The sequence below is a fragment of the Selaginella moellendorffii genome, unplaced genomic scaffold (genome assembly GCF_000143415.4).
Source record: "Selaginella moellendorffii unplaced genomic scaffold, v1.0 SELMOscaffold_62, whole genome shotgun sequence".
In the NCBI taxonomy this organism is placed as follows: Eukaryota; Viridiplantae; Streptophyta; class Lycopodiopsida; order Selaginellales; family Selaginellaceae; genus Selaginella; species Selaginella moellendorffii.
The window spans coordinates 817,654-878,601 of NW_003314323.1; the positions used below are offsets into that span (position 1 = coordinate 817,654).

General features: G+C 43.5%; 5 protein-coding genes across 7 annotated transcripts; 2 read left to right on the plus strand and 3 right to left on the minus strand.

Annotated features, from left to right (window-relative positions):
- Positions 1-9,340: 9,340 nt before the first annotated feature.
- LOC9644588 lies at positions 9,341-10,296 on the minus strand. The gene is made up of 2 exons (XM_002984488.1): positions 9,640-10,296; positions 9,341-9,585 (listed from the first exon to the last, which is right to left on the minus strand). The coding sequence occupies exons 1-2, from the start codon at positions 10,274-10,276 to the stop codon at positions 9,383-9,385; spliced, it is 840 nt and encodes a 279-aa protein (XP_002984534.1). The 5' UTR covers positions 10,277-10,296; the 3' UTR covers positions 9,341-9,382.
- Positions 10,297-27,970: 17,674 nt separating this feature from the next.
- On the plus strand, positions 27,971-30,131 carry LOC9644278 (gem-associated protein 2). The gene is made up of 4 exons (XM_024689499.1): positions 27,971-28,310; positions 28,368-28,527; positions 28,592-28,769; positions 28,831-30,131. The coding sequence occupies exons 1-4, from the start codon at positions 27,971-27,973 to the stop codon at positions 29,296-29,298; spliced, it is 1,146 nt and encodes a 381-aa protein (XP_024545267.1). The 3' UTR covers positions 29,299-30,131.
- Positions 30,132-31,206: 1,075 nt separating this feature from the next.
- LOC9644279 (trihelix transcription factor GTL1) lies at positions 31,207-36,064 on the minus strand. The gene is made up of 3 exons (XM_024689560.1): positions 34,440-36,064; positions 32,080-33,963; positions 31,207-32,018 (listed from the first exon to the last, which is right to left on the minus strand). The coding sequence occupies exons 1-2, from the start codon at positions 35,393-35,395 to the stop codon at positions 32,103-32,105; spliced, it is 2,817 nt and encodes a 938-aa protein (XP_024545328.1). The 5' UTR covers positions 35,396-36,064; the 3' UTR covers positions 31,207-32,018; positions 32,080-32,102.
- Positions 36,065-36,525: 461 nt separating this feature from the next.
- On the minus strand, positions 36,526-38,011 carry LOC9644591 (DNA-directed RNA polymerase I subunit RPA12). Of its 3 annotated transcripts, XM_024689609.1 has the most exons (7): positions 37,877-38,011; positions 37,759-37,796; positions 37,599-37,694; positions 37,469-37,525; positions 37,264-37,391; positions 36,951-37,190; positions 36,526-36,877 (listed from the first exon to the last, which is right to left on the minus strand). In XM_024689609.1, exons 1-5 carry the CDS (start codon positions 37,986-37,988, stop codon positions 37,314-37,316), a joined length of 381 nt encoding a protein of 126 aa, XP_024545377.1. In that variant the 5' UTR covers positions 37,989-38,011; the 3' UTR covers positions 36,526-36,877; positions 36,951-37,190; positions 37,264-37,313. The 3 variants fall into 3 exon arrangements, with proteins under 3 accessions (XP_024545377.1, XP_024545378.1, XP_024545376.1); XM_024689610.1 differs by having other exon boundaries at positions 36,968-37,391; XM_024689608.1 differs by having other exon boundaries at positions 36,951-37,391.
- Positions 38,012-59,766: 21,755 nt separating this feature from the next.
- LOC112351503 lies at positions 59,767-60,159 on the plus strand. The gene has a single exon (XM_024689500.1). The coding sequence runs from the start codon at positions 59,767-59,769 to the stop codon at positions 60,157-60,159; it is 393 nt and encodes a 130-aa protein (XP_024545268.1).
- The last annotated feature ends 789 nt before the right edge of the window (positions 60,160-60,948 follow it).

Consider the following 60,948-nt stretch of genomic DNA (forward strand, 5'->3'; position numbering starts at 1 on the left):
GTTCTTTAGTTCTTTGAGTTTGCCCATAAGGTGTTGATAAGGGTTATAGCATTCACTTGCTATAGCTTGTTGGTTTATCCATTAACACTTGGAGTAGATTGTTGGATGGAGAAGATGTGTAGTTAAGGCATTGACATCACTAGCACTTGTGTTAGTGGAAGTGGCATTGTTGTTCGAGTGATGAGGAATTTTCCTTAGAGTTTGATTTTCCATGTCATTTTTTTTTGTTAATGGTTTGGCTTCACATTGGATCTTAAAGGTTGTTGAAAAAGAGTGTTAGTGCAATATGGATATCTGAAGATATAGTTTTCGTGATCAAGCCTTGGATGTTCCATTTGCATTTTGCGGATATCGGTGTTGGATATCAGAAAAATGGGCAAAGATGTTCGAGGCTTAAGTATACTATGGGTTATGAGAATTGGTGTTGAAGTGAACCTATGTGAAGTTGTACGTAGGAGGAAGTTGGTTAAGTCTTAAAAGTTTGTATTCCTGAACTAAGAGTCATTCTTTCTCTGGGATGGAAAAAATTTCCACAAATTTTCTTATATTTTTCTAATGGCTGATCTATTAGTCACTTTGTTCGAAAACCATTCCGTTTTCATAAGCCAATACAAACTAGTGAAGGGGTTGGAGTTGACTTAGGTTAGCTTAGACCTTAGTAGGTAGTTTGTATGATGCAACCCGAAAGGGATACTAACTTTTAGGGTTAAGACAATTGAGTTGGATAGAATTTGGAGTTGGTGTAGAAGAGTGGTTATTGCACTTTTCTAAGAAAGGTGATCCTTGTGCCTTTTTTTTATAGCATTGTGCTTGGTGGCAGGTTGCACTTTGCATTTCATTAGACTCTATGAGAGTAGTGAGCTCTCACTGATCTTGACTTAGTCTTGGTAGCCTTGTGCCTTGGCTAAGGATAGTGATGTCCAAGTTAATTGTTTAAGGTTGAGATGTTAGTACCCGTACTAAAGCCTTATTTATGAGGAGGTTGTGTGCTGATATGAGTTCTTCTCATATGCTTTATTTCGTTAAAGTGGAATTTATTCAGTAAAGTGGGACATTAATTAGCATGTGTCCACATGCCATTTCCTAGTACTTAATTAATATTTATTAATATTTCTATCAGTTTTTTAATTTATTTTTTATATTTCACAATATTATAACACAAAATCATATGAAAATTTTTTAATTTATAAATTATAAAGCTAAAACTTCAATTTTTTATTGTTGTTATAAAAATGGCATGTGGCCACACACCATAAGTGGGATAATGAAAAGTTCCACTTTAACGAAATAAAACATTTATGGTTTTCACTTTAGTTTCGGCTGAGTATTGATCATGCATAGTTAGCCTCTTCAAAAGCATGTTCAGAGCTATTGGTTAAACGTGTCGATAAACTTATTGCGGTTGAGTTGAATTCAAGTGGTTATTTAGTTTGTGCTTGTCCATGAACCTTTATCTCACACTTAGGGTATTACGTTTATATTGGAGAAGCATATGACTCAATGGCACGAGTTTAGTGTTTGGGTCTCGTGAAGGCAAGTTGAAAGAGTGATTGTTAGTTGCTTTGCAACTAGTGATTGCTTGTAGAATTTATCAGTGATGGGTTTACTTTACTGAATGGTATTGCGGAGGATCGTGTTATTAGATTTACATGGTTTCTTTCCATGTTGGCATATCAATTTCTTTATCGATATCATTTGGTTATGTTTAGTTCATAGTGTTGGATTTCATTGAGTCTTGGACGTGGTGAATTACTCCTTGATGAAGTGTTATTTGTAAATGAGTTTTGTTGAAGGATTGGTCTTGGATATTAGGTATAGTATCTTCGACTTTGGTTAGCTTGGTTGCAAAAGAGTTTTGAGTGGTGATTCACTCTTGCTTTCTTTTAGCTTTGTTATGGTGTTGATAGTATTAAAGTGATGCTTTGTTGTTGACATTATTTGATGTTGAGATTCAAGTGAGATGGGATGTCTCTCTTTAAGATTAATATTAAGTTTCATTAGTCTTGATAAATATAGTGTTGATGGTTTAATTGTAGCTTGGTGTTATTAGCATTTGTACAATTGCTAGTTAGCAACTGTATTGACGTTCAAATGAACTGAGTGGCAAGTTTGAGTTAGTTGTGTTCTAAACGAGATTATTTAGTAGGGGTTGAGCTTTAACTTTTCCTTGAAAAGTGATTTAGTCATGGACTATGTTAATTCTACAAGAGGAAGAGTTAGTGATCAATATTAAAGTGATTGAATTCTTATTAGATTTAAGTTGGGATATATTGATCATTGATGATTCTTCTTGTGCTTGTTATAAAGCGAGTTACATCTTGCTATAGATGGATTCATGGAGGATCGTTTAATGATCACTTGTTGAGCATAACTTCATTGTACTTGACTTTTCGATTGATGCAAATATGCTCTTCATTAGCTTTGCATTATGAAGTTTAGCTTATGGATGTGTTAAGGAGGATGTTGTGGGTTATGCCATGATTTCTTCTTTGGCATTGAAGTTAGTTCATGTAAGACTTGTGATCATTATTAGGCAAAACCTAGCTATAGACTTCTTTGAGCTTTTAGTTTTTTGAGTTATCATGCTTTTGGTCCATTTGTTTGAAGTTGTTGGGGAGGCATTCTAGCTCCTAAGATTCGATGAAGTTAGTATTTGCATCTAGCAATTATTGGTGATGATTGACTATCATTTAGAATAGTTTATTATCTTTGTCGAAGGTTTTATTTGATTATTGTTAATATAAAATGATTTGATGTTCTTCGGGATGGTGGATTCCTTTTTTGACGATAATTATGCATATCTCTTATTGATGGGATGATTGATGATCTTTCATGATAGTTAGTGGTTTTCCTTGGTGGCTTATGGCTTTTCGCAATATCACATGTTTTTTGTGGTTTGCTCTAAATTGGTTTCTTGGATTTGAGATATCAGTAGGATGTTGCTGACACTTGCTTGAGCAACTTTAGTTCCTTGGTATTATTGACCAGGATCTATTCAAATTGACTAGTGCGATAGTTGGCATGAACGAGTGTTTGTTGGTTTTACCACATTCATTCTATTCTGTTGATTATTACTTGAGTTAGTTTTGATAGATTGGGATGTTATTTCCTTCAAGTGATACATTCACAAGCATTTTGCTTGTCAGTCAATAATACTTTGTGTTCTTTGAGTTATCTTTGGTAAATCGCTTGGCATTCTGTCTGCTATCTTTGATAGTTAAGCTTTATCATTGAGCTTATTTGATAGTATCCTTGCTCTTGAATTTTGTTGGCTGGTACATCTTGTGTTTGCCACTTATGATGATCTTGGTGGTTCATATACTATACTACTAGTTTATTGAATGATAACTTACTTGGAATAATAGATGGACAATATTAAAGTCAGAGACAATGATATCTTAGAGTCTTAATTATCAGTGAATAAATCTTATATTAGAACACCCTTTGAGTTTGGGCTAGTATAGGTAAACTGGCTTCGGCACTTCGTATGCATAGTGAAATCTTTAGTCATGGGGTAGCTACTGTCGACTGGTCACATAACCCGCCTCTTTGTTGATGTTCCTTATTCTGTTCAAAGGGTGTGACCATGTAAACAACTCTAACTGCTTGTTTATAGTAGTCTATCTAAACCTTACTGACAAGTTTGGTTTCTTTGCTCATGAGGGTTGGGGCCTCTACCTTCTCTCTCTATGCCACATGCGGGCAGGGGCATATCACACTTTTGTAAGTTGGGTGACAACTAGAGCAGCAAGGGTGGCTAACTCCGTTAGTCATTTACTTGTCGGCAATGGCTAGAAGGTGTTTGAGTGGGTAGCACATCCGCGTTAGACAAAGAGGTTACCCTAACTCATTTAAGTTTGTGCATTTCTCACATAGTGTGAATACTGTGAACTTTTTTCTGGAGTTGTTTCTTTGGTAGTATTCTAGACTGGAGTATGCATCGACGAGGACGTTGATCTTCCCTAGGGGGGGAGAGTGTCGCGAATATGACTTCAGGTATCGAAAGATACTTGTCAGTCAGTCCTTACGGACACTCTTTCCTTACTGCCATGATGGCAGAAGGTCGGTATTGTTGGACTCGTTATCAATTCCCACTTGAGTTAGTTGAGAAACTGGTCAATGACTGTGCACTTAAATCAGATAAACATAAGGTAGGAACCCTATGTGTTTCTTACTGAGCATACTCGGCCTGGTTTGAGAAACTTTTGTCATTGGCTTGCACTTGCTAGTATCAAGAACCCCTGCGATATTGAGCTTGGTCCCTCAATATTGCTAGACGATAGCTTACCGTGTCTGCCAAACACTCTTGCTATCATGCCCTTTGTGTTAGTCTCATTTCGGTCCCAAATGTTAATTATAGAAAGTGTCTAGATTCGCTCATTTGGCATATCTATAGAATGTAAAGATTGGCCTGAACACAATGCTATTCGTCCTGTGTCCAAATTCGCAATTTAATGCCATTTCATATTTAATAAGTTTTGAGCTTGTCCCAAAGACTAACTCCTGATACTAAGGGAAGTTTGGGGTGAAAGCCCAAAGCGTGTGTTGCTTAAGGGGGGGGGGGGGGATGTGGAGGGTTTCAAATGTATAGTAGGGTATAGTAGGGATAGAATTTATATAAGTTGGAAATTTAAATGAGCTCTTTAAAATATCAATAGTAGGCAAGGTCATTAGTGTATATATAAAATGCATAACTCTAATAAATTATTAAATTTATTTCTTTAATAAAGTTAAAATGTTTAATTAAAATTTTAATTATATATTTTACAAAATAGAAAAATAACCTCAAAGATATGATACAAGTATAATATATGGGTAGGTTGGGCATGGCCGACCAACCTAAGGCATAGTCTAGCTTCATATTTATAAGCTAAATGTATAAATATACATTTGTGATACATTTGTGTTTTGGTTGAGATGTCTCTATTGCCTAAAACCTGCTTGCATGTTTGTCCTTGTTCTGTGTCCGGCTTGGGTTTAAGCCCAAGTTCCATACCATGCTAGCTGGTGGAGTACCTATGTCCTTGTGTTAGGCCACCGATATGCCAAAATAGCACTAAACTCAGTTTGGCTCTGTTTTGCGTGTTGGTCCTAGCATTGGGATGCTGGTTGCTCTAGGACTGTTCCAAGTCACTCTGGGCTCCTGTCCCTTTGCTCCTTGGGCTGCATGCTCGGGAAATGCTCCGTGGTCCGGTTCTGTCACTCATTGGCTCCATGCTTGGGAGTTTGGCACCGTTCCTTCCGTCAATGGCCCAAGGCCCTGAACCTTAGGTTCCACACCACTGTCCTTTAGACATGTGGCATATGACATGTGGTATATGACACGTGGCATGTGGAGGGTTTAGGTTCCATTTCGTGGTGTGATCCTATGGTAAATCACCATAGGATAAAAGGTAAAAAAACCACGTGTGCTACACCAATAGCCCAGTCTTGGAGAAACGGGACTATGGTACGGGTGGTTTTGGACTACCAATGAGACAAGGGTAAATGGTCATAACTTTAATGTAATAGGTTGAGATGTTAGTGGTACCCTTGGGGTGTTGTTCATAGGATCAGACATGTGGAGCATTTGAACAAAGTGCAAAAGGTGAGTGGTATAGATGTTATTTATAAGGCTAGTATGTCCTTAATTTGGGAATAAGACTTATGGAGGTTGTGAGTAAGACTTCTCCAAATTATCAAAGATGTGGTTAAATAACTAAAGTAGAGAGGAAAAATTAGTTCCTTACACTTTGGTCACTATACTTTTTGAAGCCTTTATATGCACCCTGCCGCCCCGCCCCCCTCGGGCTCTCACCATCTCTAGCATCCCATTCCAAGGAACCTAGGCCCAGTCTACTGCAAAGGATGCTTCAACCTACAACTCAAGGTGCATGCATACCACAATTTCCAATCTGGATCACTTGCTGTTACTATGGAAATACTTGGTTTCTTCTCCTCTGCTTAGTGATATGCTTAAACTTAGCAGGTAGCCTTGCCTGACCTGATGTCTTACTCAAGATTTCTAGCCACTTAATGAAACCCACCATGCACATGTGCACATTAGTCCACCAAAGTGTCAATACACACAAGGGAGTTCAGCCAACCAAATGAAAGTCACCATGGACAGCCAAGTGCACACCCTACATTGGGCACGAGAGGCTGAATATAAGGTCACTCAAGCAGGCATGCCCTTGGGACTAGCCCTTGTGCGCAAATCATATTCAAACTGATGATTCACAGAATTCTTCAATTCACAGCAGCTCAAGAATACTTTGAACTTTGTTCTCAAAAAAAGAAAGGTGTGTGTTCGGTCGATTGTTATACAACTTGCTTGATTTGTGCAGGAAGTTACAGAAAAAATGAAAGACAAAGTCGATGAAGATTCAAATTTGTTCAAGTACTACAAGCAACACTAGGGAAACAACACTTGGATGAAATGTGAGTGACTACGTGTGAGGCAATGCTGGAGAGACAACACTACAAAGGCATTGTATGGAGGTAACATATAGAAACACTTGGAGGTAATATAGAAAGACAACATTAGAAACACTTTGAGTAAATGCATGGCAACAACAATGGAGACAATAACAGAGGTAAGGCTTAAAGGCAATGAAGGTAGTGCTTGGAGAAAATGCATAGAGGTAACAACAAGAAAGGTGACACATGGAAGTAATATATAAAGGTTGTTGTGCTTGAGATAGTTTTGCTTGAGAGTTTCACTTTGTATTTTTTAGACTTTAAGAGACAGGGGAATAAATATATATACATTACATCAAATCTCATCTATTAAACATTCATTTTGCATGGTTAATAGTATAAGTAGATGAGATGTTTATATGATAGTTGGTAAAAAGTTTTTAGAAATCTAACATTCACACTTAGGTTTTATTTTAAAGCTACTTTTATAAACATTTCTTTTGTTATTTAGAAGAAGATCTTCATTGTCCCTATTTGTTGTATGTGTTGACAATTTAATCAATGTTTTTTTTCAATAACTTCCCACTTTTGTATGTGTTAAAATTTTCAATGCATACTTTCTATTATTGTAGCGCATGTGATCATGAGATGAGATTTAGATATATTATCGCCGTGGATCCTTGGAACCTTGGGGGATAAATAGGGATAAAATAACCACTAAGGGCTCTCTCATCAAATAATTGCTCTTTTTCCAGTTGGCTTAAGGGGAGAGAGATAAGGTGTGCTACATGTGGTATCGGAGCAAATAGCACAGATTCGATTTCCATTGATTAGTGGCTACTTAAAAATGTAATATACCCTTGAGCAAGGTATATTCCTACCCCTAAATTTGAAATCATACATATTGGGCATCCATGCGTATGTCCTTCCTCTTGTGTGGAGTATCCACGGACGAAGGTATCCACCGTGGGACTACAGTATAGGTGGATGACTAGTTGCCTCACATGGAATAGCTAGTCTACACAATAGAAGGATTGGTAAATTCAATGCGGAAATGGAGGTGTTGGTTCCCCTTGGCTCAATAAAGACATTGACATCTTTCAAGGGGGGGTGAGTGTAACGCATGTGACCATGGGATGAAATTTAGATATACTGTCACCGTAAATCCTTGGAACCTTGGGGGATAAATGGGGATAAAATAGCCACTAAGGGCTTTCTCATCAAGTAATTGCCCTTTTTTCAGTTGGCTTAAAGGGAAAGAGATAAGATGCACTACAATTATGGTTTGGAATCTTGTAATGTAAGGATTTCCTTCAATTGGATATATATTTCATTTCTTGTGGTTGGAGTTTTATTGTGAAGGATGGGACTGAAGAATTGAGTCTTGATAACCAAATACTTGTAGTGTCATGTGATCTATTACTTGTGCCTTTGCAGTCAAAATGCCAAGTAGAGTACACATTTGAACAAACTAATCTTTAACTAGGATGGGTTTTATTACCATTTGCATTTGACCTTGTCATCCATTTGAAACTTGAAGCATAAACTTTACTTTATTGAGATTATATAACTCTTCAAAGTTGATCACTATAGAATTAAAAGGCCTAGAATGTTTTAGTGTCTTTGTATATCTAGAAACATATCACACTTGGTACCTTGGAAATTCCTCTATACATATTCTCTTTTTGCGTTCCAGATAGCAATAGCATATGACCTTTCTATTTAGTATACAATGTAAAGCCTAATATGACTCATGAAGTTCCTCCTTGACAATGTTGGTTATGACATTTTATTGTTATGGTTGAAATTCAAAATGTTTTGCAATAATAAATCTTGCTTTTGGGATGTTGACAATGGTGAATTTTGGCTCATACATGTTATCCATGCTTATTCCTACCCACTTGATATACATCATCTTTTGGTTTCCATTCAAACCACTCTAATCTGACATGATTATGATTGTTTGAGGAATTATATTGAAGTTTGGAGCATTAGCTGCACGTTTCTTTGTGCTTCCTAGTGTACCACTCCTATTATAAAACTTCTGCAAACTTGGACTTGAATTTAATGTTTTTACCTCTAAAAACAATTTGTAATTCATGCATAATTATTAGTTCCTTTGACATATCTTGAGAGCACTGGTTGTACCAATTTTTTTATAGCACTCATGTATTCCACCTCAACTTGAGACAAAGGAAACAGATGGGAACAGTTCAAGACAAGATTTATCTATCTTACCCAAGATGGGAATAGTCAAAGACAAGATATATCCAGGTCTCTTGTGTTGTTTGCATGGAGTTTTTTCATTCCGCCAGACGATTTACACACGCATTTGTGCAAACTTTGGAGTGGCAATGGTTTTTGCAACTATAAAACCTCCAGCTTTGGGCCTGAATCAGGCCTGAATTCATCCAGATAAGTGTTTTTTAAATACTTCTAAGCAAAATTCTTTTGAGATAGATATGGCTTGACAGCGTGAAGGAAATATTTAACAAAAAACAGTGCTGGCAAAACCTGAGTGCCATTTGTTTGCAGACTGATATCCATTCCAGTTGAAGAATCTCAGTGCTTCAACCTAGTACACAAAGCTACAAGTCAGCCCAAAGAGAGTACCTTCCCGAAAAGCTTATTGACCTCCCATCTGAACAAGGAAGTCCTGCGAACTCGGAAACAGCGTTAAGCCGTTGCTTGCTCTGCTGCCTTCACCTCCAAGTCCGCAACAGCGTTAAGCCGTTTCGCTCCTCACCATCTGACTCCAAGTACAACTCGGCCCCTTGCCAGGAAATCAGTTTTCTGGCAATTCTGGTTAGCCAGCCCAGGATCCGCTGCGCAGCAGTGAGTGCATCCTGAACTGGCACGCAAGAAGAAGATAAGCTTCTTATACTCGGGGATCCCCCCAGATCGCCCTGAGCAAGCAGCTCTAGAGTCTTTTTCTGTTTTTGTAAGTTTTCGTTGTTTAATCACAAACTTAACTTTTTCTAGTCTACACAAAGCGCTTGAACGCCTCCAAGCACTGTGCAATATGAAAGCAGTGGCTCTTGAAAAGCATGGTATCAGAAACGGTTGCAGGTAGCATGGGAAGCGCGTACTTTCGCACAGCAGTGTCGAAGCTCGGTTGCTCTCCCTGCCTCACGGCCTCAGCCAAGGCTTTGGTCAAGGGGATCAAGTAGAAGGTTGGACAGGTCCCTGAAATCGAAAGTGTTATCCCTCAAAAAACAGATAAAGCGCTCGAATACGTACCTAACATAACTATACCAGGAATTATCTGTTGATCAGGATATTCGCCCATCGACAGCCTTTCGTAAAGCCTCGAATTCTCCTGATAAGCGGCAATTGCCTCGGCAATCAGCTGGGCTTCTGGATGGTGACCTTTCAAGTTCCCATCGTAATTTTTGTCTTCCTGAACCAGCATTTTCACTGCAGTGTCCAGCCGCTCCACAACGACGTCAGGAATTGCTTGCTTTTTGCCCCTCGACATGAAAAGATCGAGAATGGTTCTGCTACGTACTGCTGTGTCATCGTTGTCGTACTGAAAAAGCTCCAGAAGAGTCAGGGACATGTCATCCACTGCTGATTCTTCATGCTGGTGTGTTCTGGTCACTGCGAAGACACGTTTAACCAGGGATTTCACATACCGAGATCTTATGGATGAAAGTTTCAGCTTTCCGAAGGCGTACTCTTGCAGATCCAAACTCACGAGCTCCGCGACATCAGGATTGCTGAATTCAACCGGCATGTTTACCCCAAAGAAATCTCTGAAGGAACTCTCCTTCGTGACCTTAATGTTGAAAGACCGCAGGACCCCATCATCCCAATCGGAACCAGATTGTTTTGCAATCGGCCTCACTAGCCCTGACCTATCACCTGGAGGCGCCATGTGCTAGATCGCCTTTTTATTGTTCCAGGCCAGCATTTAGGGTGTTTATTTTTTCAGGACAAAGTCATTCATAATTTCACAGCATAATGGTTGATCATAGGATCAAATTCTGAATTTTGTTTATATATATATGTAAACATATTTGTATACATATATATGTAATATATATATTCTCATTCAATTGATACTTTGGGGGTTTCAATCATGGTATTTGGTTTGCTCATCTGTTCATGCAAGAGCGAGATTCCTTAGAATATTCCACTGTCGGAATATTCTAGGGCGTGAGGAGATTCCAGGCTGTGGGGGTATATATTGGCTAGGATTGTAAGGGAAAACACTTAAGAGTGTTCTCCCCACCCCCTCCTCACCATCTGTGGGGAGGATTGATTCCTAGCCAATCCTCCCCAGATTTTTCTTAGTTTTCTTGGTTTTAGCTCAGGGAATCTGTGCTCGGGTGATGGAGTGCGTGGCTGGGAGGTCTCTGGGACGTGGATGAGTTTGCCCAGCTATACAATTCCTGGTGCCATGCATGAAATCCTGGGATTTTTAGTGTTTTCTTTCTTTTAGACAGAAAAGAGGTTTTCTTCTCTTGGTGGTTGGTTCAGTTCAAGAAATGGTGATTGTGGGCTTATAGATCTCATCGAGATACCTGTTTTAGCATCAATAGTTTCTCAATTTGGCACAAGAACCAGCACATGCAGGCTTTAGCTCACACAACAGCAACTTTGGAAGCATGGCATGAGCTGGATTCATCACTATTTTGATCTTTCTTGAGCTTATCTAGTAGATCTATTTAGGGTCTTTCTCTAGAGGGTTTGCATGCACGATTTAATGAAGTTTGGAGCACTTTTTGAGTGATTCTTCTCTTGCACTTTTTTATCTCAAGCATGGGGATTATAACACAAATGGTCACTCATGTAGTAAACTTATTACTAAAATAGGATGGTTTCCCTGATAAGATGTTATTCTTATAATTGCTAATCTACTTGCACTTTTTTGCAAGCTCATCTCATTGTGATTTATATTGTTTTTGTGTGCGATGAAATCCTTATGAACATAAGATGCCAGAAATACATCACCACTTCTCTAGTCATTTCATCAATTTTCTATAGCCACTGCCTTTTTGATCTTTTTCCTTCTTCATCCTCTTTGCATACTGAAAAGTTATATTCTCATTAGTAGACCATTTTCCTTTTTGTTTATCATTTAAAATTAGTTAATTTTAGGAAAACAAGTCATGCAATCAAAAAATAAACAGTAATAATATTTCTTGTACCTCTGGAATATTTGTTGCTCTATCAAAAGAGTCAATTTCTAAAGGAGGTAGTGATAATAAAGTTGTGAAAGAGGTATTTCCAATTCCTACACTATAAAATCCATGCTATTGTAAAAATGCATTCAAAAAAAAATAAAAATGAAAACAATTGGAAAAAAGTATCTAGCTCAATAACTTGAAGCCAACTTACATTGTAAGGATACTTGGAACAAATCCAATTATCAAATTGAATGTAGAAATGCCAAGGTAAAAACTATTGCAAACTTTTGCTATACAAAAGAGAAAAACTAAAGAGAAAATGAAAAACACTTGGATCATTATTACATTTGGCATAAATCCTATGCTAGCACTAAAAGATGAGCCCTCTCTTCCCTAAATATTAAGAAAAACAAATAAAATTTTAAAACTACAAAATTTCATATTTACATGAATTTGAGCTATTAGTAAACTAGAATAAAAGCTAAATTGCGACTATGGATAAAGTGAGGGTGAAAAATTTTCCATTTTTTGCAAACTTCTTTCTCAAATTGTTGCAAAAATCCCCCTTAAAGCCCTCCAAAAACTTGCACGCTCACATGGCTATAAAATTAGGGTGGGCAAAATTTTTAGATGATGTGGCAATTTAGCCACATGGCATTATTTTATTTACATAGTTTACCAAGTTTTAGGCTCTGGGAAAAATTTACAAAGAGGACACCAAATTCCCCCCTTTCCCCCTATTTTTGGTGCTATGTCACCAAGGGGGGGTATTTTATTTCTCCCCTTGGAAATTCTCCCCCCAAGGTGGAATATGAAACCCCACCCTTAGGCACATATTAGGCATAGGTATATGGCAGACAGTTATAGGAGTAGTTACTAGCAATGGGGAAATGGTTAAACTCTTTTCCTAAGTTAGTTTTACTCAAGTTTGTACTTGCATCATTTGCAACTTAAGTAAGTTTTAAATGATTGCATGTGTGAACTTCTTAAAGTTTTTAGGATAAGACAGTTAATCATCCTAGTCCTAAAATTGACTCAGATGTGACTTAAGTTTATGTGTGAGTGGGTCAGTGTGTATAAAATTCAATTCCTTTGTCCTAACTTAAGTCACCTCTTGGGCATGACTTATTTTAGGACTAGGGAAGCTTATTGCATCATCTCTACATCGTCTTTGGTATGTATCATTTAGGTGAGAGTTTCTGTAGCAATTGCACCTAAAATGTAGAGTAAAGGAGGATCAAGCATAGTGTCTAACAATCGGGAGTAGCAGTTAATGGGAGATGGTGGAGGCAACAGTGAAGTAGTAAGCCCTCAAACAAATCAATTATTAGGGGCAATAGGTGCAAGAACAAGGTGGATTTTCTCATTCAAGCTCCAGATGTTGCAAATTATCTAGGATTCATAAGCCATTTATACTGCCTCCAATTGTTCAGATTTGGCACATACTCACCCAAGGTGATCAAGACGGATGCCAAAAATTTCATATGGCTTTCCTCACTAAATCAATAGACATTCTTCTCCACTATAAGGTCAATAAGCTTGCAAGAGTTGATTTGAGTTGATCTAATGCTTCTCTCACATTCATCCATCTCTGATTCATGTTACAGCTCACTTCTGCTACTGCTTCTTCTCCTCATCATCTTTTTCAGTTCCCTTTGTCACCAATCCTAACTCTAAAGGGCTTATCTCACGACATCCACTTTGAGAACAACCATGGCTTGATTTGTTTTTGGAAGTTGAGTGTGAAATAAACTTAGGCTACATCATCTTTTTTGTGACTTAAGACAAATCATGTGAAGACATTCTAAAATATAAAACTTAAATCAAATTATGTGAGCATATGCTTTAGGGATATACTTTTACCTAACATAACTCAAAAAAAGTTAAGCTAGTTTAGGATATGTATTACCCATATATACACTTAAGTCACACCTAAGTCTAATTTAGAATGAGGATGCCCTCACACATCATGAATCTTACATCAGGTGTCAGATTTTTTAAGAAAGTTGAGAAGTTATGTAGTGTTCACACATGAGGTGTACTTAAAATTGACTTAAGTACATTCCCAACTTAACTTCTAAATCCTTATACCTAAGTTAAGAGGTGACTTATTTTAGGAACAGAGGGGCTTCTTGGTGTCACATTTAATATGGGTATATGATGTGGCTTGTGGCTTGGATGACTTTTATTTATAATTTTAGGAATGATGTATAAAAACATCTTAAGTTGTAAAACTTAAGCTAAATTCTTTGAGCATATACTACTATGGGTATATGTTTTTAAATTGGGGACTTAAGTTTTAAATATGAATTGATATTGGCTTAACTAAAAAAAATTAAGTTGAGGTGGGAATTTCAGGTTAGGAATAGGCCCATGTGCAAATAGGCTCACTAAGTTTTTGAATTTGAATCAAAGTAGTCAAGCAATCTTGACTCTTGGGACTTCTTAGACTCTCTAGATTACTCAGACTCCTAAGAGTCCTCCCAACCCCCAACCGTTGCTCTGCCTGGGTCACTCGCTCCATGCACCACATGATTTAGGCTGCAATACAATACAACATGTCAGGAGTCCAAGTAATCCTAGGAGTCCGAGAAGTCCGAGAAGTCCAGTTGCTTGACTGCTCCCACTATCAAGTAGTCGGACTCCCGGGACTGAAGATGCTGTTGAGGGAAAATCTTGGAGACAAAAGGATGAACTTTAGCAGATCGTAGCAACAAGGCTACTCTGCCACTTATAAAACCCCATCCTTTATTTTAAGTCGTCTGCAAAGGATTTATCTCCCAAGTCATTCAGTGTGTAGCGCACCTTATTTCTTTCCCCTTAAGCCAACTGGAAAAGGGGCAATTGCTTGATGAGAGAGCCTTTAGTGGCTATTTTATCCCCATTTATCCCCCAAGATTCCAAGAATTTATGGTGACAATATATCCAAATTTCATCTCATGATCACATGCGCTACACTCACCCCCCCCCCCCCCCCCTTCAAAGAAATCAATGTCCTCATTGATTATTGACAAACAACCCCTTTTGAGCCAAGGGGATTTAGCACTTGCATTTCCGCACCGAATCTACTAATCCTTCCACTATGTATTCTAGCTATTCCATGTGAAGCAACTAATCATCCACCCATACCGTAGTCCCACGGTGAATACTTTCATCTATGGATACTCCATACAAGAGGAAAAACGTATGCCTAATATGTATAATTTCAAATTTAGGGGTAGGAATATACCTTGCTCAAGGGTTTATTATATTTTTAAGTAGCCATTAATCAATGGGAATTGAACTTGTGCTATTTGCTCCGATACCACATATAGTGCACTTTATCTCTCTCCCATTAAGCCAACTAAAAAAGGGGTAATTGCTTGATGAGAGAGCCCTTAATGGCTATTTTATCCCCATTTATCCCCCAAGGTTCTAAGAATCCATGGTGACAGTATATCCAAATTTCATCCCATGATCACATGTGCTACACAGTGTATGTTTATAGGTTCAACACAAATAGCAAACTTAGTTGTAAGTACATGTTTTCAATGCACAAGTCCCCCAGGGTGCACATGCCACCCCTATCCAAGATCAAGTAACAACATGGGAGGTAGATGGCACCATATCTAGTATGGATTTTGACTTAGAGTCATTCAGTTATAATCCCATGCACAGTAGCTTTGCACCACTAGCTTTTCAACCAAGTGCAATGACCAATTGTGCGAATCAATAGTTCCTCTCGTACTAAGTTCAATTACTATTGGGACACAAGGCATTAGTAGGGTATAACTAACCTATCTCACAATTCTCTAAACCCAGCTCATGTTCCCTATTGGTGGGTGAACAATCCAACACTTGGTAAATTTTGCTTCACAATGACATCAAAGGATCAAAAAGCAACATCGCTATGAACACTTAGTTGCCACAAGCCAATTATCCCTATAGTAACTTTTTTGACACATCTAGCTTCAAACTTAGAAATACTAAAGGATTGATAGTTTATACTTTCACAGTTTGTATCTAAATTGAAGATCAAAATCAAATGAGTTTTTACCCTTTTGTTCCACATAAGATTCCTATTCTCATTAAGCTCATCTTAGGACACCTATATTATCTTTTAACTGATGTGCCGCCCCAGCCAAACTCCCCATCTAAAAATGTCATCTGCCTAGATCAGCCAATAAGTTGCTTGCCTTAAAACTAGAAGAAGGGGCAAAGCCCAACTTCCACCTTACAAAGTAAATAAAATAACGTTAAAAGTAGTGGTATTTCACTTGTGACTTATATTACACCTCTCAAGTCATTTGACAAACTCAGACTACCCCCTCTCTCGTGGTAATACACCTCCCAAACACAGCATGCAATCTATGCGGAGCAAAAGAGACACAGTGACATATCCTTTGGGTATGCTTGGCAACACAAAAAGTCTAGGAGGGAGCCATGGCAATCCTCAAACAAACCTCACAAGGAGGCACAACTATCATCTACGAATCCGCACTTTGGGGCAGCTTCCTCCAAGGGAAGACCAAACACTTGGACGCCTAGAAATGGAAGCACAACGAAAACCCCCACTTTAACCAACTCAAAAGGGGGGGGGGGGTCATGGTCCATGTGGTTGAAGTCCCTGATGGGAAGTTTAAGGGACTCAAGGAGGTACATGTTTTGTCGCTCCTAAGCAAGTGATGCCAAATCCATATTGGTGGTTTCCAAGTCCATTCATCTTTGCCAGCCTCACCTCCATATCTAAAGAACTGCTAGATAGCACGTTCCTGAGCAATCTTCCCTTCGTTTCCTCTTTTTACCAGCATATGGCTGGGTCTAATGGTCCTTAAGATGTGGGAGGAAGTCATGCTTAGTAGACAATGGCCAGACGGTGCCACAAACAACCTCATAGCGCTCATCCCTAAAAAGGGAGGTGACATGTCCCTGCTCAAGAACTAGCACCCCATCAATGCTGAACACAATGTACAAGATTGTAGCCAAGGCACTAGCCTCCCAAATCAAGCCAATGCTCCTAGAGACCATTAAGGAGACATAGAACAGGTTCATTGATGGTAGGTAGATCAAGGACAACCTCCTCATAGTCCTATTGGCACAGGAACACACCAAAGACATGGCAGGCCAAATCGTGATCATACTACTAGACTTTGAAAAGGCCTATGACAGAGTAGACTAGGAAGTCCTTCAAGCCATAATGTGCAAGATAGGAATCCCACAGGCCTACATCAACTGGACAGCATCCCTATACCACTCAGCATCTAGCCGAGTCACCATTAAAGGCACTCTAGGCCAATCGTTCAAACTTCAAAGATCCGTGTGCCAAGGCTACCCCCTCGTCCCCTACCTCTTCCTATTTGTTGCAGATGCCCTGGCGTACTACCTCGCACAACCTGGTGGGCCGAAAGGGATGTCCCTCCTAGGATGCCAAAACTCATTACAAGACATGCTACCAGCAACCAATGAGGACCTTCTCTCCTCAACATTCACGAATGACACAGGGATCATAGTAGAGGGCTCACCAGCAAATCCTTGGCATCTCAAACTAGAGCTTGACTTGTTCAATAAGGCAGTGGAATCAAAAGTGAACTGGTCCAAATTGGTGGGGCTCTAGCTACCTCAGGACCAACCACCCACATGGGAAATGGAACTAGGCTTCAAATGGATACACCTAGGTGAGACTACTTGATACCTCGGTTTCTAAATAGGATGCCATTATGATCCTGAATCTCAGAACCACAAGGCAATCACAAAACTATGGGACTAACTCAAAGTTTTGGGCAAGCAGAAAACTGTCCTTCTCGGCATGCTGTGTGGTAGCCAACATCCTCCTTAAAGCAATCTGGTTTCTTGCGTCCTATTGGAACCTAGATCAAAGGACAATCCAAGAGATGAACCAACTAATCAGGACATTTGTGTGGAAAGGTTCCTCTTGTGTCTCATGAGGAGGTGCCAAAGTGGACTGGTGATCAGTCACATTGCCCAAACATGAAGGAGGACTAAACATAATTGATATAGAGGAACAATGCAAGGCCCTCCTTTTCAAGATCTTCATGAGGATGTTAATGCTAGGGAACCTTGGAGACTGCTACTATGACACCAGTTCCTCAAGGTCCTCCCAGATCACCAAGAACACACATGATAGGACTGGGAACCAGACAAACAATGGATGTTCTCAGATGCCAAACTCAAAATGTCGGGTGCCAACATTTTCACGGGGAAACTTTTCAAAGTCTGGTACCAACTTAAGCCTAAATTACAGCATAAACAGCTGCAGACCAAGGAACAGTTGGACTATCAGCCAATGTTTCTCAGCAAATGGTTCTAGGTTGAGGGAAAAATGTTTGGTGAAACAAAAGATAGAGGCCTAGACCAAACCTCTAGGGACCTACATAAAGTGGGCCTACACATGTACATAGAAGCTAATACTATGATCCAAGAGCACCAAACATCCAACAATTATGACCAGATCATCAAAACACAGGATGTGAAAATTCCAAACTACCTTCCACAAAGCCCACCAAACATGCCTTGAGACACTATAGATAACTGACACATCACCTCATCAATGCTATCATTTGTACACTCCCAAGCAAGACCTCTGACCTGATCTTTGAGGTGGGACACATAGGACAACTCCTTCCCATCTTCACCCCTGAATATGAGGATCTCCTAGATATGACTACCACCCAGCCTATATGTGTCATCCAGATGGAGAAGAAAACAACATGCATAGGCCTAGCTATTCTAGAATGATAGTACGCCAGACTCTAACGATTCTGCCACCAAACTCTAGGGGAATTACAATGGGACCCAGCAAAGTAGGAATGGAAGGACACATGCAAAGGGTTCTTTCAATATGAGACCAAGCTCGGCCGACGAATGTTTTGCCCCTTGGTTCTTTCCACTTTTATCCAAAAAGTAAGAGCCCAATAGATCTTCCCTTGGAACCACCCATAGTGTGTGAACCAGATTTAGAGAGGTTGTTGGTTTGCCAAAACTTGCTATTTCATGTGGCTAGCCCAACAAGAACGACTCCCCTCTCTCGCGGCAAAACACCTTCCGAACACAACATGCAATGTCTGTGAACAAAAGAGACCAAGTGACATATACTATGGGAATGCTCGGCAACACAGGAAGTCTGGGAAGGAGTTATGGCAATCCTCAAGCAAACCTCACAAGGAGGCATGGCTGTCACCTACAAATCTACACTCTGGGCAGCTTCCTCCAAGGGAAGACCAAACGCCCAAACGCTTGGAAATGGAAACACAATAAACACCCCCACTTTGACCAACTCAACTAAACATGCACTCACCTCACACATCTCTATTAAGAACTCTTTGATGTTTTCAAGGGATGGATAACTACAAAATCGCAATCTGCAATAGCAAATGTCTGTGTGTGCTTAGGCTGTGGTGGTGCCAGTTGTTGCTGCAGATTGCAGTGTAGCTCAGCAAGTTATTGTAGCTCAGTTGGCTGCTGCGGCAAAGGTGGCTGCTCCTCAGCAGGCTGATGTAGCTCTGCTGGTTTCTGAGGTAGAAATGGTTGCTCCTCAGCAAGCTACTGTGGTGGAGATGGCTGCTCGATAGGCTGTGGCAGTGAAGGTTGGTGTTGCTCGATGGGCTGCAACGGTGGAGGCTGCTGCTGCTTTGCAAACTGCTGTGGCATGGCATGTTGCTGCTAAGGTTGGTGTTGCTCGGCGGGTTGCTCCTGCTGCATGGGTGGTTTGTGAAGAGCGATGTGCCCTTGCACAATGGATGGTGGAATTGTAACCGTCTAAGGATTTTTAAGAATATCCTGTGTCGGCTGAAAGGGATTGTCCACCGGAATTGTTGTCGTTGGAGATGGAGGTGGCGCCGGTTTGTGCAGTGGCAATGGTGGCAAATTCGGCTGCAATGAGCTCGGAGGCTGCAAGTTCTTTGTTGATGGTTGTGTAGGTGCCAAACTCTACTGCCATTTTATTTTGGAGCTGGAGGTTCTCGTTGGTTGTTGTCCTGTCAACACCTTGTGCTGGACTACTTGCACATCACTGTTGTCACTGTCAATCTATGGAATCCCAACATTTCTTCGGCCTTGTCCCCATGTCTTTCTTCGTGGAGTTGCTGCTGCCTTTCACTGGACCTTTTTCTTCTCGGTGTTCATCAAGTTGTCTTCAGCTTGGCACTTTGAACTTTCCGTGGCTCTGTGTTGTAGAGGCAGAGGTGGTGGATTATAGATCACCATGGCTTGACTCCTATGCGTGATGATGGCTCGGACATATGGTAGCATCAGCATCCTCACACATCTCCCCGCATTGAGATTTATTGTCACCTTCTTAAGTTCCTTGTGAAACTTCGGGATCACATATCCTGCTAAATCTACTTTCTTCCCAGCTTGAAGATCCTTGCAAATGGAGGCCACGGATCTGCTCATTATCGTTGCAGTCTTCTGAAACTCTAGGTTGACAATAAGGAACTTGAAGATCTTGTAGAGCTTGTCTTTGATGTTGGAGAATTGCAAACTAAAAGTTGAGTTGTAGCTCCCAAGATCTTTCATGATGTTGTGACTTAAAGCCCGTATGCGTGGAGCAGAGACTTGCTTGCCTTCGGCAGACTTTGGGAAGGAATTCTTTGTTCAACTTGCGATGGTTTTGTTTGATCTTGGGTGTGTTGGATAGGTCTGGAGCTCCTCTTTCCAGCAAGGTATGGCGCTCATCAAGCTGTGCAGTATTTGAAGAGATACAATGTTTCTTGGCTCGGTTTAAGGAACAGTTTCGGGTTTTCACTTTTTCGCTTTATTTCTCTTTGTCACTGGCATTTTGGGCAACTTTGAGCAACTTGAGCACTAGCCTACAGTCTTCTTGCTCCTGTCAACCTAGTTGCCTTGACCAGGCATTTGCAGTGTTTAGGGTATTTGATGCCGGCACAAACTAAACATGCGATAAATTGGCACCCTTTTACCATACCTCAAGGCCCTAAGGTATAGAGTAAACTTTTTAACATCCAAAAGCAACTTAGGTATGACACAACACCTTCTCTGACCGAGTCCTCTTCATCCTCAATAGATTCTAGTGACTTAGATCTATGAGCTATGGCGCAGCCACCTTTAGCTTGACCTCAGCTCCATGTTTTGCAAAGAGGGAGTGATCTACCGACCTTCTCAAGTGTTGGAATAGTCTCTCGAGCATCGCATATCAGTCGTTTTGATTACTACTACACCACAAACATGATCATTGACGATGATCGTATGTGCCCTAACTTCTTGTAGTCTCTCGAAGGCAAAGCAGCAACTTGGGCAGATTCTCTCTTCCCAGAGGACTAGACAGACTTCCAGACACTACTTGCTTCTTTCAAGGAACGTTTCGTTGAAGAAAAACCCACAAATCGGCTACTTGTCGACCTCTTTTTGTTCCGGTAAGGTGCTCACAAGTTTTTTTCTGACTATATCACTCAGTTTCGAGCATACTGGAAGCAGTGTTAGGATCATAGAGTGGTCCAAGATGAGCAACAAGGGATCACGGCATTCACAGCAGGTCTACATGGGGACTTGCAACGGAAACTTCTTAAGAAGACATTCAAGTCTTGCCGCGAGGCATTTTCCTTTGCCACGAAGCTGGAAAGAGAGTTCCTTGTCGACCTGGGGATTTCTAGAGTTGATTTTGACCAAGCCATCACCCCATCAGAGTCACCTTGTGTAGCTGTTCGCCTGCCCACAACAAAGGCCATCACTATTAAGCATACACCTCTGGCTATTGAGAACTTTGCCAACGAGATGTGGCAGTTGAAGGAGATCATTCTTTAGCAACAATCACACCATGACAAACTGCTCCAGAAGCTGGTGGAGTCCAGGAAAGAGGCCACTACATTTCGGGAATGCAGATTTAAGTCCCATTGGTGCACTCACTGCGAGACGAACATACACAACACGCAGCATTGCTTCAAGCTTCACCTAGAACTTCGGCCTCCATCTTCTCAATGTGTCCAACAACATCCTTTCGCTGATAATTCCACATCATCTCAGAGTCCAGAGACATATCAAGAGCAGTTGGAGCGACAAGCAATTGAGGCAGCCCCTTTGTCAAGCAAAGGCAAGGCACCAGCCCATTGGTCAACACAATTTTGGTAGCTGAGGAACTCTATAGACAACAGCAGCAAACTGCAGCTAGTTGAGCCCAAGCGAAGAAGAAGGCAGCCGCTCAGTCTCCCATAGATCCCCCGATGTCGGTTGAGAGTGAATCTCTATTGGCACCAGATCCAGTGACACAAATCCCCTTGTAAGCTCCCCTTCAAGTCATTACTCTCTTCTCCTTTTGAGATCTCACCAACAGCTATTCTTGTTCTGGAGCTAGTTCTTCAATAGCTGGTTGACACTCCCATCACCTTTTCACTCCAAGACATGTTATGTCTTGTCCCGAGATTTGGCCAGCATTTAGAGGAGTTTGCATGGTCAAGAACACTAGAGAGCACTCTCAAGAGGACTCCTCAAGAGGTGCATATTGTCGACATGATAAAATATGGTGGAGATCCTAGTCCATTCTTCGTCTCAGTGTAGATTAGTACTTCCTCTTGTAGGGTGGATGCTTTGGTTGACTCCGGTTTTGGAAGTAACATTATCTCTCTCAAAGTGGCCCTTTCAGCACAACTACAGATCACTGAGAGCTCCTCCATTATGCTCAAGACCTTCGCCAACCACGCTATTCCTCCAACGGGCATTTGCTGTGGTGTCAAGGTCTCAGTGTAAGATGTTATTTCTGAGGTGGATTTCCTCGTGGTTGACTACCAATGTCTTGGAACGTCCTCTTTGAAGGACTCTATCATCCTTGGCTGCTCATGGCAAGTCACAGCCCATTGCACCATTGACAGTACACAAGGCAAAACACTTGCTTATCATTTTACACACTATCATACACTAGGTATTACATCAATTGTTGAAACTATGACAATAATGTCAAGTCCATTTTTAAAGAAGCATTTTGAATTGAATCAGGAAAAAGACAACGATGGTTGTAGTGAGTGAAACTTTGTAAGGTGCACCCACTAAACCCTAAACCCTAAACCTAGGGTTAAATAGCTGAGTCTAAAAATGGATGACGTAGTGTGCGAACCACTAAATCCTAAACCCTAAACCTAGGGTTAAACAGTTGAGTCTGGAAAAGGATGACGGTAGTTGTAGTGTGGAACACTTTGCAAGGTGCAGCCACTAAACCCTAAACCCTAAACCTAGATTATTTAGACAAAAATAGTTCGATAATTGTAGTGTGCGATACTTTGTAATGTGCACCTACTAAGCCCTAAACCCTAAACCTAGGCTGTTCAGACAGAGACAAATGATTCTGGAAAAAGATGACGATAATTGTAGTGTGTGACATTTTGTACTTGTCAATGATTTTGAATACTCTCTACTTTAAATGTGATATGATAATAAGCTTTCAACAATGTGGTTTTTCTGTGAACCAAGGTACAACTACTCTAGACCTTCCCAACTAAAATCAAGTTCTCAGCAGAACCTACTTTCTTTTTAAAAAAAAAAATTAATTTTCAAATTTGTTGACGTGGTGAAGTAGCGACATGGATGGACTGATGACATGTCACTAACGTGGAAGGACTGATGATGTGTCACTGACATGGAAGGACCAATGACATGTCCCTGACATTGCAATGCCACCTTGCACAGAAACTTGGCAAATACTAGGTGTGCCACTTGTTAACATCTGAGTCCACCTTGACCACACTCCTTGGGATGAGGAACTCTACAAAACCCACTTTTTTTCCTTGAAGCTTCCCACTTTTCAGACTTATTGATGTGTCAAGAGTCTGTCAGGTTGCTGATGTGACATGAAAAAGATGTGCTGATGTGTCTAAAGTCTGTCAGTTGACATGCTGATGTGGCACAGAAAACATTTGCTGACATGTCAGGAGTCTATCAGTTGACATGCATCCAACTCAAAGTGGAACGAGGGACACATTACAGACCTTGCATCACATGAGAACAACACACTGCTCTTTGGAACAGGTGGAAGACATATTCCATATCCTCTACCAGTGTCCCCATTACCAGCATCTCATCAGTCTTCTTTGGCATGAGCAAGCCCAGAGCGTCCATGCTCAATGATTGTTAACACGTGCCACGTCCGTACGGCACGTCTCTCTCTCCTCGAGCACCTCGAGCCCTGTGATCCTCTCCATCAGCTGCCAGTTACTTGCTTCTCCAGGCTTGCCTTTGCGCTTCCAAACTCTGCCATCCTCTTCTTGACGTGCTCCTGGCCGAGAGCTCCACCTCGTGCAGCAGATTCGACTCCGTCAGCCATTATCCCCTGGGGCTCCTGTCCGAACACTTCCCTCATTCCACCAGATGACAGAGAACGTCTAGCATAGTCTGCCTTATAGTCTCCGCAGCCATCTGAAACTCCGGTCACAAGCAGCTTCAGCTATATTGTCTTCTTGCCATCTTGCAGCCATCTGGCACTGGTTTACGTCGTTCCTCACTACTATCATGGACAGCCTTACCGGATCCAACTTCTGGATTTGACTCTTGAGAGTTGGCTTTTCCGATGCTAGAGTCCGAGCACTGGCCTCCAGTTGACCAATCCTTGCAGCCAACTTCTCGAGCTAGGAACCAGCTTCATTTCTCGTTTCTTCGACGTGCTTAGAACAGTTTGCTCATGTTCTCTTCTCAGGTAAACCCAGGGTCTAGTCGTGTTAGAGTTCGCTCCAGCCCGGCCGATCATCTTCTCGCCATCATGGTTCCGACAAAACAAACACTCATCGTTCACTCCAGCTCTCTACAACAAACACGTTATTAGCTAACGGCCATCTGGAATCTGGAAGGTATATCAAACTTACCTGTCTCCTCTTGAATTCGGCAACAAAATCTCTCCCCGCACGATCATATAGTCCTTTTGCCTCCTTCGCGAAGACCACCTCGCCGGACTGAAGCTTCTTCCACGGTTTCCTCTCACTCGGGATCCTATCCAGCATTTTCTGGAGCCTCATCATCTTCCGCGCTCGCTTGATCCTCTCTCAGTCGCTGGATTTGCCGTTGAGCCCCTCGTAAAGCTGCTCGGTGAGTCTGATCAGAATCCGGAGCGCGCTAACACTCCAAGACTTTTCCTCGTACTTCTCCTCTTCTGTTTCCTCGCGCTTTTCCTCTTCCAAGCTGCGGATCTTCTTCTCGGTTTTTCCCCTGTGGTTTAGCGACCGGTTTGCCTTGTGGAAAGCTTCGAGATACGTGAACTCAACATATCCCCCTCGGCCATCGCTAAGATGGGTTTCACTGCGATTTGGGAGAAGATCCACCACACCTCCGCAACATCCACAATCTGGGCATACACATCGATGATCGGGATTGTGGGCATTTGCGCAAGGCAAAGATCCTCCTCTCCATGGCGAGTGAGAGCAACGCAGTGTCCTGGAACACCATCCTCACGAGCTACATCCAATTCGGCCATCTTGGCTCCGATCGCGATCTTCCGCGCCATGCCGGATCCAAATCTAGTCTCCTGGACAGTAGTGATCACTGGCATCGCCCACAATCCCGAGTTGCATTGATCGGCATTGGATTTTCTCCGCAAGCCCTAGTAAGAGGGCTGGAACTCCAGCAAGATCTGCTACAGAACACATGCATGTGACACGCGTAGCTGCGCCTTCCTCTCCTGCCCCACGCGGCTTGGCCGCTTCCCATTGGCCGGGAGCAAACATCAGCGCAATTATTCGCTAACACGTGGTTAAAGAAATAACCCTTTTACAGTTACCCCCCATCGGACGGCTGCGATTAGTTGGATCCGGCGGCCCAGAAAGTTCGGCAACTCCTCCTTATTGTGATAGATGATTGTGGACCATGCTCATGGGCTCTAGAAAGTCCAACAACAATCCTTCAAAACTCTTTTCATGCCCTTCATTGACGTTTTGACTTAGACAATAGAAGGATCGGCCTTGAGGGCCAGCAGAGTCTAGTCCCCATGTAACAAAACCGATACTTTCTCTTTCTGCTCAAGAAGCCATAACGCAGGAGCCAAGATCTTTCTAAGCCTGTTCAAGACTAGCCGAGGTATTTCCTTAAAATGCATTTGAGCGAATCATCTTCCAGTTCTCGCGGCCCCAACTCCAGCGACGATGACAATCGCACCATGAGCAGCGGTAACATCCACTTCTTTACTCGCTCCTCTCGTGAAGCCAGATGGCGTCGACGGGATTGACACCAGATTGCCCAGCAGCTCCACGAGCTCCGGGACGACGATGGCACACAACCTGGAAAGGGATTGATTCTCCTGCTCCCGAAAATCAATCAGCGCTTCTGGCGTGGGTCTTGCAAGACGCCAGCTCTGGGCGCTGCGTCTCGCAAAAACCACGTCAGCACGATCTTTGCGATGAATGACTTGAATTGCAAAGCTCACGTATGGTTCGGTCGGGAATCCGGCACGACCCCACTGCACCCCATACACTTTGCTCACTTGCTTGCCTTCTTGATTCAGCGCAGCAGCGAAGGGCCAACTACATTCACTATTCTTGCCTAAAGAACCATCTCTTGGCTCCAAAACTCTTTTCTTTTCCCCAGCCCGACTAACCATTCCAAGTGATGAAGTCCTCCTTAGTGGCAGAAACAATAGCAGATCGGCAACAAATCTTTCTTGCTAGAATCTGATCCACTCTTAGAAGATCTCCTGCCCATCTAAAAACAAGAAAACCAGCTAAAATCAACGATCACAAACTCTACCAAATATCACCACTAAGCCTTCATCACCCAAGTCAATGCGTGTCAAAATCTCTATTGGAAAACAAAAACAATTTCACAGCTGCATCGCTACATACTCTTAACAAAAAATTCAAATCTTCCATGTTTCAGCTCAAAACTAACCATGTGGTGCTCTTTCATTCCAACACACCAGTTGGTTGGTGCAAACTTGTTTGTCTAGAAATTGCATTCTTGCATGCGGCATTGGTTGGAGTTTATTCGTCCAAAACAAAATGAAAATTGCAAGTTACCTTCTCCTCTCTAGAGCTCATTCAGACTCTTTGGAGTGTGTCCTTGAGCCAAGTAAAAACGAAAGAACAAGAAAGCAAGTCACACAGACACACACACAGAGACAGACAGAGAGAGAGAGAGAGAGAGAGAGAGAGAGAGAGAGAGAGAGAGTGCTTAGAACCACCACATTCACCAAAGCTAGACATCAAAACACAGTATAATGCTCCATGGTGATCGATCCTTGCTGAAATCCTCACGAACAAGAGCAATCTAGGCTTGAAAGAAGGTTCAATTGTTCCTCGCCACCCTCAACACCTCACAACGGTCGTGACGTGATGGTCTTGAGGAGTGCTGTAAACATACTCACCTGTGGTATGGTACGTCCCTAGACTTTGCAAGGCCCGCAAACTCGACAAATATTTGGTCGTCACGTAGGCATGCCATTCATATTCACACAGCCTACATTCCACACGCTCTTCAGAGGTTTTCCCGTGGACAACACCAGAAGCAAGCCAAGACCTGTGACTCTCGACGCTCGTCACCAGCTCATGCAGCCATAACGCAGGCCTCCCGATAAACCGGTTCAAGAAAAAGGTGGCTAGCAAAGTATCAAGCTACATCAGACTTAAGATACTTTCTAAAAATATCTGCCCAAATAGCTTTGACCCGGGCATATTCATCAGGAATGCCCCGCCATACATGGCTTTTTGCAGTGGCTTTTTCTTAAAGAGCAAAAATACATTTCTTCATTCCATTTAGTCATTTCGCTGCCCGGAGGTATGACGAGTGAATCGTCTTCCAGCTCTCAACGGCCCCGCGGCGCCGCCTCCAGCGACGACGACGACGACGATCGCACCATCAGCAGCGGGGCAATCGATTTCTTTGCCCGCTCGGCTACGCACGGCAAGCGCGCAAAGATTGCAGGCGATCGGGACGATGGCGGCGACGGCATCGATTTGAGGCTGCTGCTAGCGCCTCCTAGTCTGCAGGGGAGCAGCTCCACGAGCTCCGGGACGTCGATCGCGCACAGTGTTTTCAGCCAGGAAAGGGATCCCGGGAGGAAGGAGGCCCTCGCGCACAATAGTTTCAGCGATCCCGGCGCGTCTAATCACGCAAGAAGCGCGGATAACTTCCTGTTCTCCAAGCTCCTGACGAACAGCGATGTCAACAAGCTCAATCGCCTGGTCATCCACAAGAGGCACGCGCGCGAGTGTTTCCCCAAGCTCAGCGAGGCGGCCAAGCCCGGAAATCCGGATTCCTCCATCCCCGATCCCAACGAGACGGTGCTCTTCTTCCACGATCACGAATCCGAACAGTGGGCATTCAACTTCAAGTACTGGGGGAGCAGCAAGACGTACGTGTTTAGCAAGGGATGGATCCAGTACGTGAAGCGCTACAATCTCGCCTGTGGAGACGAGGTCTCCTTCTTCCGGGAGGAGCCATCCGGGAAGCTAAAGATCAGGCACAGGAAGCTCTCTTCTTCTTAAGGTAGAGCATTTTTTAGGGTTTAGGGTTTTCCGATGGACGAGACAGCTCGCGGAGGCGATGATCTCCTCTCTGGCGGCGGCGGCGGCACCGTTCGCGATGATCCAGGTGACGTAGCGGCTAGCGAATCCAGGCAGGTGAATGGTTTCTTGGCCAGTGCAAAGGCGGCTCTATCTCCCGCTTGCGCTTCTCGACCGGTGGTCAGGTACCGGAGAGGCGAGCTCTTGAAGCTGAGGTTCTCCGACGAGCGATCTTGCGAGAAATGGCTGCAAATTTGCGAAGGACTTGGCGATGTAGCTTTGGAGCTTGATAGTATCTTCACTCACAACGATCAGGAGCACTTCGATTGGAGGGATAGCCACACCTTGCAATCAGGTAAAGTTCTCGATGATCTTTATCCCTGTCTAGTTTTTCACTTTTCTTTTGCCGCAGCTGAGAAAAGTGAGGATGACGTGAACCTGGAGGAAGTGGAGTATTACTCTGATAGCAGCGAAGGTGAAGGCCTCCGAAAGCCAGCATTATACGTGGAAGGGGAGCCGGATTTCGACTCGGGACCTCCTCAAGACGGCTTCGAGTTTTTGCGTCGTGTGAGGTACGCATCGAGTGTCTCTCTTCTCGTGTTTTTCCTCATTGTTTGGAACTATTCTTGCTGAAAGGTGGGAGGAGGCACGGTGTGAGCGGGTTAAGGTGGCGGCTGTGGCTGCAAGTAAGCTTTGCTGCGAACAAACAGCGTACATGCCAGATATTCCCCCGATTGCACACTGTGACCCGGAGTTACTGCCATTAAGGAGCTGGGAAACCGAGTTTGTTTCGGACTTCTCCAAACTACGGCTGGTAAAAACACTTCTATCCACGCTTTTTCCTTTGATGTTTCTAAAGTGTTTGCTTGTTTTAGAAACTACTGTCGGACATTCCTTCCGGTGAGGCCTGCTGTCAGAAAAAACTCCCGCACTTCAGGGACAGAGATGCCTGGAGAGTTTACTGCTTCGGGACTGAAAGCAGAAGCTCGGACAACGATAACGGGGAGACTAGTGATTACGAACAAGAGCACACCGGCCAGCTGCCGTCTCTGAGTACTCTCCTCAGCATGGACGAGGTGTCCCGTGCAACTCTCTTGCGCCATCACATCTCGTGGCTCGACGACCTGGAGAACTTGGCGGAGGAGCGTGCGTTATGGCTCTACGCTCTTTCGGCGGTGGTGGACGAGCCCCTGGACCTGGACACGAGTGCCGCTGTCCGGGAACTACTAAGGAAGTGCGCTCTCATCAGGGCCTCGAGGAACTTCCGTGGAGAGCGAGAGCTTGAGATGCTCAACATCATAATTACGATAGCAGGGAACTATTTCGGCCAGGCTGACAGGTGATCCAGTTGCGGAAGGTGGGGGCTCTTTACGACACCCCTGGATTGGACATGGCGTGGCAGCCTTTGCATGAGACAAGTCGGGAGAATGCTATTACAGAGATGGAACTGAGATCTCGGGGGATCGCCAGCGAGTTGAAGGGCGGACAGAAACAAAACAAAGGAGAGAACAGGAAAGAAAATAAAGAGAAGAGGAGAAACAAGCCAGTGGGCCTGCTGCAAGCTGGTGTATGATAAGGACGCGAGAAAGGTATCAAGTGGGGGTTGCGTGATTACTCACTCGTTGCGCGAGCTGGAAGATCTCTAGTACGGAAGTTGGGGGTCTTGTCTCGACACTGGATCGAGAGGATTGGATTGAATGGGATTGAGGCCGAGTTAACGACACTGGTGGAGAGGAAAGCAAGCAAGCAAGCAAGCAAGCAAACAGGGAAAGCAAGCAAAGCAGGGAATTGACAGTCTCCAACAGGGACACCACAGGCACAGGCACGATTAGCAGAGTTTTTTTTTTTTTCTTACTTTTGTACTGGGGCCTGGACCCGCATGGACGCGATGATTGGGAGGGAGAGCACTGTGAAAGGCTGAAGAACTGTGAAAGATGGTCGAGGGTCCATCCTGCACATGGAAATGCACATGGCTGGCCGGGAGAGGAAAAAAAAAAAGATCACGAAACAGAAAACGTACGAGATTGGCACGCTGGATTACGGAAAGAATTGTGATCGCCACCGTCATGAGCTGCTTAAGTACGAATGGATTTTTGCGGGGATCTAGCGGGGAGGTGCGAGTTGTGAGTACTGCAGAAGTTCTCTCTTTTTTTTATAAGAGATCCTTTTGTGTACATGTAATTTTGTTTTGCTAGTTTTGGACTTAGTTTTTGGTAATGTTTTCGGGTCCCAAGCATTGAATTTCTCCTCTATTGAGTGTTGAGGTTGTGTGTGTTGAGTTGTCATTTGTAGTAAAATCTCAACAAGCTAAGTGGGAGCCCAGTGGGAGTGGGGCCTCTTGTGTGTCATTTGCGGGCCCCCCTTTGGTCTTCTTTACACTGGCTTGGTTGATTGGTCCCAACCAAAGCTTTGGAGTGATATTGCATGTTCACCAGTGCATGTTTTAACTTTAGATTGGCAGAAAATTCTAGTTAACGATACTGTTTGGGCCCCTGCGAAGGTCATGTCTTGATTGATTTGCATTAGTTTTGATTAATGACAAAGGTTTAGGGTTTAAAAGGTGGCCTAGGGCTACATTTGATAGCCAAAACTGGCATATGACTCTTTTTTGTTTTCTTTTCAACGTTAGTGGCCTGCCTGCCTGACACAAGCCAGGTCTTGGGATTAATGACAGCACTGCCACCTCAGTGCATTTATTTCACATGTCAGAAACAAATACAACAGAAGGAAAAATGTAGGGAGTGGAAGTGGCCCCTCCCTTCTTTTGGCTGGCAGGGCAGGGCAGCTTGTGTTGTAGTTGCATGAACACCACTCTTCACATGATGGAACAATTAGCTACAAATCATACGAGTGTGATGCAAACCACCATCAAGCAAGCAAGCATGAGCAATCTGGGTTGTTCTCTCCTCCTTTCACCAAAACAATTAGAGGTTCTCATAAGAATCAGTGATGATTTGGATTGACTGAAGTTTTGCTGTTGCGTGTCTCCAAAAACCTTTCATGTCTCTGTCTGCACAAGCAGGAGGGCTTATCTAGAAAATAGTTTGTGTTTTCTTTTTTGGTATTTCTACAGCTTTAATGTGGGGAATGGACTGGTGTCCGCATCCAGGATGATCTCACACACACGGTGGCCTCTGGACAGGAGCAGTGATCGGATCGGGCATCGCCAGTGAATCCCACGATTCCATGCCGTCCTAACGAAACGCATGTTTTCTTGAAGCTTAAGGAAAAAGGTGGCGGAGTTTTTGGAATTTTGACGAACTTGTTTTATTCCACTGGAGAAAAGAATTCCGGCGCGACGAGAGAAACAACACTCTGCTGTTTGCAATGCAAATGCCTGCCTGCCTTCCTGCTGCCTGGCTCTTGCTGCTAGATGTATAGAAACAAAAATTCCGAAAGAAAAAACCAAAACAAAAAGGAAAAAGGAGTATAAAAAACCGTAGCCTATTTTCCTTGGACGAAGAGAGAAACTCCAGCAGCAGACAACGTATGATCGAATCAATCGACGAGGCCCCCCAATCCCCGATTAGGAAAAAGGAAAAAACTTTTTATACACAAAGCTTCTACCGCTGCTGATGTTGATGCTGCTGCTGCTGCTGCTGCTGATGCTTCTTTCACACACAAAAAACCGGACTGAATTCGAAGAATCCTCCCATATTCACAAACTTGGCTGAAAATCCCAAACTTGCTGGAGCGAACCGATGATCCTATGTACCTCTCTACAAGCTATAGTATATGAAATATTTATAGTTTCCTCGCGACCAATCCATCCCCTGAAAGATTCCAAGCTTGTTCCACACCTGTTTGAATTCCCACCACCTTGCCTGGCTTATTGTTATTCCCCCGAGATAACCGAGAAAACGGACCCTGGTTGCCTGCTGCTGACGACACTAAAAGTACCACCACTAGACTGTACTGATACAGCTAATGTACACTCTTGGTGATCGAAGAAAAGAACCCCCCTGTACTGTTGGGCGACCGTAACCTGTGCTGTGCGTGTGTGCAAAGATGAATCGTCGATGCTTGCATCGAGCCGCGAAAGAAAGAAGTCGAGTCGAAAGCCCTGCAAAAGCGCTTGGTTAGTCCAGGGAGACGATCCAACCGAAGTTGGCTATGCTGCAAACCTTGAAAGATGGCGGAGCTTTCATCATCGCCTCCCGTTTTGCTGTGCCGCTTGCTCGCGCCTCTCAAACTCTCCCAGGATGCCGCTGCTTGAGGAGAAGAGGTCGGCGGCCTCGAAGCTCATCGCCAGTGGCGTCGGATGCTGCTGGTGCTGCTGTTGCTGTAGCGAAGTTCCAGAGTGGTGGCCATTGGAAGGATCGAGCAGCGACCCCATCAAAGAATGCTGCTGCTGCTGCTGGTGTTGCTGCTGCTGCTTGCCATTCCCATTCCCATTGTTTCCATGCTGCTCCTTGTCACCGCCACTCGTGGAGTTGGAGTTATCATCCTCCTCCTCCTCTTCCTCCTCCTCGGGCCCGGAGAAGCAATTCTCCCCACCATTGTTTGCGCTTGGGCTCGCCACCACCGGCAGAGCCGCCGCCCCCGCCGCCGCCGCGTTGCTCTCCCTTCCCGTCGGGACGATCGCCAGCATGTCCGCCGCCTGGACGATCAGCCCCGCGCCACCGCCGCTAGCCGAAGTCGCCGCCGTACTGTGGCCCGAGTTGACCAGCTCGTCCCGCTTGCCACCCCCGGCCCCGGCGGCGCCGCCTGAACCGCCCGCGGTAAGCAGCCGCGTACCGCCCAGCACCCCCTTGCGGTAGAGCGCGTCCAGCTGGTGGAAATACGGGCACGTCTTGGAATTCTCGGGCCGCTTCTTGCTGCTATCCTTGGTTTTGCGGAAGTACTTGTTGATGTTCTCCCATTTCTCCTTGCACCGCTTGGCACTGCGGCTGTATCCCATGCACGACATCCCGGAGGAGATCTCCTCCCACAGCGGTCCCTTGGGCCCGGTCTCTTGGAACTTCCCCTCAATGCTACTCCGGAGCTTGATGAGCGCAAGGACCTCCGGCTTTGGCCACCTCTTGCTGGCCGGATCAAAGCCACCGTGCTGCCCGGACTCTCCACGCACCGCCACAAGTTCGTGCTGCGCGGTACCGTCGGGGTGGTGGTGGTGGTGGTGGTGGTGATCCTCCACCACCTGCTGGCCTGGTGATATCTCCGCCGTCCGATCAGCCGCGGCGGCGGCCGCGGCGCCACTGTTGCTCACGATCGACGCCAGAGTCGCCAGCAGCTGCTGGGTCTGCTGCGGCGGTATGCCGCCGCTGCACGCCTTGTGGAGAAACGCCACCAGAGCCGAGTCGCGCGTCGCAATCCTGGCCTGCTCCTGGGACCGCAGCTCCTGCTCGCGCCGCACCCGCAACGCCTCCTGCCGCTTCCAAGCATCGTCCCGCGCGGTGCGCTCCGCGTCGCGCTTGTCCATGGCCTCGAGGAACCGCCGCTGCATGGCCTCCTGCCGCTCCGCCATCTGCCGCATCATGGCCTCGAGGACGCGCCACCGTGCGGTACCGCCGGCGTACCGCTTGCGCTTACGGGAGCTCTCCTCGGTGCCCTCTTCATACTCGTGCTCGTCCTCCTGCTCCTCCTCCACGTCGTCGGAAGTCTCCGAAGTGTCCCCCAGGTCGTGGAATGCCGCCGCGGCGCCGGCGGCGTTTGGCAGCGTACCGCCGGCGGTATGGATTGGATGGTGGTGGTGTTGTTGGTGGTGGTGCTGATGGCCGGAGGGGTTGATCATCGCTCTGGTGGTGTTGGCGGTGACGGTGGGATTGGCGGAGTGAATTGGCGAGACGATGTTGCTGCTTGGGCTTCCGCCGCCGCCGCCAGCAGTGCCGCCAGCGGCGGCGGCGGCGGCGCCGCTAAAGAGAGCTTCCATGTCGGCGAAGAACCTGTAGCTCTTACCGTCTTGCCGCCCGGCGCGCCCGTCCTTGGATTTCTTATAGTACTTGTACACGTTCTCGAATTTCTCCTTGCATTTCTTGGAGCTCCTCTGGTATCCCAGCTCTGCAAGTTTCCTGGAACAAGAACAAAGAATTCACATCTCAATTGCGACAAAACAAGCTAGAATCCAGCGAGCAACCACTCCACTCGAGAATGCAGCTAGAATTCTCTTCCAATTTCAATGGGATCACGAAGAACCGGGAGAATTCAGCAGGCCTGCCAAGGATCGGCGCCTCGGATTCGCGGATTCACGCAAACTTGTGACTGCAGCTACTAGCTACAGGAGCGATGGAAAAAGTTTACGCAGCCAAACAGCAAAATTCCCACCGACGTGACAGGAGGAGGGCTCCAAGAAATCAGGAACAAAAATGCCGCCACCCAAGAACAAGAACGAAGACCACCCAAAGATCACGGAGAGGGAGGAAGAGTGCTTCTAGAGAGAATTGGAGAGAGAGAGAGAGAGAGAGAGAGAGAGAGAGAGAGAGGAGTGGAGAATTGCCCAAGAAAGAGATGGAACGATCAAGCGCAAGAGAATTGGAAGAGATCATACCGAGAAACCTCCGCCCATAGTGGTCCCTTGAGCGGCGAGTCTCGAAAGCTCCGATCCATATCGTTGCGGATTTTGATGAGCGCGCTCGTCTCCTCCTTGAGCCACCGCTGCCCGCCACCACCCCCGCCACGATCGCCGTCGTCCACCCCGCCCTCCTCATCGAATTTTTGCTGGTGGTCTTGCTGCGCCAAAGGAGGAGGTCCAGGAGGAGCAGCGCCGCCAGGCTGAGATACATTGATCTTGGGCGGAGCCGCTGGCGGTGGCGGTGGAGGAGGAGCTACTGAATTTCCATCTCCTCCTGCAACCCCGCCAGGATCCGGCTCCTGATCGCCGGACGATCGCGCCAGGCCGAGCTGCTGCATCAGCTGCTGGTGCTTGCTCAGCTGGTGGTGGTGGAGGAGGATCGAATTGGGCGGAGCAGCAGCGGCGGCGGAGTTGCTAGGTGCTGGTGGTGGTGGCGCTGGCGGAGAAGCGAAAGGAGAGTGAGAAGGAGAAGAAGAAGCGAGGTGGTGGTGGTGGTGGTGATCCGGCGGCCTGGAGAGAGTGAAGTGGTGGTGGTGGTGGGAGGAGGGAATATGAGGGGCGAGGTGGTAGCCAGCGGCGGAGGAGGAGGTCGCAGTAGCGGCGCCGGCGGTCGCGGTGGTGGCGGCAACGCTAGCGGCGGCGGAGGAAGAAATGGAGGAGAGTCCTCCTCCTCCTCCTCCGCTAAACATGAGCGAGGACGTGGAGGAGGAGTTGGGCAGCGGCGGAATCGCAGCTCCGCCTCCTCCACCACCCGATCTAGACGAGCCCAGGAGCTGCTGCGTCGTCGTCGTGGCGATCGTCGTCGCCGCCGCCGTCGCGAATGGTAACTGCGATGGTGGCGACGGCGATGGTCGATCTTGCTGCTGCTGCTGGGCGGAGGCGGAGGGAGAGGAGGAGGGCATGCCATAGTGGTGGTGGTGGTGGTGGTGCATATGGATCAAGGAGAAGAAAAAAAAGGAAAGAAAAAAAGAAATGGAAGAACAGGAAAAAGAAAGAAAAGATCTAGAGCGAGGAGGAGCAGGCGGCGATGATTGACGACGAAGGAGGGATTTCTCCAAGAACAGTTCTTCGTCCTCGTCGTCCTCTTTTCTTCCTCATAGCTGCTAGCTAGAGCCTCTCTTTCCTTTTTCTAGCCGAGAAGAGAAGCGGCGCCAAGCCGACCACCATTACCACCAGTGCCATAGATCCTCCTCCGAGTCCGTGGCGCCGCCATATCTCAATCCTCCCCAATTCTGGCGGAATTCCGCCAAATTCCTCACACCCCCACGATGGATCTGCCTAAACAAACACCGCTTCCATGTGCGATCCACCCAGCCGCGAGCTTAGAATACTCGATTGTTTAATCGCGCTAGTGGAAGGGATCACACACTGCCCAAATTTGATAATCATCCACCACTTCCACAGCACCAATTCTCCAGCGCCGATGGATCGCTCGCCCTCGCCTGAAAATTCCTGGATTGGTCCGAGGATTGGAACTGTGTCGTGGTGTTCTTGCGCGCTCGCGATGCCGAGAGACCCAATTTCTACACTGTGGATGGAATGGACCACCTGATCATGATCATGCTCTCTTTCTTTCGCCCTTTGCTGGAATATGCCGCCGGCATATGCCCCCGTCGGTAGGGCTGTGGTGGCCGGGCGGCGAGATTTTATTCAATGGCTGGGATATCCCCGACAAAGCTAACACTTAGAGAAATCAACGGCTGCGCCTCACGCGCCATATTTTAATCTTGAAGTTCGATTATTAAAGTAATTACTTTCTATTATCAAATAACCAAGGTTTAAACCATGATTTGGCCAAGAACCATTGGGAAATAAAATACCGTGATAGAAAGTGTTAGTAGAACAAGTAGTAGTAGTAGCATACATGTGCAATGTGGGCCATATTACAGTGAGTGATGAACCAAAAGACAAACCACGATGGGCTTAATGACATTTTGTACAACACTATGGGGGTCTCCATTTCATAAATGTTTGGTGAGTCACAGTGACCCTTTCCCTGTATGAACAAGAAAAAAAAATATCCAAAAAGCCGCACATACAACAACACACACACACACAGAAATTGAAAAAAAAAAATAACCACATATTTCTAAATAGCTACAAAACAAGCCATGAAAGGAGGCCAAAAAACAAAAACCATATAAAAAAAGGAGAGATGTAAACAAACCAGAATGACATGAATGGATGAATGATTCCTTGCCTGCATTCTTGCCTTTTGTCATCTCCCTCCCCTCAAAAAAAGGAAGGCCTGCGCGCACTGCACGTCTGATTCCAGCTTGAAACCACAAACCAAAAAAACTCCCCCCTTCTTCCTTCCAGAGTGTGTACTAGTGTTTTCCACCAAAGTCTCCTCACCAAAGGCGTTAAGTAGTCCCATAGTTTAATCCAATTCCTCTCGCTCCCAGAGAGCACGCCTAAAGAGCCAAACGACGAGTGAGCAAAGGATAAAAGAACGGCGAGAGAGAAAAGAGAAAAGCTCGCTCTTACTGTCGCTATATACGCACATATTTTTGTTTCTCCTCATCCTCCTCTGGCACGCTATAAAATCCCGTGACAGCGATCGGTTGGTATCAAACGCCAATGAGTGTAATCTGGAGCTGGAATGATCGTAGAGCGGAGTGGGATGTGTTTGTGCATCACTCGCAATCACCACCAGCTGGGAAGGAAAACTTAACCGAAGGCATCAGTCCAGTTCACCTGTAAGTGATTGATGGAGGGACGGGCTCGCTTTTGGAATGTGAGCACGCACAACAGGGTGACGATTATGCGATTAGTGGCAATGATTTAGAAAGAGTGTTACCTTTTCTGCGGATTTCTTCTCTTTCCGTTTGGGTTTTACACGCGAGAACGTTACGTGTTTTGCGAGAACTTGTGCCGGCACTTGGGACACTCGTAGAACACTGTTTGGCCTTCATCAGCAGAGCGCAGCTGCGGGTGGAAAAAAAAGTGTATAAACAGTGTAGAAAAAAAGCGAAAGACAAAAAAAAAACTATCAATCTATATACCTGTCTCGTGTAGTACTCGAGCTGCGGATTTTTGCATTTCGGACAATCCTCGTTCACCTACAGTGCGTAGCTCGACATTTATAAAAGAGAAAAGAAGATTCTCCGGAAGAAGAAAGACAAGAAAACTTACGACAGCCTTCTTCGGGCCTTCGTCAGTTTGATCCACGGTTTTGAGATCAAGTTCTGGTAGAACGAGAGGATCGATTCCAAGCCTCCGGGCCAAATCCTACACAGAAATAAATGCCGCAAATACACATCCTCCATTTAAACAGCAAAAGACAGCATTGTACCTCGGCGTTGATTGTACACCACACCTCCTCCTGGACCACTGTGTAGAATATATATAAACAAGAACACCAAAGAGAGAGTTTATGAGCAAAACATGAGCGATCGATCGATGGATCATACCTTCGGCGTTGCGCTGCGCCTTACAGAGTGCACACGATGCGGTTGTAGCAGACTCGTAGACGAGCATTGTGCCGCAGAGGGCGCAGAAATCGCAGTCGCTTCTTCCCCCCATTTCTCCGTGAAACCCTAGCCCCAAAACCCTAATCCCTTGTCTGCAAAGATTAGTGAGTTTGCGAGAAATATACTTCTTCCAATGCCACGGCAATGCTTGATAAATGTATGATTCTATTGACACGCTTGTGCAAAGGAATTAACATTAAAATCTACTAAAATCAGCTCTTCTAAAGGAGTATTTTGGATCAAAGGAGTGATGTAATATCTCTAGTAAGTATTTTGTAGTCTCCTGATTTCTAATCCTGAAGGTAATATCTTCTTCACATCAATTACGGTTTAATATGAACCATAATATAATCTCCTAGGAATACTCTCAATCTCTCTTGGCAAAATAGAGCAAAATAACAAAACTGAAACATATACAAATCTATTGTATGGTGTCAAAGACTTGGTATGTATTAGCTATAAGCTATGTTATTAGTGTTGAAATCAATTAATCATTTCTACTACTTGCTCTTGCATATTGAAAGTTCTGATTTGCTTAGAATACGTGATCTCCATTCATGAAGTGAATTAGTCAATTTTAGTTAAAGCTGGATCAAAGTTCAGAAGGAAAGAGGAAAAAAGCATTTAGATAAAAGATAATAATCAATCAAACTTCAAGTTTTTAGAGGAGAAAATCAAAAATCATTTGCTAATGCAATAATAAAAGGCATTTAAATTAAAGGAATATTTCTGTCTTTTATTTATTGTAGGAACCAAGACAAAAATGACTAGAGGAGCATGTTGGTTATGCATCTAAATTTAGAGTAATAGTAGGGCTCTAAACCATTGTTGTATTTCATAAGATGGGCTGGAATGAATAATTTTATGTGTGTTGCATGAAATAATACTTGATTTGTTTAATAGTAGTGTTTTCCTGATTGGTATTATTTACTGATTCAACCGATCAATCAGAAACCTATAATTATAAACATGTGTGAGGGCCAAGTGTACGGTTACAATGTTGTATACTAATATTAGCGTAGTGGGATTTTGGTAGCTATCGGATTGGTTTCAATCCGGACCACTCGCTTCTGTATATAAGCTAGGGTTTTTGGGCTAATTGATATGCACATTTTCTGTATTCCCTTTCCATATTCCAAACACTCACATTGGTGGAGATGAGGGGCACCTTTGATTGTCCCTGAGGAGTGCTTGAATTTGGAATTTTGGTTTAGATCTAGCTTTTACATTGTCTAGATCTAGCTTTTTCCATTTCCTTTCTTTTTTTTCCCTTTCAGGATTTTGGTTTAGATCTAGCTTTTTGCATTGTCTAGATCTCCCATTTCCTTCTCGTTTTTTGTCCTTTATTTCCTTTTGCTCTTTCTTCGTCCATCTTCATAGTAGATCAACAATCTCCTCCTTTGACTCTAGAGCAGTAGTTGGTCCAATTGCTTGATGCTATGTGCTTGCAATTGAACAATCAAACTCAATTGATGGCAGCATTCACGGCACGTGGTCCAACTCCTCCTGCTCTTGGTGCCAATCCTCGCGTTCGGCGGGAGATCTTTCGTGGGAATCCTGGGGATGATGTGTACCATTGGTTCGATCACTTCACGGTGATTGCCACATATCATTCTTGGGATGATGCTCGATGTTTGCGTGAGTTTCCCACGTGTCTCCAAGGGATGGCGTTGCAGTGGTACAATGGATTGAGTGCGGCCACTCGTGGGGATTGGAGTCTTCTTCCGGACGTCTTCAAACGCACCTTCGGACATGCTGACGATTGTGATGATGCCTTCCAACAATTGCATCGTCTTCGCCAAGGGCCATCTGAGTCAGTGATGCAATTTGGCGTTCGTTTCCGAAGTCTTTTGCTTCGTGCGGAGCCCAATATGTCGGAGCGGATCAAGTTAGGAATGTTGTGGCCAGCACTTTGTCAAGATCTTGTCGGCCTTGTGCATGCACTTGCTCTTGCCACCCTTGACGATGCTCTTCGCTTGGCACAACGTTATGAAACATCGCCTCTTCCACTTCTCGCTGCACGTCCTTCCGCTCCACTTCCTATGAGTGATGGTCCTGTTCCAATGGAGGTTGATGCTGCTGCTACTCGAGTCCAAGGACAAGGGCGAGGACATGGTCGTGGCCGTGATGTTCGTTGCTGGGCGTGTGATGAAGTTAGTCATACTTATCGGCGTTGTCGGCGCTTTCCAGATTGGCGACCTCCATTTCCTGGGTGGAGACCTTGGCGTCAACAACGTCCCGTTGGTGCTATTGCAGTGGAAGGTTTGGACACCGAGGTGCATCCGGGAAACGAAGAGTCGCACGAGTAATGGAGGGACCTTGCGCGAATAAGTTAGTGACCCCTCCATTTTTCTTTCGGGAGTATCATCAAAGGGTTCACTCGGCACCAGTTCATCCAATGTTTACTTTCCAAGCTCGTTTTTATAACAAAAGGTCTCCTATTATTCTCTCCGTGTTGGTTGATACAGGTTTGAGTTTATCTTCTATTGCTCGACCTGTTGCCACACGTTGTTGTCTACACTTGCGTCGTGCGGCGGATCCAGTTTTCATTCTTTATGGTAACGGCCGTACACATGCATGTGCACGAGATGAGGCGGACCTGGTTGTGCGTGTGGGTGATTTCGAGCTTGAGTTGCAGTCGTTGCGGGTGGTGCCGAGTTAAGCTTTTGACCTCATTCTTGGTATGGATTGGTTGCAGCACAATCATGCCAAGTGTGACTTTGAGGCTTCTCCCCCTTATCTCATACTTCCTTATGTTTCATTCATTCCTCTCACTTTTGTACCTCTTCGTCCCTCTACTTCTACCTCTGCTTCCATTACTTTTGTTCCCCCACTATTTCCTCCTATGTTTCCATCTTGTTCTGCTCTTCCCTTTTCCGATCCCTCCAATGATCTTTGTGTTGCAGTTGTTGACCGGCTCATGAAGGAGTATTTTGATCTCTTTGATTTTGACCTATCGTCTGGGGCCAAGATTGCCACACGTCATCCGATTCCAACTGGGGATGCTCGTCCAATCAAGGTTCCTGCTCATCGTCGGTCACCCAAGGAGATCAAGATTTTACGTGCAAATATCAAGGAGATGTTGGAGAAGGGTGTTATTCGGAAGTCGTGGAGTCCTTGGGCATGTGAACCTAGTCTTGTGACGAAGCCTGATGGGAGTATTCGTTTCTGCATCGACTATCGTCCGTTAAATGAAGTGACGATCCCGGATGTGTACCTTCGTCCTCACACTGCTGATCTCTTGGATCGTCTAGGGCGAAGTCGTTGGTTCACCAAGCTAGATCTTGCTTCTGGGTACTAGCAAGTACCGATGGCTGCAGAAGATATTCCTAAGACTGCTTTTCGTACACCGTTTGGTTTGTACGAGTTCTTGGTGATGCCGTTTGGTTTGAACAACGCTCCAGCAACTTTCCAACGGATGATGGACGAGGTTCTTTGTGATATGCCAGAGGTGACTGCCGATTTCATTGATGATGTCTTGATTCACTCAGAGGGGACGTGGGAGGAGCACGTTCGTGATGTTTGTAAAGTGTTGGATCGGCTACGCGATGTTGGTTTAAAGCTGAAGCGGTCGAAGTGCGTGTTTGGGTCCAAGGATACAACTTATCTTGGGTACTATATTTCTTGTGAGGGTTTGCAAGTTGATCATGACAAACTTGTGGTTGTTCTAAAGTTCCCTACTCCGAAATGTGTGAATGATGTGCAGCACTTCTTAGGCAAGGTGCAATATCTCGGTCGTTTTGTGAATCATCTTTCTGATCGCACTGCACCATTGCGAGCGTTGCTGAAGTCATCAACATCATCTTTCATCTGGTCTCCGGATTGTGAGCGGGCGTTCAGGGATCTCAAAGAGCTATTGACGACTCCTCCGGTTTTGGCATATCCTGACTACACTCGACTTTTTATTTTGCGTGTGGATGCTTCTGACATTGGTCTTGAAGGTGTGTTGATGCAAGAGAGCTCGAGTGTGCCTGGTCAGCGCCATCCTATTGCATATATAAGTTGTACATTACAACCAGCGGAGATGAACTACTCCACGACGGAGAAGGAGTGTTTAGCAGCAGTTTGGGGTTTCGAGAAACTTCATGCATATCTACATGGTTCTCGGACGTTACTTGAAGGTGACCATGCTGCTGTAACTTCATTATTGAAGCGGAAGAACCTAGTTGGTCGTACTGCTCGGTGGGCTTTGAAGCTTCAGATATATGATTTTGAGGTTGTTCATCGCCCAGGGAGTTCTATGGCTGATGCTGATGCCCTTTCTCGAGCTCCTCTTCCTTCTTCACTCACTTCTCATGTTTCTGACGAGCCTGTTGTTCCAGCATCTATGGATTTTCTAGACGAGGATTCTGTGCCGTTGGCGGTTGCTGTCCTTAACGTTCAGTGTCCACAAGGCGCAAAGCAGGATCTACCTTCTCTTGATGATGTTCGCGAGGCTCAAAAGATTGAGCCGTGGATTCAAAGGCTTCGAGATGGGTTTGAGAATCCTGCATCACTTGCTGATGACTTGCCTTTTCGGCATTTACATTCTCAATATCGCCTTGAAGGTGGCCTTCTTTATTTTGTGGGGACGGATCCTAAGGATCATTTACGGCTGGTGGTGCCTTCTGTCTTTATTCCGTGGTTTCTCCATGCCTACCATGATTCTCTTGTTCTAGGTGGGCATATGGGACAACGTCGTGTAACCAAGAAGCTGCATAGGTCTTTTTATTGGCCGGAGATGCGACGTGATGTTATCCGGTATGTGCGTAGCTGCGTTTGGTGCCAAGCTCGTAATACTCCCCCTCGTGCTGCGGAAGGACGGTTGGAGTCAATTGCGGTTTCCCGTCCGTTTGAGTTGGTGGCGTTTGATCTTATGGGACCTTTTCCATGGTTAACTGCTGGCAATGAGTATGTTATTATTGCTTCTGACTACTTGACTCATTGGGTGGAAGTTGGTGCTCTTGCTAGTGCCTCTGCAACTGCTGTTGGCTAATTTCTCCTCAATCGAGTGGTGTTCCAGCATTCTTGTCTAGAGCGGATTCTTTTAGATAATGGTCCCGCATTTATGGCTGAGGTATTTCATGTTTTGATGTCTCGGTTGGGGATACGCCACACTTTCACGAGTGCTTATCATCCACAATCAGACAGTCTGGTGGAGCGGCTTGTTCGGACATTCAAAGGGATGATTGCGAAGTATGTGAACTTTCAGCATTCGAATTGGGATGGTTATTTGCCGTCTCTTCGGTATGCATATGTCATAGGGGTGCAAAGTTCTGTTGGTGCTTCACCATATAAACTCCTATATGGTCATGATCCAATATTACCAACGGAGCTGGGTTTACCTTCGCGATTGCCGCGAGCTGCCGATGCTAGGTCGTGGGATCAGTATTTGACGAGCATTCTTCCACTTGTCCGAGCAGAGTCTGCCGAACACTTAGGCCACGTACAAGTAGGACAACAATGGCGCTACAACTCTCATCATCGTCCACCTACGGAGTACAAAGTGGATGACTTGGTGTTAGTCCGTTTTCCCCATCTTACGGTACGTGGTTTATCTAAGAGACTTCTTGCGCAGTGGAAAGGACCGTATCGAGTGTTGCGGCAAGTTGGACCACAAGTTTATAAGGTTCAGCATGATGTTTAGCAGGCCGATCCTCTAGAGATTGTGCATGTGCAGCGGCTGAAACACTTCGTACAAAGGGATCAGGAGGAGTTAATACCACCTACAGATGCACCGATGCCTCCTCCTGATTGTAAGCGACTAAATTTTCCATTTTACTTTAGTCACTTAACCACGCCTCCGACCACTTGGAGGAGTCTCATTCACAACCTCCATAAGTCCAACTCAGGACTTGGGGCTTGCTAGCCCCGAGAATGGCATCCATGCCACTCAACCTTAGCACTTGGTCCAAGTGCTCCACGTGTCCGATCCCATGATCGACACCCCAAGGTACCACCGACATATCGGCCCGTTACGCTAAGGCCAATTACCTTGGTCACACTGGGGGTCCAACGCCACCTGCATTCCCATCCCGTCTCTCAAAGACTAGGTCATTCGTCCATGAGGGATCATCCCAGATCCACTCCTTAACATCCTTAGGATGCCTACAGACATGGGGAATAGCCTTCCCCAATATCTCTGTTCCGGTCCCCACCAAGTCCCTTTTTGTCCTTGGCTGTGTTCGCCAACACTGCCACTAGATCAAGGCCCACCGGCCCGACCACTAAGTCCCACTATCCTCTAGGACTTCCTCATTGTGTGACTGTGTCCTTGGTCACCCTACCAGAGGGCTATCCCTCTTCCTTCCCATAGTCTGGGACTTTGGGACACCATTTCAGAACACCGTGGCCCTACGCGGGCCTCATGGGTACTCTCCCCGCCTTCCGCCTTTAGATGCTCTAGCCATGGGCTTAGAGCGAGGTTCCGTTGAGCCACGACAGGTATCCAAGTAGGTAGTGCCACCCACACTTGGACTGGGAGCATTGGCCAGTCGATCTCCCGGGGGAACTAGAGCCGGCTCTTGAACACTTCACCAAGTTACCCCACTTGTCGGTCCGTGTTCACCCTAGTCTTGGACTTCCCAGTGGGCAACTCATCACTCAACACTGGGTCCGGCCTTCCTAGGCCAAACTGGCCTTTCCTGGCCAAACTAGCTCCACTGCAGTCCTCCCCCTACTATACTTTTGGAGCTCACCAAACCCCCCAGGGTTTGGGAGACGAACGCTTTGGGCTTTCACCCTCTCAGACTCGAACTCGGACTCGGACTCGGACTCGGACTCGGACTCGGACTCGGACTCGGACTCGGACTCGGACTCGGCCTCGGCCTCGGCCTCGGTCCCGATCTTCGTCTCGGTCTCGGTCTCGGTCTCGGTCCCGGTCTCGGTCTCGACTTCGGACTCCATCTCGGGTCCATCTTGGACTCCATCTCGGACTCCATCTCGGGTCCATCTCGGACTCCATCTCGGGTCCATCTCGGGTCCATCTCGGACTCCATCTCGGACTCCATTTTGGGTCCATCTCGGGTCCACCTCGGACTCCATCTCGGACTCCATCTCGGGTCCATCTCGGACTCCATCTCGGACTCCATCTCGGGTCCATCTCGGGTCCAGCTCGGACTCCATCTCGGACTCCATTTCGGGTCCATCTCGGGTCCACCTCGGACTCCATCTCGGACTCCATCTCGGACTCCATCTCGGGTCCATCTCAGACTCCATCTCGGGTCCATCTCGGACTCCATCTCGGACTCCATCTCGGACTCCATCTCGGGTCCATCTCGGACTCCATCTCGGGTCCATCTCGGACTCCATCTCGGACTCCAACTCGGGTCCATCTCGGACTCCACTTCGGACTCCAACTCAAGTCCATCTCGGACACTTCCACGTGTCATGTATTGGTCCTTTTGGGTCCTTTTTTGGAGCCTCGCTTTTTGCTCGCTTCGTGCTCGTTCCTCGAGCACTTCGTTAGGAGTTCCACTCCCGCTCTTGACTTTTCAAGTCGGAGCTTTTGGTCCAAATGTGTTACGTTCGTTTGGCTCTTGCTTCAGCCACTACCACGTGGCACCCTTCCGGCTCCACTTTGGGGCCTAGGGATTTTGTGTCTCACAACTCCACCACCCATAGACGAAGTTCGATGTCCTCATCGAACGGTGAACCATTTTATAAAGTAACACCCGCATGTGTTACCATTTCCATCCTTGGCGCGTAGCCAATATTTGTCAATTGTTTGACATTAAAGGCTCACCATGCCTTTTGCATATTCCTCGATGGTTTGACACCAAAGGCTCACCATGCCTTGCCTATCCTCCAAGGAGGGTAGTCTCTCCAACTTAGAGACTGATTGGACCACATATAGTGGTTCTCTCCTTTTATTGGTTTAGTTCTTGCTAAACCTCTTAGAGACCCTTCTTTAAGTCAATCCCACTACTCCTTCTTGAGTAGTCTCAATTTCCATTTATTGAACATTTGCACCTTGGAACTTTCACTCTTTTGACTTTTGGAAGTCAATTTCCTAGGTGTCTCCAACACCTTGCATTGCACAGATTGTGCAATTCCATTTCCCATCCTAGGAAGTTCATTACTTGAGGGCACTATCATCCTCTCTTCTATTTTGTGCCACCTTGGGCACTAAGTTCCATTTATCATACTTTGTGCTAGGGCTGTCCATGGCCCTATCATTTGGCTACCTTACCGCTCCCTTCCTTGGAGCTTCCATTTTCGCCAAATCGGAGCAATTCGGAATCCATCCTTGGAAACACACTTCCTTTCCCGCAATTTGTTAGCGTCCAACACATTAGTGTTCCTCGCCTAACTTTGTCACTTGGATTCCTTCCAAGGGATTCCACGGCCCTATCTTGGCCACTCATCTTTTGCTCCTATCCGTTGATTATTGCACCAAGCAACATCGAATCTCTACCTCCCTCCTTGAGGTATTCTTTTGATTCCATAGCAAAAGCTCTGCTTTGCCAAGACTAGGGTGTTCACCCCTAGTAAGTCTCTTTTAGCATCTTCTGTTGTGGGCTTTATCCACGGCCTAAATTTGTGACCCTCCCATGGGTCTCTTTAGAGACTACTTTCCTTGGACACACTATGCCATCGCAATGACATAACTCATTTCCCTAAGGTGCTTTTCCCACTTGGTCACCTTGACCAAGCCACACCATCATCAATAGTTCAAATCAACATTTTGAACTAGGAACCTTATTCCTTAACCCAAACAAGAACCTTGTCCTTATTTAGCCACAAGATCACCTAGTGATCTCACCTCGGCACCTTAACAGGTTTGCCAATAGGTACTAGGTCTTCCAGACCTTTAACTTGTTAACTACAACCCCGGGGGCATCCCCCACACTTGGCGGTGCGCCCAAGCCAGCCCTTCCGGCCAAGGGTCCATAGCAACTGAGATTAGGTGTCCCCATCTCACTCACCACGTCCTTGGTGCCACTTGCACCAAAGCGTTCAAGTTAGATATGCCGAGCTTTCACACTAAGCAATCTAACCGTGCATCACGACTCCGAGGCATCCCTCGCTTGGCGGTGTGCCCAAACCAGTCTCCCCACTGAGAGTCCATGACCACCGAAATATGAGTGTCCTCATATTCCAAACCATCACCACGCCCTAGTGATTTGGGACTCGAACCCAAGCACTAGAGGGTCGGGACTCGAACCCAACCTCCGTATATGCATCTACGGACGGCATCACACAAGATGCCTGGCGTGACTCCCCACGCCGGTGCACCAACTTATTTTTAAAGCGCGCTACAGATCATAGCTTAGGAACCTAGTTCCCCCACACTGCCAAGTCCTCTCACTTGACATATCTATGATCATGCATGGACTCCTCCATGCTTGGCCCCATGGGCCACCCTTTTTGAAGTTAGCACCTTCAACTAGGGTATTTGTTCCCCCCAACTTGCCAATCTCACTTAGCAAGTCATCCGGCCACCGTAACATGGTTCATGCATAAGCGTGATAGTCCTTAACCATCAACTTTCGTTCAAAGCCTTCTCTTTGAACACTCGGGAACTACTTCCCTAACCTTGATAGCCTTGCCTCATGGCAAGTTTCAAGACCACGCTTCTGCTGCGCCACTCTGATTTCGCGCGTTCCTTGAACCATTTACGCTTGGCCTCTCTAGGTACTAAGCTACCTAGAATCCTCTTTGGGAACCTTGAAGGAACTCTGTCCCTCAGCTTGCTAAGGCCCCCCTTTTTGCAAGCTTTCCAATTACCATATAGTCTAACATGGACAATTCCATATTTTAGACTCTCCATGGCATCACGGTTGCTAGCGGCAACACCCTCGAGCCCCCACTTGATTCTCCACTCCCAGCTGGCATAACCAACCTTGGTTATGCCCTTCGATTCCTATGGTTTGGTTCTATCCCCTTACTTCTTGCTTTTGGCTTCACACCTTTCCTTCGGTCATTCTCCTCCAGACCAGGAGGATAGCTTTGCACTTTCTATCATACCTTAGCAAGTATTCTTAGGGATGAACCTACCCGATAGCCTAGGGAGTGGTTCCTCAATCTTGGGCATGCTCACCTTATAATCCCACACATCGGGATTAACGTTGCTGCTTATGGGCCTTTACATGCCCATCACTAGCCTTGCCAAAATTCCATTTTTAGCTTTGTCCAATTCGGGTAGACAGTCTTCTCTTGTCTCCACAACCTTGGACATTTGGATAGCACCTACTATCCATTATTCGCCAGGGACTTAGTCCCTTGGGCCTTATCTACTGCCCTCGCGACATCAAACACCACCTCCTAGTGTTCTAGAGTGTTCGGGTGTCCCAATGACGGCTTCCTTGACAATGAGTATTTCCTTTTATGACATTGACTTACTATATCGCAACATAAGCAACTTATCCCCCGCAAGGGTATATCTAACTTCTCTATGCCATTAGGAAGGCTTGGGTAGCTACCTTCTACCCCTCTTGCTTAGTTGCCTCGTAGTTGTCAAGTTCTACAACTCATTGTTGGTGCTTCCACACCATCGGCTCCACGAGCCTACCTTTATGACACTTCCCCTTTGTGTTTATGTCTTTGCCAAGACCAACACCGCTCTTTCTCATGCCAACCATCTGTTAGCACTGCACCATAGAGGTCACACACAACTTTGTGTCAAAGTTGTTTTCTTCTGGAAACACCTTTCCTATAACTTTAGCATGGCACATTTTGCCATCGATGAGATACCCTCTGTTCTCATCCTTGGATCCTATGATCCCCCCCCATCCTTTGTGGGGTACAACACACCTCAGTCCAAATGCTTTCATCAGTCCTTTTAGGACCATCCCTTGACTCTATTTGAATCATCTAGCAGTTTTGGACTTGGTTAATCCATAGACCCGTAAGGTCCTACTTGTGAGGCACTAGCTCACTGGAATACGCTTCTTGCATTCCTGTCCTACTCAGAAAGACTATTTTCACAAGTGTTACTCTGACACTTGATTTTGTTCTCTGGGGGCAACCTTTGCCCCTTAGGACTACTTGTCCATGTGATGAGAATACCAACTCATCCGCTTAATACACCCCCAACTCCTTGGGTTGTTCCAGCATTTATTAGAAGTAGCCCCGGCTACCATTTCAAGGACTCGTGTCCTCATCCACCCTTGACCTCTCACGGTCATCCATTCCGGTCTCACCTTCATGAGCACCAGCCTCAACTATATGAGGATAAACTTGTGACTCCTTTATTGTTTTTGGAGTCTCTATCTTCCCCGTGATCCCAACTATAGTTGTTTACCCCAACTACATTAGCCCGTTTGCTGAGTCAAACGCTTATCTGGATCACCTCCTCAACTCAATGAGGAAAACCTTGCACTGTTCCCAAGATCCCAAAGTCGTTCCATTATTGGCCCCTTTTCTATCCACCACCTTGTCTACAAGTTCACACATGAACTGTAATGGAGAGCCATGTCTTCCCGACCTGCTACTCCTCAAGGATAGGCCCACTTCTCGGACCTTCCGTTGCCAACACTAGTGGTGATATATTTAAGCACCAATAAAAGTCGGACTAAGGAACAGCTCCGATACCAAATTGTAAGCGACTAAATTTTCCATTTTATTTTAGTCACTTAACCACGCCTCCGACCACTTGGAGGAGTCTCATTCACAACCTCCATAAGTCCAACTCAGGACTTGGGGCTTGCTAGCCCCGAGAATGGCATCCATGCCACTCAACCTTAGCACTTGGTCCAAGTGCTCCACGTGTCCGATCCCATGATCGACACCCCAAGGTACCACCGACATATCGGCCCGTTACGCTAAAGCCATGCCCAATTACCTTGGTCACACTGGGGGTCCAACGCCACCTGCATTCCCATCCCGTCTCTCAAAGACTAGGTCATCCGTCCATGAGGGATCATCCCAGATCCACTCCTTAACATCCTTAGGATGCCTACAGACATGGGGAATAGCCTTCCCCAATATCTCTGTTCCGGTCCCCACCAAGTCCCTTTTTGTCCTTGGCTGTGTTCGCCAACACTGCCACTGGATCAAGGCCCACCGGCCCGACCACTAAGTCCCACTATCCTCTAGGACTTCCTCACTGTGTGACTGTGTCCTTGGTCACCCCACCAGAGGGCTATCCCTCTTCCTTCCCACAGTCTGGGACTTTGGGACACCATTTCGGAACACCGTGGCCCTACGCGGGCCTCATGGGTACTCTCCCCGCCTTCCGCCTTTAGGTGCTCTAGCCATGGGCTTAGAGCGAGGTTCCGTTGAGCCACGACAGGTATCCAAGTAGGTAGTGCCACCCACACTTGGACTGGGAGCATCGGCCAGTCGATCTCCCGGGGGAACTAGAGCCGGCTCTTGAACACTTCACCAAGCTACCCCACTTGTCGGTCCGTGTTCACCCTAGTCTTGGACTTCCCAGTGGGCAGCTCATCACCCAACACTGGGTCCGGCCTTCCTGGGCCAAACTGGCCTTTCCTGGCCAAACTAGCTCCACTGCAGTCCTCCCCCTACTATACTTTTGGAGCTCACCAAACCCCCTAGGGTCTGGGAGACGAACGCTTTGGGCTTTCACCCTCTCAGACTCGAACTCGGACTCGGACTCGGACTCGGACTCGGACTCGGGCTCGGGCTCGGTCTCGGTCCCGATCTTCATCTCGGTCTCGGTCTCGGTCCCGGTCTCGGTCTCGACTTCGGACTCCATCTCGGGTCCATCTCAGACTCCATCTCGGACTTCATCTCGGACTCCATCTTGGACTCCATCTCGGACTCCATCTCGGGTCCATCTCGGACTCCATCTCGGACTCCATCTCGGGTCCATCTCGGGTCCATCTCGGACTCCATCTCGGACTCCATTTCGGGTCCATCTCGGGTCCACCTCGGACTCCATCTCGGACTCCATCTCGGGTCCATCTCGGACTCCATCTCGGGTCCATCTCGGACTCCATCTCGGACTCCATCTCGGACTCCAACTCGGGTCCATCTCGGACTCCATCTCGGGTCCATCTCGGACTCCATCTCGGACTCCAACTCGGGTCCATCTCGGACTCCACTTCGGACTCCAACTCGAGTCCATCTCGGACACTTCCACGTGTCATGTATTGGTCCTTTTGGGTCCCTTTTTGGAGCCTTGCTTTTTGCTCGCTTCGTGCTCGTTCCTCGAGCACTTCGTTGGGAGTTCCACTCCTGCTCTTGACTTTTCAAGTCGGAGCTTTTGGTCCAAACGTGTTATGCTCGTTTGGCTCTCACTTCGGCCACTACCACGTGGCGCCCTTCCGGCTCCACTTTGGGGCCTAGGGATTTTGTGTCTCACACTGATGTTCCTCCAAATCCCGGCCCATCTACAAGAGAACCCTGATGGTCTTCCATTATTCCGAGAGGAAGGGATGATGTGAGGGCCAAGTGTACGGTTACGATGCCGTATACTAATATTAGCTTAGTGGGATTTTGGTAGCCATCAGATTGGTTTCAGTCCGGACCACTCGCTCCTATATATAAGCTAGGGTTTTTGGGCTAATTGATATGCACATTTTCTGTATTCCCTTTCCATATTCCAAGCACTCACACATGTTAATAACTTATAAAGATAATATAGTAGTGTTTAGGAAAGTATATAAATTATAATACAATATTAATATAGATAAATAACAACTGTTCGATATTAGATGATAAAATATCCAAGAATACCAAAGCATATTCTAGAAATATCCCCTACAAACAGATTTTTATTGTTACATGATGTAATTATAGACTAGTGGCTTTTTTTATAGAAACAAAAAACATGTGGTTTAAATTATAAACATTGACAAATCAAAAAGAGAGATAAGAAAAATACCATTATATAGCATTATATTTAAAGAGCAACATTACATATAACAAATCATGAATAAAATATTCCAACATTTTATTGTGTAAAAATGCCTATAGCAGCGAGAATTCTCTTCTCACCCTCATATGGAGTTCCATCTCATCTTTCTCTATGATATGCTCATGAAAAATATTAAAAGCATCAATATTTTTTTCTATAATGTCTTTGGATATGTAAAGTAATGGTAATAAGTATTACAGAGATTTAATTCTACTATTAAAAATTACCACATTGATAACATAATAGTTCTTCTTTTTATCCATATGCACTAGAATCTATCAATGTGTGCATCAAATTTTGTATCTAGAAGATAGTAATCCAGTCCTTTATATAGATTAAACAACACATTTGGTATATTTGTTTACTTCATTTCAAGAAAATTTAATCATTGTTGAATCTTGTTAAGGCTATGCATATACATAATTTCTACATGAACATTGCACTAAGAGCTTAAATATTTATTTAGCATAAAAAAAGTTATAGTTGAAATTGAGAAAAAGATTACTCATAAATGTTTTCATATTATATATCCTCATCTCTTAACATTGCAAGATTACTCTAATGTGTTGAAATAAAAATGCTGTGCAACTTCAAATGACTTTTTGAAGGTATATAGATGTGTGTAGCATGTACATAGTTTTCTTTACATAGTCCACATCTTAATTGTAACAACTTTATCAATGTGTTTCTCAAATATTAAAAGATTTAATTAACTCTTTGTTAATATGATAAAATGTTGCATGCTTCTTCAACTCCCTATTTTCTTATAGAAGTTCCAAACAACACTTTAATTTATAAAAAATTTAATTCCTAATAACCATCTAGTATTCAAAGCCTTACAAAAAGAAGTTTTATAGCTTTATCCATCATTTCTCTAGCAATGATGCTCTTCCATAGTAGCCAAGATCTTATGAATTGTTTTCCATTCTTAGTCATCCCATCTCAAAGGTATTTAAAAAAAATATTTTCAACTGTCTTTTATTTGAATCGAATGAAGATCCAACTTATATATTACTTCTAATAAGTCTTCCTTTGTAAGAAGAAATTTCATATAATATTAAAGATCTATTTATTTTGAGATTTTTCTCCTTTTACCTATATTACCTTTTCACTAGATCGTATGTAAGAAAAATGAACTATTTGAGTATAAACATTAGTGACAAGATTAACAATGAGACAATGCAAGGAGGTCAAAGATCTCATGATAATGATCAAGAATTACCTTGACAACACTTAATTCAAGAAGAGTTTCTAGCTAAATACTAGCAAAGGGTGTATAAGGAATAACTTGATAAATAGTTTATTAAAGCTTAAATATAGAGAAAAAGGGTTTATGAATATAGATAAATATTTGATCTTATATATCTTCCTAGAAAGAGTAGAAGAGGGAAGTTTAAGTGAAATGAAATTATGTTTAAGTTTAGGCATCCAAATAAGAAAGACTCGACCTAGGTGAGAAGTAATTAGGAACAATTATAAAATCATGTAGTATATAAGTAGCACTTAAATGTGTTAAAAAACAACCCCCATTCATTATTGTATGCATTTGTATTAAATTAACTATCTTTCCTCCCACTTATGACTATTAGTGCAAAATAGAGTTGAGAGTGATATATGCTTATTTTTACTCACACTTTTGAGGTTTAAGATTGAGATTTATATTATTTTTTATGTTCTTATTTTCTTCTCCTATATTTTCATCTCTATTTATTTGTCATTGTTTTGTAAGCTGGGGTGAGAACATGAGTACAAGTAGAAAAAGCTTTACCCATAGCCTTTTTTTTAACTTCAGACACTTGAGATTAAAGATGCTTAAGTTTTAGTAGTATTGGGTTGAGTGGCATCTTGAAAAATTTAAATTTAAAAGTTTATTTTGAATTTAAACTTCTCAAGAGGTCATCCAACTCAATACTGCTAAAACATTTATTTTTATAAAGTGTTAAGATTGCAAGATTTTCAATATATAAATTTACAAGGAAATATGATAAATTATAAACAAAAACTTTGAAAGATAATCCATTCAAATTCAAATATATAAAGAAAATGTTAATGAACAAAAATGAACCCCATTTTTTATATTATTAGGTTAGATAACCTTAAGGAAGTCAAAATTCAAAACGTTACATGGTGCTTCATTTGTACTTTATAAACTTTTTCTCTCATAATTCTCACCAAGGATTATCATATCACATTTGATCTACCCCATTCCTGACAAGACACAAGATATAACTATGTACATAGAGATTGTTACACTATGCTAAATCACTAAAGCTTCTAGAATTGAATTAAAAATACCTATCTCAGGCTTCATTAATATTCACTAGAGTGATCCATATCAAACTGTGAGAGACAATTATAGAAAAGATTAAAAAAATAATTCTAAAATAATATTATAAACTAAAAGAAATTGTAACAAAAAAAAAATATTATTATTATTTTAGTATAAAAATAAAATATATACAACAGTTTATAAGCTCATTTAAAATTGAGTTGTCACTAATTATTTCTAATTAATCCTAGTGAGACAACTAAGATTTCTATTTTTAATAAAAAATTTAAATTATATTATGAATCATATCAATAGTGACTATAAACATTAACTACAATAGAACTAAATCACAGTTTATAGTGATAAAATAATTATATAACTTTTTTTAATAAAAAGAGTTTACTTAAATTAGGAGAGCTAAAATGACTATCTATATCTTGTCATGCCTTTTCAATATATTGTTTCTTCAAAAGTTAAGTTTATAGTTTTAAATTTTTTAATAATTTTTACCTCAATTTTATGTATTGTAGTACCTTTTGGGAAGATTTTAAAACACCAATATTAGATAAACTTACAAACAATATATAATTTAAATTTGCTCACATTAAATAGCTTTAAGTAAATTACTATATCGTTTTTCCAAAATTGAAATACTTCTAAATTTGGTATAAACTATTTTGAATACTAAATTGAGTATTATAATAATTATGTTTTACTATTTATTCTCAGAAATTTTAAATATCTTATAAATTTGGTTTTCATTATATTACAAAATCATTATTATTAAATAAAGAATAAATAGTTTAGTGCTTAACTAGGAGATGCATTATGAATATAAATTTAATTCTTTATGCTCTATATTTTAATTTTAACATTCTAAAAAATCTGAAAGAAAATATTTCTTTATATTGTGTTTATATCAGTTTTGGACAAAAGGAATTTAATTTCTAGAATATAAAATAATAGAAAATTATAGAAAAATATTTAAATTATTTTGGAGTAATTTTTTAAAGCACATAGGCAAAATTATTAGTAAATTTAGAAATGAATTTTCATTCGCCTTTTTTACTCTAAATAAAATAAATAAATATTTAATGGAATATGTATTTCTTTTAACTTATAAATAGATAATATAATTTGGATGTAAAGTGCAACTCTTTGTTTCTTTTATTCATTTTTTTGTTTTTGGTTTAACTCAAACATATTTTATAGAGTTTTAATTTATTTGTAATATTTATTTGAAATTTAAATTTTTTTAATTATAAATTAAGATTATTATAAAATATATAATTTAAATAGGGTATAATATGGCTTTATTCCTATATATTTTAAAGAGTTTATATATGGGCATATTAATTTAAATTTTATATTTATTAAGAATGATAATTTAATTTAATTATCTATATTTAATATAAAAAGAGCTTAATAGGTATTTCTGTACCTGAAGAATTTATTTCCTAACATATTAAGTTTAATAATATTTCTCATTAACCATTACAAATTAATATCCCGTAAAGCTTAAAACTAATTAAGTTTTTGAATGTTATGACCATATATTTTTAAACTTAGAAAATTTAATTATTAAAGTAAATTTTCGTTAATTAACAGTTTCTATTTTAAACAATATGGGTTACAGTTACAACTTTTAGAAAAACTTAAAAGCAATAGATATTTTTCTCTTTTTTAGTTTTTTTTACCTTCTCTAAAAAAATGAAAAGAGTAGATGGGAGGAAGGGTTTAGGGAATCTAAAGTATTGACTTAACGAGCATAGTCAGGTAGAAAGGGGCTCCTAAAGCTCCTTCATCATTGCCCAGTAAAAAATGCTTTATAGTTAATGGTTAATATAAAAGAAAGTGATTATTGTTTCAACATTGTCAAATTCTTCCTTTTATATTTATCAATGATTCTTCATTTACTCTAGGTACAACACAATAAGAACATGTAAAGAAAAAAAAAAAATTTCACAAAATGGCCTCTTCAACAACTAAGTGTTGTGTTATGCCTAAAAATGCCCTTCAACACATGTCACTTAAAGAGCCGCTCACTACTTCCCAATGTTAAACATTTAAACCATACAGTATTATCCAGAGTCACAATTAATTTTAGAGATGACTCATAACACCAAGACAAATGCCTTGAACTCACTTACTTGCATCACCAGGCTCATTCATGCACATGCTTATTGCCATGGCACTAGATCTAGAGGGAGAAGATACCCAAGCCACAAAAGCTAGAGCTCCAAAAATAAATTGCCATCATGTAAATTGTGTTCTGCACATATCTTAGGGTGCATCACCCACATCTATTGCCATGGTGCCATTCAACTCTAAAACTCATCAATCTCCCAAACCGAGTATAGTTCTTCCTAACAATTTACAACCTTGCATTGGTGAAATTGTGGTTTGTGCTCTTGTCATGCTTGTAAGGCTATGTCCTATACTACTCTTGAAAAAGCACTCATTACTGCCTAATGCTAAACATTTAAACCATAGTTGACCACCTTACAATTAGAGTGCCAAAAAAAATATCTTGCATTGCTATGGCTCATTTGTGCTTGGGCACCTTGCATTGCTAGGCTCATTCATGGCTGCTTGCTGCCAAGCTCATTCATGGCCATGCCTACTTCCATGGCACTAGACTGCAATCCTGTATACCACTAAGCAATGAAGCCCTAGAGAAATCTCTAATCAGGACATAGTGAAAGTCTTTGAGATGCTCATTGCTTCCCTACCATGATATCATGGAGAGCAAGAAAACACCTAGTCTACAAAGCTAAATTGCATCACTACACTCTCTCACCAACCCCAATTATGGTGCTGCTTACATACCATGAGCATGAAACCCTAGAATTGCATGTCAACACCCCCTCTTCCCTTCCTTGCCACATGTGCACATTGCCCATTGGCAGCCAAAACCTCTACCCAATTCTTCCTGAAAGCATGTCTTCCAAAGTTGCCCCATGCAATGGTTGTGAGAGGTTGGGCTCTTCATTTATATATATATATATATATATATATATATATATATATATATATATATATATATATATATATATATATATATATATATATATATATATATATATATATATATATATATATATATATATATATATATATATATGTTTTTATGTCAAAAAAATTAAAAGACTGTTCTATAAACTTTATAACTTCATACTGTGCTTTACTCTAATACAATATGTGATTATAAATAGAAAATTTAATTAAAACATAATTTTAATTCTTATACACTCCAATAGATTAGTAAGCTGTGCAGATAGGAAAATGACTAGTTGTATCCATATATATAAGGGATTTCTTTTTGTGGTTTGTATTGGTTTGGAAAATATACAATCATTTTGAGTATATTTTTCTTTATATAATTTCACTTACTACATTTATATATAAATTAAAAAACATATTATTACTTAACTTTAAGTATTTTATTCAAAAATCTCAAATAAAAACAAAATGATAATGAAAGAATAAAGTGAAAAAAGAAAAATATAAATAATGATATAAATATAATTATATGACTAAGTTTTAATATATATTAAAAAATTTAACTAGATATAATTATAAGCAACTAATTTTTCTATCCTACTTTATTCATTTAACCACACCTTTGATCACTTGAAAGAGTCTCACTCACAATCTTCATAAGTCCTCTTCTAGATTTGAAGACTTGCTAGCTTTGTGAATGGCCTTTAGACCACTTTACTTTTGCACTTAGTCCAAGTGTTCTATATGTCCAATTTCATAATAAACACCCAAAGGTACTATTGACATATCAACATATTATGCTAAAGTCGTATTCATTCATCTTTATCTTATTAATAGTCTAAAACCACCTGTACCATAGTCTCATCTCCCAAAACTGGGGCATAGATATCCATGAATGGTCATTCTATGACTGCATCTTACGATCCTTAGGATGCCTAGGGACATGGGGAACACCCTTCCCTAATACCCTTTCTTCAATCCCTATTAAGTCCCTCTTCGTTCATACTTGTGCTCGCCAATATTGCCACTAGGTTAGGGCTTAACTACTAAATCCTATTGACCTTTGGGATTTTTTCATCACGTGACTGTCCTTGGTCACTATACAAAAGGACTATTTCTCTTCTTTTTCACAGTTTAGGATTTTGGGATGATATTTCGAAACACCACAGCCCAATGCAAGCCTCATAAATACTCCTTCCACCTTCTCCCTCTAAGTGTCCTAGCCATATGGCTAGAGTGAAGTTCTAGTGAGCCACACTAAGTGTCCAAATAGGTAATGCCACCTATACTTGGATTGGAAGCATTAACCCTTCAAACTCTTGGGGGAGTTAGCTTTTGTTAGGTGCCAGCTTTGACTATATGGTCAACGTTGGTCAAAGGGAAGCTCAAGGGTATATCAAGGCATGTTAGGGTAAGGGACTTAACTTACCCTAGGGCTCATAGTGGAGCAATGGTGCAATGGAGGTAGCTTAGAGGTGGTTGGGTGGTGAGGAACCTCAAGAGGAGGCATAGCGTAATCTAGGGCAACAAGCTCTTTGTCCTTTTTTGCGCCAGTTCATAACATTGGTATTAGAGGAGTTGGTTGTGATGGTCAACCAAGTTGAATGTTGGAATCCTATTGTCGATGGTGGTGCCGATGATGGTGCCGACGGAGTTGTGGAGATTTGGACCATTCAAGTTGTGGTTCATGAGTTGCGAGCCCTTAATCGAAATCAGCAAGAGATGCAAGACGAAATGCATGGCATGATGGATACCATATATGGGCGAGTTGAGGCACTTGAGGTTGGACGTGTTAGTGCTCCAAGTAACCCATATTTGGTAGATCGACTCAAAATTCCAACCTTTTTTGGTGACGGTGGTGTGGACGAGTGTCTCGTTTGGCTAGCTAATGTGAAGAAATTCTTGTCTGCTAGGGGAACTCTAAATGCAAAAGCTTTAGTGGCTATTCCAATGGTTTTGCGTGATGTAGGTTTATAGTGGTGAAATTGGCTTGAGGAGTTTTGTGTTGCGGATAAGAAATTATTAGTGTCTACCATGGATGAGTTTGAGGTTACTTTCTGATTACATTTTGCCCCCTCACTACGATGTGGAAAATGCTTGTACAGAACTTTGACATTTCCAGCAAGGGAAAATGACGCTCAGGAACTATATTGAGAAGTTTACTCGCTTGATTAACTGTGTTCTAATAAAGGATCCAGATTAGAACAAATCATACTTCATTGATGGCCTTCATAGTGAGAGTATGCGGCAACACTTGCATCATTCTCAGCATACAAAGAGTTTGGAAGAGCTCTTTGATGCGGCTCGTTGACTTGACAATGACAAGCACAAGTCTTGCAAGCGTTTGCGGAGTCCTTCTGTCGAAAATCATCATGATAATCACTATGGACACAAAGATGGGAACAAATACCACAAGTTGAAGTCTGTGGTAACTACTTCAGATGCAAAGGGGTCAAAGAAGCAAAAGTTCTTTATAAAGAATTATAGACAAGGCTGTCATCATTGCGGCGAGCTTGGACACTACAAGGTTGATTGTCCACAGCTGAAGAACAAGTAGTAGAGCAAGAAGAATGGCCAATCTTTTACTGACGGTAAGTCAGATACTAAAAAGTTGCAAACTTTGCAGTGTAAAGATGACAGGGACGACCATTCCGGTCGGAGGAAGAGGTTTTTGATTGTTGCTCATCAATTCAATTGTGTGTGGAACAAGATGAAGCTTGAGGATACTCGTGAATCAGCTTTAATGCTGGAGGCATGTTCCGTGGTGGTCCAATGTGGATTTTACTAGATAGTGGGAGTGATGACAACTTTGTTTCGGCAAAGTTTGTTGCGGAGCATAGCCTGGTCACATGTGGAGTTCCTCCATACACGGTGGAAGGTGCAGCTACCTCTGCTCAACATATCAATGCTTGTGTAGAAGGGTTGAAAGTGTTGGTTGACAAGACCACACTTGTGGAGATTTTTTATCTTGCGGATATCCATCGTATGGATCTCATTCTTGGGATGTCATGGTTGGTGAAGGTGGATCCGGAGATCAAGTGGAGCATTAATCGTGTTTTGTTAGAATATGGTGGTGTTAAAGATGTGTGGTTTGAAGAGGGAGTTCAACCTTTAATTGTTACACTCTCCACTACATCTTTGAAGTGAGCTTGTCATAATGAAAAATCACTTTCAACTTACTTATTGTTTGTTTATGACTTGGGGGACCAAGACACGTGTGGGGGAGAAGCAGTAGTATGGGATGTACTTAATGAGCTTTCTAATATTTTTTCATTTGAACTTCCTCATGGGTTGCCTCCATTATGAGATGTGGAGCATGGGATTATATTGGAGCTGGAGACGCGGCCAATTTACTGGCATCCATTTCAGTTAAGTTATGTAGAGGAGTAAGAAGTTCAACGACACGTCAAGGAGTTACTTGAGTTAGGATTTATTCAGCCAAGTAAGTCTCTATTTGGTGTTCTGGTCTTGCTTGTGAGGAAGAAGGACAGTTCAATGCAGATATGTATTGACTACCGTGCCTTGAACAAAAAGACAGTGAAGGATAAGATGCTGATGCCGCATGTGGATGATATCTTAGACAAGCTTGGTGAATCACGAATGTTTACCAAGATTGATATGAGGAGTGGATATCATCAGATTGCAAACCAAGTAAATGTGACTAGTGCATTCGTCAAACCAAATGGCATAACTATAAACTCAAAATGTCTGAAGCTTGTGCTGAATGTTGTTTTGGAGATAAATGCATTAGAGGTATTTGGGTGTTATCTTCATGAGTTTGTGGAGATTTTCTTGGACAATATTCTTTTTTCAGCAAGAATATGGGAGTTTGGTGGATGGGATTCTCTACTACAATAGCCGTGTCTATTTGCCACAGGTGGATGCATTAATTACTCAAGTTTTATCCACTATCATAATCGTCTGGAGGCCAGTCAT

Excerpts from the sequence above, each read along its gene's own strand:
- LOC9644278 (XM_024689499.1), top strand. The coding sequence starts at position 27,971 with ATGGACGAGACAGCTCGCGGAGGCGATGATCTCCTCTCTGGCGGCGGC. Across the intron at positions 28,311-28,367 it reads TAGCCACACCTTGCAATCAG|CTGAGAAAAGTGAGGATGAC; the intron begins GTAAAGTTCTCG and ends CTTTTGCCGCAG. Across the intron at positions 28,770-28,830 it reads ACTTCTCCAAACTACGGCTG|AAACTACTGTCGGACATTCC; the intron begins GTAAAAACACTT and ends TGCTTGTTTTAG.
- LOC9644279 (XM_024689560.1), bottom strand. The coding sequence starts at position 35,395 with ATGCACCACCACCACCACCACCACTATGGCATGCCCTCCTCCTCTCCC. Across the intron at positions 33,964-34,439 it reads CTATGGGCGGAGGTTTCTCG|GAAACTTGCAGAGCTGGGAT; the intron begins GTATGATCTCTT and ends TTCTTGTTCCAG.
- LOC112351503 (XM_024689500.1), top strand. The coding sequence starts at position 59,767 with ATGTTCCGTGGTGGTCCAATGTGGATTTTACTAGATAGTGGGAGTGAT.
- LOC9644591 (XM_024689609.1), bottom strand. The coding sequence starts at position 37,988 with ATGGGGGGAAGAAGCGACTGCGATTTCTGCGCCCTCTGCGGCACAATG. Across the intron at positions 37,797-37,876 it reads GGCGCAGCGCAACGCCGAAG|TGGTCCAGGAGGAGGTGTGG; the intron begins GTATGATCCATC and ends TATTCTACACAG. Across the intron at positions 37,695-37,758 it reads GGTGTACAATCAACGCCGAG|GATTTGGCCCGGAGGCTTGG; the intron begins GTACAATGCTGT and ends ATTTCTGTGTAG.
- LOC9644588 (XM_002984488.1), bottom strand. The coding sequence starts at position 10,276 with ATGGCGCCTCCAGGTGATAGGTCAGGGCTAGTGAGGCCGATTGCAAAA. Across the intron at positions 9,586-9,639 it reads TCCTGGTATAGTTATGTTAG|GGACCTGTCCAACCTTCTAC; the intron begins GTACGTATTCGA and ends TTTCGATTTCAG.